General features: G+C 44.4%; 1 protein-coding gene across 2 annotated transcripts; it reads right to left on the bottom strand.

Moving 5' to 3' along the window:
• Nucleotides 1-11,913: 11,913 nt before the first annotated feature.
• On the bottom strand, nt 11,914-50,966 carry ZDHHC9 (zinc finger DHHC-type palmitoyltransferase 9). Of its 2 annotated transcripts, XM_062183934.1 has the most exons (10): nt 50,765-50,965; nt 48,844-49,145; nt 33,854-34,014; nt 28,082-28,240; nt 22,656-22,793; nt 21,324-21,370; nt 20,502-20,606; nt 18,285-18,388; nt 17,799-17,895; nt 11,914-12,809 (listed from the first exon to the last, which is right to left on the bottom strand). In XM_062183934.1, the coding sequence occupies exons 2-10, from the start codon at nt 49,008-49,010 to the stop codon at nt 12,693-12,695; spliced, it is 1,095 nt and encodes a 364-aa protein (XP_062039918.1). In that variant the 5' UTR covers nt 49,011-49,145; nt 50,765-50,965; the 3' UTR covers nt 11,914-12,692. The 2 variants fall into 2 exon arrangements, with proteins under 2 accessions (XP_062039918.1, XP_062039919.1); XM_062183935.1 differs by lacking the exon at nt 22,656-22,793 and having other exon boundaries at nt 50,765-50,966.
• Nucleotides 50,967-63,126: the final 12,160 nt, after the last annotated feature.

The raw sequence follows: 63,126 nt of genomic DNA, 5'->3' as shown, positions 1-63,126 counted from the left end.
GTTCAATGGATACTAATGTATCTGGTCACCTCCATTTTTACCACTCGGCTTTTCAAATTTTCACTCCTTTTCAAATTTTGGCCCCATCACTTACTAGGTATACGACTTCAGGTAAGTTAACACACATATACACTTTTTTATAAACAGGACCACTTCTTGAGGTTATCACAGATATTATATGATATGCAAATGAGATAAATGCATATAAAGTGCTTGGTATAGAGTGACAACAAATGGCAGCCATTTGAGCTTTCTTTGTAACCTCCACAGTACTGAGCTCAAGACTGGCCACAAAGGTAGTGTCAATATGTGCTTGTTGCAGACTGACATTCAGACCTGCCATAACCCAGAGACAAAGTGATAGCTAAGGTCCAGGGAGGTGCTAGGTCTGGTGGCTGGAGAGAATGCCCCACTGAGGAGGCCGCGGCAGTCCTGGCTCTGCCCAGTTCACAGGCTGGTCGGCCCTGGGCATTAGAGTTACATTAGGCAACTCCTTTGGACTTCCATGATATGTTAGAAGGAAGAGGATAAAGGCCAAATTGCACAACAAAGAGTTAGAATCCAACCAACTCCTTCCCAGTTCAAGGTGAGAGCTACCTTCCTCTTCTTCCAATCAGGTGAAATAGCTCCACAAGGCATTGGCATATCATGGCTGAACTCTCTGTCCCTTCTCACTTGCTGCTTCTCTCTCACCACTCCATCTTTTTTTTTTAATTTTTGACAGGCAGAGTTAGACAATGAGAGAGAGAGACAGAGAGAAAGGTCTTCCTTTGCCGTTGGTTCACCCTCCAATGACCACCGCGGCCAGCACACCACGCTGATCCAAAGGCAGGAGCCAGGTGCTTCTCCTGATCTCCCATGGGGTGCAGGGCCCAAGCACTTGGGTCATCCTCCACTGCACTCCCGGGCCACAGCAGAGAGCTGGCCTGGAAGAGGGGCAACCGGGACAGAATCCCGCGCCCCGACCGGGACTAGAACCCGGTGTGCCGGTGCCACTAGGCGGAGGATTAGCCTGTTGAGCCACAGCGCCGGCTTACCACTCCATCTTATACCACCCCGTGCCGGTTCTGAATAGCTGCCCCAAAGGGCTCTACAAACTCCCTCTCCTGCCCCAAGCCCAGCCCCGAGGGCAGCCCAGAGACCCCGGCCTCCCTGGTCAGCTTCCATCTTCTCACTCCTCGAGCTCCCATCCGAGGCCTTTCCCAGGGGTGAAGGCTGCAGCTGGGCCATTAGAGATCAAGAGCATTTAAGGTGGAAAAAAGCCTCCTGGGGACTCTGGTGATCAGTGCCATTTCTTCTCTGATCACCAGAGTCCCAATAAGGCCCCTTAGCTGCCCCCTCTCGAGTCAGGAAATTCAGGATGAGGTATGAGGTTTCCCAGCTGGGGAAAGAAGTAGCTCTCCCACCTCTCCTTCACAATAGAGGCTACCTTAGCTTCTCACACAGCTTCAGCCACGGTACACGTTATTCAGCCAACAACACAATCAAGTGGGAAGGAACTGCCTCCCCTCTAGACTCAGCCAAGACTCCTCCTCCAGGAAGGATCTAAATAAATGGAATTCTATAGCACTTGATATGTAGGTTTCACCTTTTCCTATAACTTCACAGTGACCAATATAGCATTTGTATACCATTGCCTCTGGGACCTGGCAGGGACAGCGTCAGAAAGAGCCCAAGGCAATGGCCCTCACAAAAGGACAGCCAACTTGACTGTGGGAACTCGGCAAGGCAACTTCCTGACTTTATGTGCTTAAGAAATCCCACCATCAGTTCAACCTAAGTGCAGGGGTCTGGAGAGAGATTTAAGTTTTAAACAAAAACCCCCAAACCACCCTCATATTAGCTTGACTATATATAGTCAATCCTCTGTATGCCTAACCAGGAGAGCTGATTGGTAGCAGCAATCCAAAATGGTGAGTAATTCTAACATTATTGCTCTTTCTCAGCTTACTTAAAAGAGAATGGGGTCATCAATGCAGCTTCTCCTAAAGTTAACCTAGCACATGGTGAGTATTCAATAAATATTAATTGAATGTGAAATAAATAAAAGGCTCACTTTATTCAAATAACAGCTTAAGTTATTCAAATTCTGTATCTGTCTACACCTGCATGACAAAGACACAGGGAATTATGCCACAGAACTCTCTGGATTAGGAGTCAGTACATCTAGATTCTGGTTCTGGCTCTACTAGTAATTACGTGACCTTGGGGAAGTCACAGTAGTTAATGGGGGGAAAAAGGCAGTGAGGAGAAAGAGAAAAACATGGGTTATCTTACTAGTAAATTCCTTTAAGCTATGCTGTTTAACAGAGCCTGCATTTTAGGACAAATAATCATCATGTCTCTTATCTGGGCACAAAATCCCAACCCTTTCAGCCAACTTGGAACTGCCAAATAGCTGAAGATGGGCAGAGGCTAGTAAAAAAGCAGTGGGAAGCAGAGCTTGGAAGAAAGTGAAGGGACCGGGAATGTTAGGGAGGTAATTCTCACTCCATGTTCTAGACTTGGAAGACCACTTCTAAATCAAGGGCCCCATCATTTTCTGGCCCACAGTGGAGTATGAGCTCTAAGCGCTAATCTATATTTGATTAGAAAATCACCTAACAGCAGAGGAAAAATTAACAAAGGGGGGCTGGCACTGTGGCATAGTAGGCTAAGCTTCCATCTGTGGCGCCAGCATCGCATATGAGTGCTGGTTCGTTCCCTGGCTGCTTCTTTTCCCATCCAGCTCTCTGCTTATGGCCTGGGAAAGCAGTGGAAGATGGCCCAACTGCTTGGGCCCCTACAACTGCATGGGAGACCCAGAAGAAGCTCCTGGTTCCTGGCTTCAGATCGGCTCAGATTTAAAATCTTTTTTTAAAAGATTTATTTATTTACTTGAAAGAGTTACACAGAGAGAGAAGGAGAGGCAGAGAGAGAGAGAGGTGTCTTTCATCCGCTGGTTCACTCCCCAATTAGCAGCAAGGGTCGGAGCTACACCCATCTGAAGCCAGGAGCCAGGAGCTTCTTCCGGGTCTCCCACGTGGATGCAGGGACCCAAGGACTTGGGCCATCTTCCATTGCTTTCCCAGGCCATAGCAGGGAGCTGGATCGGAAGTGGAGCAGCCGGGACTCGAATCAGTGCCCATATGGGATGCTGGCACTGCAGGTGGAGGCTTTACCCACTACACCACAGTGCCACCTCTTAAATAAATCTTTTTTTTTTTTTTTGGACAGGCAGAGTTAGACAGTGAGAGAGAAACAGAGAGAAAGGTCTTCCTTCCATTGGTTCAGTCCCCAAATGGCTGCCACAGCCATCGCACTGCATCTATCCGAAGCCAGGAGCCAGGTGCTTCCACCTGATCTCCCATGTGGGTGCAGGGCCCAAACACTTGGGCCATCCTCCACTGCACTCCCGGGCCACAAAAGAGGAGCGACCAGGACAGAACCGGCACCCCAACCGGGACTAGAATCTGGGGTGCTGGCGCCGCAGGCCAAGGATTAGCCTAGTGAGCCATGTGCTGGCCACTTAAATAAATCTTTTTAAAACAAGAAAAAAATAAATAAAGGACAGGAAAAGACAATTCACAAAAGAAATTCAAATGGCAATTAACATATGGCAGAGGAGAGGCACAGAAAATGTGGGACCTCAGTATTAACAAAAGAAATGCATACAAACTAGATGACACTGAGGTATAAGTTTACAATTATCAAATTGCCAAATGTATAAATGGGATGGGTTGAAGCAGACTGACAAACTGCTGGCAGGACAAACTGAGCCTGCCTTTCTAGCAAGCAATTTGGCCATATTTCTCAAGAGCTTTTACAAGAGCATTCCCTTTCACTCAGTAAGCCCACTTCTAGGAACCTAGCCTACTGAAATACTCACAGGTATGCCCAGATATAGGGAAGTTCATCACAGCATCACTTATAGAAGTGAAAAACTGCAAATGTCTAAATGTCTGACGTTAAGGGAAGGGTGATATGCATGTTATGAAGGCATTAATAAAGAAGTATTTTTTTATAAAACTGGTTTGTTGTGCTGTTTTCTAAGTTTTATTTTATTTATTTGAAAGACAGAATTACAGAGAGAGGTAGAGACAGAGAGAGAGAGAGAGAGAGAGAGAGAGAGAGAGAGAGAGAGAGGTCTTCCATCTGCTGGTTTACTCCCCAGATGGCCGCAACGGCCTGAGCTGCTCCAATCCAAAGCCAGGAGCCAGGAGCTTCTTCCAGGTCTCCCACATGGGAACAGGGGCCCACGGACTTGGGCCATCTTCTACTGCTTTCCCAGGCCATAGCAGAGAACTGGACCGGAAGAGGAGCAGCCGGGACTAGAAGAAATCAATCCACACATCTACAACCTTTGACAAAGGAGCTAAAATCAATCCCTGGAGAAAGGATAGTCTCTTAAACAAATGGCACAAGGAAAATTGGATCTCCGTGTGCAGAATTATGAAACAAGACCCCTACCTTACACCTTATACAAAAATCAACTGAAAATGGATCAAGGATCTAAATCTATGATCTGATACCACCAAATTACTAGAAAAGAACATGGGGAAACTCTGCAAGACACTGGCACAGGCAAGAACCTCTTGAAAAAGATCCCAGAAGCACAGCCAATCAAAGCCAATAGACAAATGGGATTATATCAAGCTGAGAGGCTTCTGCACTGCAAAAGAAACACTCAGCAAAGTGAAGGGGCAACTGACAGAATGAAAGAAAATATTTGTAAACTACAAAACTGATAAAGGATTAATATGTAGAATTTATAAAGAGCTCAAGAAACTCAACAACAAGAAAACAAAAAAATCCAGTTAAGAAATGGGTGGGGGTGGGGCAGTGCTGTGGCATCACAGGTTAAGCCACCAGCCAGCATCCCATATGGATGCCATTTCAAGTCCCAGCTGCTCCATTTCCAATCCAGCTCCCTCCTAATGTGCCTGGGAAAGCAGTGGGAAAATTGCTCAAGTACTTGGGCCCCTGCACCCATGTAGGAGACCTGGATGAAGTTCCTGACTCCTGGCTTCAGATCAACCTAGCTCCAGCAGTTGCAGACATTTGAGGAGTGAACCAGTGGATGGAAGACTTCTCCCTCTTTGCCTCTGCCTCTCCCACTCTGTTACTTTGCCTTTCAAATAAATAAATAAATCCCCCCCCCCAAAAAAAAAGAAATGGAAAAGGATTTGAACACATTTTTCAAAACAGGAAGTTCAAATGGCCAACAGACACATGAAAAAATACTCAGGATCACTAGCCATCAAGGAAACGCAAATAAAAACCACAATGAGGTTTTACCTCACTCATGTTAGAATGGCTCTCATACAGAAATCAACAAACAATAAATGCTGATGAAAATATGGGTGAAAAGGTTCCCTAATCCACTGTTGGTGGGAATGTAAACTAGTACAGCCATTGTGGAAGACAGTATGAAGATACCTCAGAAAGCTGAAAATAGATATGCTATATGACCCAGCACCCCACTCCTGGGAATTTACCCAAGGGAAATGAAATCAGCATATGAAAGAGTTATCTGTACACCTATGTTTATTGCAGCTCAATTCACAATAGCCAAGATATGGAATCAACCTAGATGTCCATCAGCTGAAGACAGGATAAAGAAATTATGGTATATATACACTATGGAATACCACTCAGCCATAAAAAAAAGATGAAATCCTGTCTTTGCCATCAAAATGGAAGCAACCGGAAACCATTATACTTAGTGAAATATCTGTGGTAATAGAGTATCAAAATGTATAGGAGGGGCCGGTGCCGTGGTGCACTAGGTTAATCCTCCGCCTACGGCACCGGTGTCCCATATGGACACTGGGTTCTAGTCCCTGTTGCTCCTCTTCCAGGCCAGCTCTCTGCTGTGGCCTGGGAGTGCAGTGGAGGATGGCCCAAGTGCGTGGGCCCCTGCACCCCTGTGGGAGACCAGGAGGAGGCACCTGGCTCCTGGCTTTGGATCGGTGTAGCTCCAGCCAATGCAGCCATTTGGGGAGTGAACCAACGGAAGGAAGACCTTTCTCTCTATCTCTCTCACTGTCTGTAACTCTGTCAAATAAATAAATAAATAAATAATAAATAAAATAAAAAATGTATAGGAATGAAATTAACATTTTGAGATTCGATGATTGTTTGCAACCCTGTCTCTACAGTTGAGGAACAGTATTTTTTTCTTCTTACTATTTGTTGAATTCTTTACTTAATGTAGGGTTAGCCTTATGAGTATAAAGTAAACTGAAAATAGATCACTGTAAAAATTAAGAGAGGGAATAGGAGAGGAGAGAGGAGGAAAGGTGGAAGTATGGGCAGGAGGGAGGGTAGGGTAGGAAGTATCACTATGTTCCTAAATCTGTGTACATTAAATTTTAAAAAAAAACTGTATATATGAAATATATGAAATTTGTTCCCTTTGTATAAATAAAAAAGTAAAATAAATAAAATACCTGCATAACATGGCATAGTATTTACATATAACCTCTGGACATCCTTCAGTATACTTTCAGTCATTTCTGGATACTTATAATACCTACTACATTGTAAGTGATATGGAAGTAGTTATTATACTATATCGCTTAAGGAATTACATCAAGAAAAAAATTTGTGTGTGTTCAGTACAAATGCATCTTTTTTTGAGTATTTTTGTTCCGTGACTGGTTAACAGGGCATGCAGAACCCATAGATACAGAGGGCCAACTGTACTAACCATACTATAATGGGGAAAGAAAAGGAAAATCAGAGTGTTGTTTAGGACATCTGCTATCCTATGAGTCTGCTGTGTATCCCACTTCCCATGTTGGATCTTTCTCTCCCTTTTTGATTCTATCAGTTAGTATCAGCAGATACTTGTCTTGTTTGTGTGATCTCTTTGACTCTTTGAGCTATCAGAGCTATCAATTGTGAGCTGAAATTGATCACTTGGACTAGTGAGATGGTATTGGTACATGCCATCTTGATGGGATTGTGTTGGAATCCCCTGGCACATTTCTAACTCCACCATTTGCGGCCAGTCCGATTGAGCATGTTCCAAATTGTTCATCTCCTCCCTCTCTTTTTCCACTCTTAGATTTAACAGGGATCACTTTTCAGTTAAAATTTAAACACCTAAGAATAATTGTGTGTTAATTACTGAGTTCAACCAATAGTACTAGAACAACAACAACAACAACAAATACTAAAAAGGATAAAGTATTACATTGTACATCTAAAGTCAGGACAGGAGCTGATCAGTTCATTGTTGCTTATAGTGTCCATTTCACTTAACAGGTTTCCCCTTTGGCAAGGCATTCAGATCTGGCTGAAGAGCCCATGAGAGTATAGCAGGCATGGAAAGCCAAGATATCATGGAAAAAAAAAAGACCTAAATGAATGATCTCTGTGAGTGAGATCCCAGTGGAAAGAACGGGGCCATCAAAGAAGGAGGTACCCTTCTCCGAAGGGAGGAGAGAACTTCCACTTTGACTATGACCCTATCGGAATAAGATCAAAGTCAGCGAACTCTAAAGGCTTCCATAGCCCTGGCAACTCATGACTAGAGCCTAGGGAGATTACTGACGCCATGAACAGGAGTGTCAAATTGTTAAATCAGCAACAGGAGTCACTGTGTACTTACACCCCATGTGGGATCTGTCCCTAATGTGTCGTCTAAAGCCAAGTGATGCTATAACTAGTACTGAAACAGTATTTTTATACTTTGCGTTTCTGTGTGGGCACAAACTGATGAGGTCTTTACTAATTATATACTGAATTGATCTTCTGTATATAAAGAGAATTGGAAATGAAAAAAAAACAACCTGGTGTTAAAATGGAAATGGCATAGAAAATTAATTAATTTGAAAAAAAATTATGTAGGATCTCTGTCTTTAATGTGCTGTACATTGCTATTTAATGCTATAATTAGTAATCCAATGGTAGTTTTTTCACTTGATGTTGCTATATGGGCAAAATGTTGAAATCTTTACCTAATATACACTAAACTGATCTTCTGTATACAAAGAGAATTGAAAATGAATCTTTACATGAATGGAAGGGGAAAGGGAGCGGGAAAGGGGAGGGTTGCGGGCGGGAGGGAAGTTATGGGAGGGGGGAAGCCATTGTAACCCATAAGCTATACTTTGGAAATTTATATTCATTAAATAAAAGTTAAAAAAAAAAGAAAAGGAAAATCATTCATATTAAGATAATATGTGTTTTAATATACATACCTAGGCAACACTGCCCTAACACAAATAATAAGTAGTAAGATGCTTCCACCTATCTGTAGACTCATTGTAAAGGCAATCGCCACAAATGAAGATTCTTATGAGCAGAGGTGTGTGGTGTTGGTGACTGAAATACCCATGAGTGGCATTGCCATCCGTGACATAATTTTCAAAAGTCCCAAATAACTCTTGGTAAAATTTTGAACAAAATAAAATACCATCTTCCCCCAACTGGCACAGATGTTACATTCCTAGAAATTCCACATATATTTTAAAACTGGAGAAACACTGTGTGTATATTTATAAACTATTTAGGCCCAGCAAATTATACCAGGTTTTTCCACCTACATTCATGTTGCAGAGGACACTCCGAAGTTTTACAGTTGCAGGTTTTTAATCCCATTCCCTTTTCAGACTTATCTAAAGCATGAAATCCACAACAAACCTCTTCTTGTGTGAGTTGTGTGTGCTTGCATCCTTTAAAACTAATGAGATTCAGAGCTGGAGTCTTTAACACTATTTCTAAAATCTATCACCTAAGCACAGCAAGAGATTCCTAGAATGTATTCTCAAAAGTGACACAATGCCTTTTGAATTATTGGGAACATGGTTCTTCTGTAGTAGCATCAAGGCATGAGAACAGATTATCATTTTTTAAAAAAGACATTTACTGCAATCCCTTAGTGATTTTCCCTGGCCTGGCCCCAGCCTCAGGAGTATAAAATGAACTGAGCTGGAAGAAAAGGACTAACAGGACCAGGTCATGGGGAGTGGGAGGGGGGCTATGTTGCTAGGTTACCACTCAAGCCAATCCAAGTGGTCCCAGAGGGGAACCAGACGCAGGACAGGTCTCTCTCTCTCTGCCCCACTAAGTTAAGGGCCCTCTCAAAGGAAAGGGGTCAAAGGTGAGGGGCAGGGGAGTGGATCACACTAGGCACAAGTAAAGAAATGAGGCAGAACACAAAAGAAACAGACAGCCCTGTATTTCTAAAACCATTCAAGTCTCCTTCATTAATTGGCTTCCCCCCAAAGGAAAGATTTCTTTATTAAGAAATACGAGCTTGAAAAACTCCCAACACATACACATTTTAGGCTCACACAAAAGTGCAGAGATTTACATATTAAATTGCATTTAAGTTAGAAAATAGATTTAAAAACAAAATACTTCTTTCCCCCAACAAGGTAAAGAGATTTGGTCAGTAGGAAAAGGGGCCTTAGGGGTAAAGGCAGGATGGTCAGGACAGGAAGAATGGAATTTAGCTGCTACAGAATTGGAACCTACCTCAAAACCAATCCCATACTTAGGGAAAAACACAAAGGAGGAGATGATGATCTCAGCTAGGGCCAGGAGGGGCCTGGAGCCAAAGGGACACAAAGAAAGGTCCCAACATAGCCAAACCCCACCCAGAGGGTTTTGGATCAGTGCCAACCATCACGGCCTAGGAAAGAGGGTAAATGGGAAACTTGAGGAATGGGGAGGAAGGGGGAGTTGGAGACAAAGTGTGAGCCATGGAAAAGACAAAACAATTTAAGGCCCCTTTCCCTGGGAAAGATCAATTCTTCAATCTTTCCCCTGATTAGAACTCGGACTATAGGTGGTCCCAGCTAGTATTAATGGTATTCATGGGACAGATCTTCAGGCTAGGGTCTTAAATACAGAATATTTATAAACAAAAAGAAACTGGGCAGGGAGTATGAGAAAGCAGTAGCTTATCAAACAACAAAAAACAAAACCAATAAAAAATCCCTCACACTAGAGATAGTTTTCCATTTTGACCCTTCATATCAGAAATAGAAAACTAATCTGACTGGCCAAAGGGTCAGCAGCAGAGTGGCCGAGGTAAGTGGAGAGAGGAGAGAAACCTATAGTAAGCCAGGAGAGGAGATGGGCTGAGCTGGGATAGGCTGGCTGCTAACTGAAAGGGGCTTTACATGAGAGTCAGGTTAACTGGAAAACTCAAACAACTTACAAACCTTCCAGGCCTGGCCTTATTTTGAAATAAGTAAATAAGTAAACATCTAACCATAAGAAGAAGAAAAAAAAAAAAAAAACAAGAGAGCCAGAAAAGAATGGGAAAGTAGCAGACACAAGAGGAATCTGAGTCAGTTGCTCTCCCAATATCTCTCTCTGACTCTGTCTCTGCATTTCAAATGCTAAATTCAAATCTTGCTACAATGGGACCGGTGCTGTAGTGTAGTAGGTTAAGCCTTCGCCAGTAGCACCGGTTCGTGTCCCGACTGCTCCACTTCTGATCCAGCTCTCTGCTGATGGCCTGGGAAAGTGATAGAAGATGGCCCAAGTGCTTGGGCCCCTGCACCTGCGTGGGAGACCTGGAAGAAACTGTCTCCTGGCTTCAAATCAGCCCAGCTCCAGCCATTGCAGCCATTTAGAGAATGAACCAGTGGATGGAAGATCTCTCTCCTTCTCCTCTCTCTCTGTAACTCTGCCTCTCAAGTAAATAAATAAATCTTAAAAAAAAAATCCCGCTACAAGGAAAATAGGAAGATACAGAGAAAAATCTGGGAGCAGCCAAATTTCATTAATTCCAACTGAGACGAGTGAGATAGGAACTGATAAGGAGTCCTGAATACAGACCATTTAAAAAGAAATACATGACATCACTTGTAAAAGATCACTCACAAAATATTTCCAGGGGAAGGCCCTGATAAGCCTGCTTTAATAAGCAAGACTTGTTTGCAATTAATGGCATCCATCTGCTTTAAAACAACACCCTAATAAAGAACTTGAGCTCTAAAGTAAATATACTCTCCCTACCCTTCTGATTTTGCTCACACTGTGTACTGACTTGGAAGTCCTTTCTTCATAATCCAGATTAAGATCAACTTTGGCCCAGAATGTCATATGCTTCAATGAAGAGTTTGGGAGCTATCACTCCAACCCAAGGGTCCCCTGAAAAATGGAAGTATGGGTAGTAACAAACAACCCCCTCCAACCCCCACCCCCACCCCACCCCCAACACAGACACGTTCACACCCCCAAGGTGGTTCTTGAAATGGAAGGGGGAAGGAGGAGGCAGGCAGTTTGCATTAGACACAGTTTAATCGCCTTCAAATAGATTAAAAGTTCTGGTTTACACTCCCCCACCCCCATGAGTCATCCAGACAGGACCCTGGCTTAGAAAGAGAAAAACACAGGTGCTCTAGGAAATATAGCCACATATAATACATAAATCTTCTTCCCTGAAATAGTGCAGGTCCTGAGCAGAGCTGACTGGGGGCCACAGCCCACCCCCCGGGTGAAGTGGCTCTGGGACTCTGCCGGTGGAAGTGCTGGAAGAGTGGGGCTTGGAGGAAGCCCCCGGTGTGGTTACCGTAGCTCAAGGTGGGCTGAGGCCTTGGAGTGGGTTCCCTGGGAGGGCAGCAGTGCTGGGCTTTCCCTCACTCAGCCAAGGCTTAATGGAAGTACTGGCTAGCAGTTTTTTTGTTTTTTCCTTTTTTTAAGGGGACATAAGGGGAGAGGAAAGGAGAGGACAGCCTCTCTGTGCCTTGGTTTCCACATTTGTGCATTCAGGGCCTTTGCAGGCCACACACAGGGAGTCTGACGGGGTAGTGTTTAAGTGAGCACTTAGGCTTCCTCTGAAGAAAAGGAAGGACCAGAGTGCAGACTTTTATTACTGCCATTCCTGCTCCTAGTGAGAGCAAAGTCAAAAGGAAAAACAAATTAAAAGGGGCTAATGAGGAGGGAAAAGAAATGAGACAGAGAGTATAAAAGGATACGCCATTGGCATCTCATTAATTCTTACTGAGAACAGCAGAGGCATTAAAAAGTTTCTGGGAACTCTATGAGAAATGTAAATTGTTATCTCCACTACACTTACTTACATGTATCTAATGGGAAGATAGTGGGACTTAGTGTTAGAGAGTAGATGGGGGACAAAGGAGAAGCTACACGAATAAATACAACAAGTGGAAAGTACCTGCCCCATTCCTAAAAGGATTAGCTGGCAAGGCTGGCACTTGGTAGCCAAGAGAATCCTCCAACCCCACTCTCCATCTTTATTAATTCTGGAGGCCTCAAGAATCCAGTTAAAATTCTCTGGCCAATGGTCTCTGCGACTGCCTCTACACTAGGGACAAGCAGCAGCCTGAGAGCATTTGAGCCCAGTCTGAGAAACCTTTAGCCCCAAAATGAGACTAACGGCTCCAAGCAGGAGGGCTGGGATCTGGAGGGGAGAGAGGAGAGTCCAGGAAGACCTTATGGCTGGAGGCCATGGAAAACCGGTGTCAAGGCCCAAGAGATCCATTTGTCCATTACAAGAGGTGACTGACATCTTCTGCTACTGCCTTGAGTATAGAAATTTAAAAAATAAAAAATAAAAAGCTTGCAGCTTGCAGCAAGAAAATGCCAGTGTGCAATTGGGTGACTAATGACCAAAAAACCGGGAAAATGAACAGCTTACTTGCTCTCTGTCTCAAGTTTATCTTCTCCCCTGAAATCTCTCATAGCCCTAATGAACACAAACAAAAGTCTCTTCCACAGATAGGCTACTTCTCAGCTTCAGTCGCCTCCTGTGCTGGCTCTGGGGGTTCTGGAGGCGGCATCTCTTCCGGAGAGCTAGAGTCCTCTGGCATCTCGCTTGAATTCAGATGCTCTGTTGGTGCCTACGAAGAAAAGATATCATATTTGACACAGTGTTCTCCTTCAAAATCCAAATGCAAAGAATCTGCAGACACTAAACTCTTCCTCTGAACCCCGCAACCACACTGATACTACAGACATGCAGCCACGAGCCCAAACTTAAAGCCAAGACCAGGCTATCTGCTTCTCAGCAAGATGCGACACAGGTAGATTTGAGCTCTATCCTTAATTGTCTTCATGGACTGATTTCCCACTATCACTCATAATAATAATAGTAATAGGGAGCACAAATAACTGCATATGTCAGGCACTCCCCCACCTCCCAAAAGAATGTTATAATGTTCTTGTCTAACATAGCTTGAACCAATAGTTCTCAATTCTGTTTCTGCCCTAACACACACCTCACTAGAACTGCAATTCTAAACCAAAGAAGGTAGGGTGTCAAAATGTTGATGGTCAGATGTGGTTTGAAAATGCCCTCTTAGTGATTCTAAAACACTACCCTTCCCCACATTCAGCTGAGAATCACTACTGTAGATTGTAACAATTTGAAATCAGACTCATCTAAAAAGTGATATTTAAAATGATGACAATAATACATAAACCTGGCTTTGCTGGACGTTAAAAATTAGCAACAGGCATTTGATCTAGCAGTTAAGCCAGCAGTTGGGACACCCACATCCCATTATCCGAGTGCCTGGGTTTAAGTCTCAGATATGCTTGGGGTTTTTTAAAAAGATTTATTTATTTATTTTAAAGGCAGAGTCAGAAAGAAGCAGAGGCAGAGAGAGAGAGAGAGAGAGAGAGGGCGGGCGGGCTTCCATCTGATGGTTCACCTCCCAAATGGCTCCAGCAACAGCTGGAGCTGGGTTGATTTTAAGCCAGGAGCCTAGAGTTTCTTCTAGGTCTCCCATGTGGCTGCAGGGGCCCAAGGATTTGGGCCATCTCCCACTGCTGTCCCAGGCACATTAGTAGGGAGCTGGATCAGAAGTGGAGCAGCTGGGACTCAAACCAGCACCCATATGGGAGTGCCTACACTGCAGGCAGCAGCTTTACCTGCTACGCCACAGCACTGGTCCCTCAAATATGCTTCTAATTCCAGCTTCCTGTGAATGTACACCCTTGGAGGCAACCCTGTTGGCTCAAATAACTAGGCCTCTGCCACTCACATGGGAGTCCTGGATTGCATTCCCAGCTCCTGACTTTAGTCTGTGAGCCAGGTCATTCTGAGCATTTTGGGAGTAAACCACAAATAGGATCTCTCTCTCTCTGTCTCTGTCTCTGTCTCTGTCTCCATCTCTGTCTCTCTCTCTCTCAAATAATAACAAAATTCAAAATAAAATTCAAAATTCAGAAAAAGCTAAGTAGTGAGCAACGATTTACCTTACAAAAAGCATTCACTTAAGAGTAGGATCCCATTTAAAAACAAAGTTCAATTCTACTAAAAATATTTTAGAATAAGTTTCATAAGATTTCAGGATACAAGGCCAATATACAAAAATCAACTGTATTTCTACATACTGCCAATAAACAATCTGAAAATAAAATTAGGAAAAAAACCCTCATCTACAATAATAGCAAAAAGAATAAAATACTTATGATAAAGCAGTGAAAGTATAAAACTTACATTCTGAAAGCTACAAAATATTGCTTAAAAATTAAAGATAATCTTAAACAGATGCAAAGACAGCTCATATTAATGGCTCCGAAGTCAAATTTGCTAAGATGGCAATATTCCCCAAATTGATCTAGAGATTCAATGCAATTCCCATTAAAATTCCAACTTGCTTCTTTGCAGAAACTGATGAGCCGATCCTAAGATTCATATGGAAATTCAAGGGATCTAGAATATCCAAAGTTGGAAGACTCACATTACCCAATTTTAAAACTTACTACAATACTAACATAACCAAGACAGTATGGACTGCCATGAGAACAGATATACTGATCAATAGTTGAGAATCTAGAAATAAACTCTCACATTTATGATCAATTGATCTTTGACAAGGACTGAAAAAAGGCTAGTTTTTTCAACAAATGATACAATGGCAATGGAATATCTATAGGCAAAAGAAAGAATACAGATCCCCTACCTCAAAGCATATATAAAAATGAACTAAAAATGGATTAAATATCTAAGAGATAAAACTATAAAATTATTACAAGGAAACAAAATATCAATCTTCATGACATTAGATTAGGCAACGGTTTCTTAGATATGACACCAAAAGTATAAGCCACAAATGAAAACTGAGTAAATTGGATTACATCAAAATTTAAAACTTTTGGGCTTCAAAGGTTACCATCAAGAAATTGAACAGACAATCCATAGGATGAGAGAAAATAATTGCAAATCATGTATCTGGCAAAGGACTTGTATATAAATTATATAAAGAACACTTACAACTCAACAACAAAAAAGATAAATAACTCAATTTTTAAAATGGAGAAATTATCCAAATATACACTTCTCCAAAGAAAATATACAAGTGCCAAAGAGCACATGGAAAGATGCTCAATATCATTAGTCATCAGGAAAATATAAATTAAAACCACAATGAACCCACATCACACCCACTAAGATAGCTATGTTCAAAATGTCAGATAATAGTTGCCAAGGATATAGAGAAACTGGAAACCTCACATATTGTTAGTAGGGATGTAAGATGGTACAACTACTTTGGAAAAGAGTTTAAAATTGCCCCAAAAGGTTAAATACAAGGGTACGCCTACGAACAAAAGTTCATAGAAAAATGGAATTAAAATAGAATTTTATTTTGGTGCTAAAATTTTTGAAATTCATGCTTGACTTTTTTAGTACCCAATTTTCCACGAACTTTCTGAAGACCCCTCATAAACTTTTTTTTTTCTTTTTGACAGGCAGAGTGGATAGTGAGAGAGAGACAGAGAAAAAGGTCTTCCTTTTTGCCATTGGTTCATCCTCCAATGGCCACTACGGCTGGCGCATCGTGCTGATCCGAAGCCAGGAGCCAAGTGCTTCTCCTGGTCTCCCATGCGGGTGCAGGGCCCAAGGACTTGGGCCATCCTCCACTGCCTTCCCGGGCCATAGCAGAGAGCTGGCCTGGAAGAGGGGCAACCGGGATAGAATCCGGCGCCCCAACCGGGACTAGAACCCAGTGTGCCGGCGCCGCAAGGCGGAGGATTAGCCTGTTAAGCCACGGTGCTGGCCGTCATAAACGTTGAGTTACCATCTGACTCAGAAATTATATTCTCAGGTATATAGCCAAGAGAAATAAAAACATGTCCACATAAAAACTTATACATGGGGGCCGGTGCTATGGCATAGTGGGTAAAGCCGCCACCTGCAGTGCCAGCATCCCATATGGGTTCTAGTTCGAGTCCTGGCTGCTCCACTTCCAATCCAGCTCTCTGCCGTGGCCTGGGAAAGCAGTAGAAGATGTCGTCCCAAGTGCTTGGGCCCCTGCACCCACATAGGAGACCCGGGAGAAATTCCTGGCTCCTGGCTTTGGATTGGCACAGCTCCAGCCATTGCGGTAATCTAGGGAATGAACCAATGGAAGACCTCTCTCTCTCTCTCTCTCTCTCTCTCTTTCTCTCTGCCTCTGTCTCTCTGTAACTCTGCCTTTCAAATAAATGAATTAATGAATATTTAAAAGACTTGTACATGGATGTTCACAGTTATATTACTCATAATAATCAAAAGATGTAAATAAATCAAATGTCTACCAACTGATGAATGGATAAATAAATGTAACATAACTGTATGCTGGAATATTATTCAGCACATAAAAGAATGAAGTACTGCTCTATGCTACCTTGAAAATATAAAGCTAAGTAAAAGAAGCTAGTCACAAAGGGCCACATATTGTATGAGTCCATTTACATGAAATGTAAAGAAGAAACAAATCTACAGCAAAAGGAATTAGATTATTAGTTGCCTAGGGATGGGCTGGGGAAGTTAAAGAGAAGAAGAATGACTGCTAATGGGTACAGAGCTTCTGAGGGCAGGGGTAATTAAAATATTTTTAAATTGATTGTTGTGATGATTGTACAACTCTATAAATACACTACAAACAAGTGAATCATCCATTTTAAATAGACTATATGGTATGTGAATCATCTCTAATAGAGCTCTTAGGAAAAAAAAAGTTTAGGGGCTGGTGCTATGGCATAGCGGGTGAGGCTGCCGCCTGTAGTGTCGGCATCCCAGATGGGCGCCGGTTCATGTCCCGGCTGCTTCACTTCTGATCCAGCTCCCTGCTATGGCCTGGGAAAGCAGTGGAAGATGGCCCAAGTCCTTGGGCCCCTATACCTATGTGGGAGACCTGGAGGAAGCTCCTGGCTCCTGACTTGGAAGCACAGCTCCAGCCATTGCAGCCAATTGGGGAGTGAACCAGCGGATTGAAGACCTCTCTGTGTGTATGTGTGTGTGTGCCTCACCGTCTCTCTCTGTGTAACTCTTTCACATATAATAAATAAATCTTTAAAAAAGAGAAAAAAGTTCAAATAATAAGAACATACTTGACAAAACACATCTTGAGCAGGGCAGCTGGGAGACTTTCCACAACATCTGCATATTCCAGGAAGGAAGCCTCTTTCTCCCAAGGTAACCCCATCACTAACTCCAACATCATCCCTGACCCCTATTTTTGCCCCTACACGCTTCCCTCATCAAGGCACCCTTCAGGCTGCTGAGGAGTAGTCTGATTTCACGTCTCTCAGCTCCACTAGATTAATGAGCTCCTTGAGAGCAGGGACAGTCTGCCTTGCACACTGCGGTACCCTCAGCACCTAGCAGAGTAGCTGGCACAGAGAAGCTGCTTAAAAGTAAATCTCAAAGAAATGAATACAGTTCAATCTACTTTCAAAAGCACAGAGATCTGAAGGCAGTATCAAGACAGAAGAGAGAAAAGATAGGGAAGCCAAGGTGATCAGGATACAAAATTGCCTAACTATATCATATTTCTAAACTGTAAAATTAGCCTGCACCCTCTCTAGCATCAACTTAGCCTTAAGTCAGAAACACTTACTGGGCTTTGTGGCAAGAGGCTGCTACTGGTCTCTTGAGTACTGGGAGGTCGACTTCCACTTTCCTCCAGTGGCAAAATACCCCTTCGATCCAGCACACTGAAGGAGACAGGAGAGTTAATCAAGGAATTGGCATTCACTCCTCCACCCACACAGCCCACTGAACATTGCTGTGTATATTAAAAAACATAAACTAGGCCTTTGGCAATCTAGCCTGATCTGGGCACATGCCTCCTATCTTTCATTCACTTTTTCTTAGACAAACCAGTGCCATATTAACTAGGGTACAAAAAAATGAAACAGCATCCATTCAAAACAACCAGCCCATAGTCTATGGCCCATGTAGATATGCTATCAAGTCACAATCCTTAGGGAGACCTTTTTTGATACCACAAGGTCACATTCAGAAGAATGTATCAGACCAGGTAACAGGATTAGGTTAAGTTGTTCATTCCAAGAGCGCCAGGACCTTTTAGTCTCCTAAGTACCTGGGGGGCAAGGGGCCACACAGCACTTCACAGCAGTTCTTCACAATGTTGCCATGGCTATAGGGATTCTGGACGCGATTCTTCCCTGTCCATGATCCTTTGATCTGCAAGATAAAAGCCAAGGCTTACATTAAAAATTGTTTTGAAGGGGCCAGAGTTGTGGTGCAGCAGGGTAAACCACCACTTGTGATGCCAGCATACCATATCTAGAGTGCTGGTTCGAGTCCCAGTTGCTCTGCTTCCCATTCAGTCCCCTGTTAATGCACCTGGGAAAACATCAGAAGATGGCCCAAGTATTTGGGCTCCTGCTACCTATGGGAAAGACCCAGATGGAATTCCTGGCTTCTGGCTTTGGCCTGGCTAAGTTCTGACAGGCAGTTGCGGCCATTTAGGAAGTAACCAGCTGATGGAAAATTAGTCTCTCTCTGTCTCTCTCCCCATCAAACAATAAAAAATAAAAATAAAAATTGTTTTGGAGACATATAGCATGGGATGATGAAAAAGTTCTAGAAATGGGGCTAACACTGTGGTGCAGCAAGCAAAGCTGCCACCTGCAGCGCTGGCATCCCATATGGGTGTTGGTCCGAGACCTGACTGCTCTACTTCCAATCCAGCTCCCTGCTAATGCACCTGGGAAGGCAGCAGAAGATGACTTGAGTGCTTGGGCTCCTGCCACCCACATGAGAGCCCCGGAAGAAGCTTTTGGCTTTGGTCTGGCCCAGCCCCAGCCATTGCGGCCATTTGGGGAGTGAACCAGTAAATGGAAGACCTTTCCCTCTGTGTCTCTCCTCTCTGTAACTGTACCTTTCAAATAAATCACTAAATCTTATATTAAAAAAAAGTTTTAGAACTGCATGGTGGCAATGATTAACAATATGAATGAATTATACATTTAAAAATTGCTCACTAGGCTAATCCTCCGCCTTGCGGCGCTGGCACACCAGGTTCTAGTCCCGGTTGGGGCACCGATCCTGTCCCGGTTGCCCCTCTTCCAGGCCAGCTCTCTGCTGTGGCCCGGGAAGGCAGTAGAGGATGGCCCAAGTGCTTGGGCCCTGCACCCGCCTGGGAGACCAGAAGGAAGCACCTGGCTCCTGGCTTGGATCGGCGCAGCGCGCTGGCCATGGTAGCCATTTGGGGGGTAAACCAATGGAAGGGAGACCTTTCTCTCTGTCTCTCTCTCACTGTCTAACTCTGCCTGTCAAAAACAAATAAATAAACATAAAAATAAAAATAAGTATTTATTCAGTACAACTGTCTTGAGTCATTCCAAATCTAGAGGCACCATCTGGCCTTTAAGAACCTATAAACAGTTAATGACCTTGTACCCATGTAAACTTTTCAACCTCTTCATCTTTTTTCTTTTTTAAAAAAGATTTATTTGTTTATTTGAAAGATGGAGTGACAAAGAAACAAAGGGACACACACACAGAGAAAGACAGAATCTTCCATCTACTAGTTCAGTCCCCAAACGGCCACACCAGCCAGGGTTAGGCTAGGCTGAAGCCATGAGCCAGGAACTCCATCTAGGTTTCCCACACAGGTGGCAGGTGTCCAAGTACTTGGGTCACCATTCGCTGCCTTCCCAAGCACATTAGCAGGAAGCTGGATCAGAAGTAGAACAGCCAGGACTCGAACCAGCATTCCAACAGAATGTCACATGCGGCAGTTTAACCCACTACACCATGCACCGTGCATGGGACTCTATTTGAGGGGCAGTGAGAAAGAGAGAGTGAGAAAGAGATAAAGAGCTCCCAAGCACTCGTTCACTCCTCAAATGCCCACAACAACCCACATTGGGCCAGGCCAAAGCCCAGAGCCAAGAACCCAATCCAGGTCTCCTATGTGGGTGGCAGGAGTCCAGTCACTTGAGCCATCACCACTGTGCCCCACCATGTGCATTAGCAGGAAGCTGGAATCAGTAGCAGAGTCAGAGCTGGGACTCGAAGCCAGGTACTGAGATACAGGATGCTGACATCCCAATCAGTATCTTAACTGCTAGGCCAAATACCTGCCCTTCAATCTCTTTTTCTTAGTGCCCTATAGGCACCCAGCTCCAAACAAAGCAGTCTGTTTCTCTTCCACACATCTAATATTCTCTCATAGCAGGTTTCTGCTTGCCTCAACCTCCTGGGCTGAAGATTCAGCTCTCTAGCAGGTAACAATAGAATAAGCTTTTGGGAGGAAAATACATGGTGAGGAGAAAAGAAGTTGACTCACGTCTTCATTGGTTGTCTGGTTGAGAGCCACGAGGAAAGTGTGAAATCCAGTCAGTCCCACAACGGACCATAGTGTGAAGAAGCAGATGAGAACTTCTAGAACAGTGAGGTGAGGTTAAGGAATGATGAAGAAGCTACATCAGGGAACTCCATGACACCAGTCACACCATCTTTACCTCTTGGAATGTATATCATAAAAGGCCAAGTATCCATATAAAACAAAAGATAAATTCTAAACTCATTGGATAGATCCCTTATGAAAAGTAAAGGATTTCTGCTTATTTACTACAAACAGATCTCTAGTATATTTAAGTGGATACCTATTTATTTATCATTGGCCCTTGGAAGGTGATAGCTAGGAGGGGGTCAAAGCTAAACAATGTTGGCCATCACTGCCAATGAAAATCTCATCAAAAAATAAACTTTTTAAATGAAAAATTAGTGGGAGAAAATGATTTATAGACATCTCATCTGAATCTGCTTTTCAGAAATGCTGCCTTAGCTGTAACAGGATGATGGGGCTTCCGGTAAGCAACATGAGAGGTGTATTTAGGCAAAGTAGTCTACTAGAGGAGACAGGGCTGAGCCTGGGATAAGAAGGACTTGGAAGAGAGACAGCCACAAAGTGGGTGAAGGAAAGACCTCCTTTTAAGCCCTGGCCATCTTCCATTCTGGTTTTTATCACTAAGACTACATTTTTTATTTTAGACTTTGGCACTCTCCAATGTTTGAAAAACTAGGTGGTGGGAGAACTGCAGGGAAGAAAAATGCTGGAAAGTAGTTTAAGAAGGCTTCACAGGACATACTGCCAGGGAGGATATGTTCCAGGAGTTTCTTTCAACGTCTCCAGAAAGCCAATTTTCAAGGATTCTGTGAAATTAAGAGGGGTAGAGAGAAAAATTAGTGAATTCAGTCAAAACTACACACTCTCCTAGTACCTGCTCACTTCCTTCCCTCCCTATCACGTGTTACACACTGGCAAGAGATAAGCTCTCACACAGGCAAGGGTGAGAATTCTCACCTTCAATTGGTAGACTAATTACAAAAGAGTTCATATTTCCAGTGCAAGACCAGGTACTGGACTAGAGAGCTGGGCATAAGCCAAGCCTTGAGCCTAGCCCTCAACTACAGACATGTAGGGGGATACTAACAGATGAAAGAAATCAGAAATAACCACCAAAAACAATCCTCTCCTTACCTATCTGTGCCACTTCCTCGTTTAAAATACAGCTCAGAGCTTCTCTCTTTGGAAGCTGTCTTCATTCAGACCACTCCTTTAACTCCACATCCCATCTGCCCTTAGATGTGTGGATATGTGTGTGTATGTGCAAGGTTACCTCAAGTTCATGGAAAATGGAGTTAAAAGGTCAGTTTATTTTGGTGCAAATATAGAATATCTGGTGGTTTTATTTATTTTTATTTATTTAAGAAGCAGACAGAGATTTTTCTATCCACTGGCTCACTCCCCCAAATGCCTACAATACTCAGAGCTGTCTAGGCCAAAGCCAGGAGCCAAGAAATCAATTTGCATGACAGGGACCCAAGTAATCGAGCCATCACCTGCTGCCTCCCAGGGTGTACACTAGCAGGAATCCAGATCAGAAGCAAAGGGAGGGGCTTGAACCCAGGCATTCTGATATGGGATGTGGGCATCCCAAGTATCATTGTAACCAGCGCACCAAAATAAATTCATCTTTTAATTCTATTTTCCCTGAACTTTTTGAATCATCCTCATATTTTCTTATTTCCAAAAGCAGACCATAAGCTACTAAAAAGTATTTCTTGGCTAAAACCCTTTCTACCACTTAGCACAAAGCAGGTGTTACAAGGCAGTAGAGAGAATGCCAAAACACACCCCCAACCTTTGGGATCACTTTAGAAATGCCCAATACTCTGGTCTAGACCAGTAATTAAGACCAGGTTCTCTGCAGAGAGCCAGTGAGAAGGCCAAATCCTCAGTAAACACTGCTGTTAGCTGAGGTTTGCAGCCCTGCTCCCGAACAGATGGTAGTGCTAATTTTTAACTGGTCCTACAGTGCCTTCACCACAACAAAGGTCCCATCAGGAAACCCAACCACCTCCTGTCCCAAGCTGTCCTCAAGTCTTCCCAATCTCATGGCTATTCCAACAACAGACACTAGCCCCACATACTCACTGAGTGCCACATAGACGATGTTAAAGGCGAAGACATAAATTGTGAGCAGGGAGAGAGAAAGGATGAAGAGGTAGAAGTAGCGGTAGTTCCTCTTTCCAACACAATTCCCCACCCAGGGGCAGTGATGGTCGAAGCGTTCTGTGGGAGAAAGACAGAGTCCAGTGCCAAAGCCTCCAGAACAAAGGGCAACCCTGCCATGCACATAACACCTAATTCAAAGAGCTCCAGTGTCACTGTCTATTTCAGTTGAGAAAACATGCAATTCTTTCACTTTTTAGAAATGTTCATACAACCATCTCACTTGTCTCCACAGTCAACCTGGAAGTTGGGCAAAAGGGAATATACTTCCTCCCATTTCATAGATGAGGAAACTAAGGCACCATGCAGTTAAGTGATCTGCCCCTATTTGCCAATTAAAGCTGAGACACGGTTTTCTCACATAAAAACCTTAGCAGATGGGCCTACTAAGTTCAAGAAAAATAAATAGATGAAAATAGTCAAAGAAAATCTGAAGAATGAGTAGCGCAGTTTTTCTTCACCTCCACTTATTAAAACCATAAAACTATAATATATTTTAGTGGTATGGCATAGCTCAATAATGGAAAGAGCCCAAAAACAGACTCTAGAATATGTAAGAGTTTACTCTCCAATAAAACACAGCATTACAAAATCAATGATGAAAGAAATGTATTATCTCATAAACAATCCTGAGACAATTGGCTAATTGGTAGAAAATAAGGGTGGATTTTTTCCCCCTCACACTATTTGTCAAAATAAATTCCAGATGAATTAAAGAATAAGTGTAAAAACAAAGTCAATTCATTAAAATGAACACTGTAAAAACAGATGGACATTTATTCTCTGTATAGAAAAAATACATTCTAAGCATGATGGGAAAGATAACAAAGAAAAATAGATTTTATTCCATAAACTTTAGGAAAATATTCAGTGTATGTTAAAAATACTTTTAAAAAACAATGGCAATGTACGTTAATTTGTATCTGACTATACAAAAAATTCTTACAAATTAGTAAGAAAATACAAACATTTTCTCAAGTATATAGTCAAATGTTATTTGAAAGTTGATAAGAAAGTACATCTTAAATGTCTTCACCACATACACACATACACAAACACACACACAAACTGTCAACTGTGTAAGGTAATGGATATGTTAATTTGATTATGGTTCATCACAGTGTATACTTATGTCAAATTATCACATTGTACTCCTTGAATACATGTACTTTTTGCCAATTATACCTCAATAAAACTGAAAATAGAAATTTATATATATAAAACAAACAGCAAAAACAGTTCATAAATACAGTATAAACATGTCTAATTCTCTACAAATTCACTAATAATTCAGTGCAATGTAGTAAAACAGTAAGATTCTTGTCACCTATCAAAATAAGAATATAAATAACAACACCTAGTGTTAGTGAGAACAGGATACTCCAATGCACTGCTTGTGGGAATAGAAATTGAAAGAATATTTCCAGAAAGCAATTTGGCAGTATGTATCAAGAACCTTAATAATGTTCATACTCCTTTGGCAGAATAAATCCATTTTCAGCCATTTTTCACAAGGAAATGGAGATGCACACAGAAATTTAAGTTCAACAATGTTCTATTCAATTTTTTGTGGTAAGATATATAACATACAATTTTCCATCTTAACTATTTTAAGCATACAATACAGTGGCATTAATTACATTCACAATATTGTACAACTATCACCACTGTCTACATATGCAACCTTTTATTACCCCAAACAGAAATTCTGTAGCCATTAAGCAATAGCTCTCTATTTTCCCCTTTTCCAAGGCCTGGCAACTTCTAATCTTGTCTATCTATGAATTTGCCTATTCTAGATGTTTCATGTAAGTGGAATCATACAATACTTGTATTTGTCCTTTTGGGTTTGACTTCTTTCACATAGCATGTTTTAAGGTTCACCCATGTTATAGCATGCATCAGTACTTCATTACTTTTTGTAACTGAGCAATATTCCATTGCATGTATATGCCATATTTTGTTTTTGTTTTTTGTTTGTTTGTTTGTTTTTGACAGGCAGAGTGGACAGTGAGAGAGAGAGACAGAGAGAAAGGTCTTCCTTTGCCGTTGGTTCACCCTCCAATGGCCGCTGCGGCTGGCGCATCGTGCTGATCCGAAGCCAGGAGCCAGGTGCTTCTCCTGGTCTCCCATGGGGTGCAGGGCCCAAGCACTTGGGCCATCCTCCACTGCCTTCCCAGGCCACAGCAGAGAGCTGGCCTGGAAGAGGGGCAACCGGGATAGAATCCAGTGCCCCAACCGAGACTAGAACCTGGTGTGCCGGCGCCGCAAGGCGGAGGATTAGCCTGTTAAGCCACAGCGCCGGCCACCATATTTTGTTTATTCATCCATCTGATGAAGGACATTTGGATTGTCTCCCCCTTTTGGCTACTGTAAATATTGATGCAACGAACACTGGCCTACAACTAAGTTTTCAGTCCCTATCTTCAATTGAATATTGTTATGAACTGACTTGTACCCCTTTATGAGTAATAGCAGATAGGACCTTTAAGGCTGTTACTAAGGTTAAATGAGTTCATAAGGGTAGAGCCCTAATCCAATAGGACTGGTGTCTTTATAAGAAGAGGATGAGATGCTAGGAGTGTATGAGTACAGAGAAAAGGCCATGGTAAAGACACAGCAAGAAGGCAACCATCTGCAAGTCACAGAGAAAGGCCTCACCAGAACCCAACCCTGCTAGCACCTTCATCTTAGACTTCCAGCCTCCACAACTGTAAGAAAATAAATTTCTGCTGTTCAAGCCACCCAGTCTATGGTATTTTGTTATGGTAGCCCAAGCACACTAATACAAGTATATACCCAGGAGTAGAATTTCTGGGTCATATGGTAATTCTATGTTTAACTTTTTAAGGAACTGCCAAACTGATTTCCATAGCAGCTGCATCATTTCACATTCCCACCAGAAATGTATGGAATTCCAATTTCTCTACATTCTTAAGTCTAATAATTTTGAGTGCAATGTTAAAATAATGAATAACATCTAATGAGAGGAGACTGCCTAAGTGAATTAGAATATAACCATATGATGGATTATGTAATCTTTAAAATAACCTATTTAAAAATATTTATTAAGATGTAGAAAAATGCATGGTCTATGTTAAAGGACAAAAACAGATTAAAAAACTATCATATATGGTCCAATTCTGCAAATGAGAATCTGGAAGGAAATACAGCAAAATGGAGAGTGAGGTTAGAATTAAACTTTAGTTATACTTTTTTACTTCCCATGTTTTTCTACAATGAATATGTACTGTTTTAGGAATCATAGACTCCAAAAAGAAAATAAAATATATCATTCTTAAATAGCAGTAAGCTGTTTACTGGTCAAAAAAATGAGGCTGTAAGAATGGTGCATCTTTTGGTTTTAACAATATAAGAGCTCTTCAAAAAGTTCATGGAAGTGTACGCTATAAAAAAATCTATGTACAGATTTCAAAAAAAACTTTGCACCAAAATAAACTTATCTTTTAATTCTGCTTTTCCACAAACTTTTTGAAGAATCCTCATATATCTTTCTGGGAAAGGGAAGGAAGCAATAGAGAGGAATGACATGTCCAAGGTGTTAGGGTAATCTTAAGGTTAAGAATTAAAGATAAAGCTTCATTTTAAGCAAATCTGCCATGTAAAAGAACTAGAAAAATGCAGATTGATATAGATAGATGTTTCTCACAGTGCTTTAAATAACACTTTTTTCTGGTAATACATGTTCATTTTAGACAACTTGAAAAAAAAAAGCAAGTAAACAAAAATCACTCAGAATCCCATAACCCATAGATAATGAGCCACAGCATTCTGGTGTATTTTTTTGCCTATCTCTTTACACATCTTTACATTTTGTATGATACAACTGTGATCACAATGTAAACGTAGCCTAGCTCCTATTTATGTCACTTAGTTTTCTGATTTGAGCTTTTTCCATAAGGTCTAATTTATGAATATCCTGTAATTTATTTGACCACTCATCTACTGATGAACTACTAGGTTCTTTCCAATTTTTCATTATCACAACAGTCCTGAGGAAACACTCCCACCCCTAGATGTTTTACCACATCTTTGATTCCCTAGAAACCAAATCACTGGCACCAAAGGATGCTCATGTTTTAAGACTTCATCATCTTTATTAGACTGTCTTCCCAAAAGTTTGCTCCAATTTATATTCCTATCAGTATAGAACTAGGCATTATCTGGTTTTCCTTGTTAATTCTGTAGATATGAAAAAAACACTTTTTTCATATTTATTTCATGTTAACTAGACAATTGCATTTCTTGCTTTATGAACTGTCCAGATTTCTAGTGGAATGTTAGTAGTGTCTTAAAAAATGGTTTTTTCTTTACATTTTAAGAATATTAATGAGAACGAATTATTTATGAAAACCTCACATCAGATCTTTTCTAAATATTGTTTCTTGGTTTATTTGAAATTAATTTCAGTGTATAAAATCCCAACTACATACAGCTTCGAACCACAAGAAGCCAGATACAGCTCCGTAAACTCTGTCTGAAGAATTGGCAAGCAGGAAAGTGGGAACTCAGGCATTCTACATGGAATACAGAATGTCTGAAGGCTCCCTAATAATATCAGCAATTTCACACATATGCCTATCGATAGGCACATCCATGGTCTGTATCTGATCTTCCCCCGGGTTCAGCACACAGGAGGCAATGACCGCAATGAAGGCCCATACGTGGATGTAAGCACAGACCCCTATCTTATGCACACACATATACCCGCCACTCTTGCAGCAGCAGCAGGAAAAGAAGAAACAGCTTCAGAATAAGGTCTGTTTCAGTTTCATCTCACACTAATTACATGAACTTAATACAAAAGCACTTCATCTGTAAAATGGGGATAACATTGATCTCACAGAGCTGTTATGAGTCTTAAATGAGAGACATAAAATGCACTTGGCATGGTGCCCTGTAGGTAGTAGGAACTCAATAAACACTAGTAACTTTCCTCTTCTTGGGAGCACTGCTTCTCATAGATGCTCCTTCCCTCCTCAATACTGCCCTCCTGTGGATGAGGATCCTCCTCCCCTCTGTAAGGTGGGCCCTGCGGGGACAGATCCAGCAGAGGAAACCCTCCATGCCTAAAGTTGTAATTTCCTATTTGGATTTAAAAATAGAAATCAACTAGAAGATATTTAAATTGTGACTTGACCTACACAAGTAAGTTGATTGACACTTGCTCAAGAACTTGTTTCCTATCTCAATTTCCTATCTAAATCTAGTTTGTTTTCCATTTATCTTCCCACTCCTACTGATTTTTCCCAAGAATTGCTGACTACCCCAACCCTCTTGTTCAACTCAGCCTTTCCCCAAGTCAACATCCCCTTGGTTTTACTCACCCACACAGTTGTCACAGATGCTGCAGTGGGAGGCCCGGGGAGGCCGGAAGATCTTACATGTATAACAGTATTTCAGTTTCACAATCTGGTTGTTTATCTGGAAATTCTTGATACGCGGGGGTGGTCGCTGGCCCTGGGGCACCGCGCCGTTAGTAGCTTCTATAAATCAGTAAAGACAGCTCATATCAGTACTAGCCATTATTTGAGCCCCAAAATCTCAGCACCTCTCTAAAAGAAATGGGCATGATCAAAGGTTGCTAGGCCATAGTCTTCTCTAGGTGAGCATTTCCAGACTACTTTCTTTTTTTACATATAGATTTTTAAATTGTACTTTATTTATTTTCATTTTTTTATTTGCAAAGCAGAGAGATAGAAATCTTTTATCTGCTGGTTCACTCCCCAAATGCCTTCAACAGTTCTGGCTAGGCCAGGCCAACACCAGCAGCCCAGAACCTAAACCAGGTCTCTCACAGAGGTTCAGGGAACTCAAGCACTTGAGCCATCATCAGCTGCCTCCCAGGGTGCACATCAGCAGGAAGCTGCATCAGAACAGAGGAGCTGGGACTTGAACCATGTACTTTGATACAGGATGCCAGCATCTCAAAACACATTCATCCCCAGATGAGACTTTTCACATCACACAGTGTCCCCTCCCAAAATTCCACTGCATGCCAAGCAATTCTGTTGTACACATGTGAAAAAGTATTTCTTCTAGTTCTTTTTTATCTGATTGCGAAGAAAAAGATGATAAAAGAAAAAATGGCTAAAATATGAAATGAAAACCTATAATTTCATTAATAAAGAAATAAAAATTATGGGGCCAGCGCTATGGCATAGTGGGTAAAGCTGCTGTCTGCAGTGCCGGCATCCCATATGGGCACCGGTTCAAGATCCAGCTGCACCACTTCCAATCCAGCTCCCTGTTAATGCACCTGGGGAAGCAGTGGAAGATGGCCCAAGTCCTTGGGCCCCTGCCAGCCACGTGGGAGACCCAGATGGAGTTCCAGGTTCCTGGCTTCAGCCTGGCCCAGCACCAGCCATTGCAGCTATTTGGGGAGTAAACAGCAGATAGAAGATTTCTTTCTATATATACATCTCCCTCTCTGTTACTCTGCCTTTCAAATAAATAAAAATAAATCTTTTTAAAAAATAAGATCAGGAACAAGCATTTGGCCTAATGGTTAAGGCACCAGTTAAGATGCCCATCCGTATCACAGTGCCTGAGTTCAATTCCCAGGTCTGGCTCCCGGCTCTAGTTTCCAGCTAATGCAGACCCTAGGGGCTCCTGTCACCCACATGGGAGACCTGGATTGATTTCCCAGCTCTTAGCTTCAGCCCAGCCCAATCCCAGCCCAGCCCCACCCCAGCCACTGCAGGCATTTAGGGAATGAAACAGCAGATAGGAGGTGCTTCACTGTCACTCTCTCTCTCTCTCTCTCTCTGTACCTCTCAAATAAATAAATAAAATGTTAAAAAAATATACTTATCATAAAAAACATAAAACATAAAAAGGAAAGATAAAAATCACTGATAGTCTCTCAGTTCAAATATTCATACATTTTAGTGTATTTCCTTCTAATGTTCTCTTAACAGATAAGTAAATATGATTTTTAAAGTGTAAGATCATATTATAAATGAAATTTTTATCATGAATTATTTATATAACATTAGACTATAAATATTTACTTATGGTTATAATTTTTTTCTAAAATACCATTATTGGTAATATCCCATGATATGTGTGTTCTGTGATCTATTTAACCATTCCAGATTGTTGTGCATTTAGTTGTCTCTGGTTTTTTATTAGTTAAAGGCTGTTGCACATAAAAACTCAGAACATTAAAGATAATAGCTTAAATCCCCTTTGATCACCACTCCAATCCAAGTCCCCTCCTCCATCCCCCAAGAATATATCCATGTGTTAAAATTAATTTCTAAAACAGAGAAAAAAAGAAAAGTATGTTGAAATCTGAGCAGTAATACATTAAGTTGCTGGCACTAGAACAACTACATTCATATTTTAAAAAGAAACGATGCACTAGAAATTCTTCTACAGTAATCTGTCAAAATTTTCCGATTATTTCCTTTAGCTAAACCCTCAGAGAAGTAGAATCACCAGGTCAAAGAGCATGAACCCTTAAAGCCCATGTTCCTTATTGCCAAACAGGTTCCCAGATAGAATGTATGAATTTGCATGCCTGTCCATCCACAGTATATGCGAGTGCCTGTTTGGTTGCACCCTTTCCATGCAGTATAATTCTAAAAACAGAATTTTTTCTATTCACTTTGATTTTAAAAATATCTGCCATATGGAACATTTTTCCTTTTTTTTTTTTTGTGGAGTGGGGTAGATGCTGTGAAATCAAACAATAACAGTATGTCAGTCTGAAAAGGATGGGGATTGCTATTCATTAGAAACTGGTATAAGTAGCAGTATGCCATCTTAATATTCCTTTGCATCTGCTTTACATGACGGCACCTGGGAGACAGGGGTCATGGTTCACCCTCCCCAGGAGGCCACCATGAGGCAAGGGCATCACATGACTTCTCTCTCCATTCTGCCACACACAGCATAGCCAGTACTGGGCTGAATATAAGCTGACAAAGGCTTCCTACCATAAACACATATGAACTCAAGAATGTACTTTTCTATTGAGAAACATGCTAAATGCGCAGGTCACACATGACAGCTTGACTCTGGGCCTCTGGCTCAGTGATGAGGTGGAAAAGAGGTAACCTTGTTAACAACCTGCTGTGAGATGCAAGAGACAAGTAGAGGCACAGACTTGAACTCGGTTTCTCTGTATGTGAGAATAGACAGGGGATTATAAAAGAATAACCCAGATGGAGAAAAAACAGCACTCGTAACTCTCCCTCACTATCTTGCTCTTCACTACCTCCAGTTTCTGCCAGGCCTCCTGAGAACTCCAGCTGAGCTGACATACCTCACCTCTCCTTTCTCCCCACTACTCCCACCTCACCCCACCCCTGAGTAGTTCTAGCTCAAAGGGGTATAAGCCGATTGCTCCTCAGCTCAACTAACACAGGCTGAAATTTTTCAAAAAAGAAAATTAAGGGGGCCGGCGCTGTGGCATAGTAGGTTAAGCATCCACCTGCAGCACTGGCATCCAATATGAGTGCCAGTTCAAGTCCTGGTTGTTCCACTTTTTTTAAGATTTATTTATTTATTTGAAAGGCAGAGCTACAGAGAGAGAGAAGGAGAGGCAGAGAGAAAGAGAGAGAGAGAGAGAGAGAGAGAGAGAGAGAGGTGTCTTCTATCTGTTGGTTCACTCCCCAATTGGCTGCAACGGCCGGAGCTGCGCCAATCTGAAGCCAGGAGCTAGGAGCTTCTTCTGGGTCTCCCATGTGGGTACAGGGGCCCAAGCACTTGGGCCAACTTTTATTGTTTTCCCAGGCCATAGCAGAGAGCTGGATCAGAAGTGGAGCAGGCTGGGACTCGAACTGGCATCCATATGGGATGCCGGCACCGCAGGAGGCGGCTTTACCTGCTACACCACAGCACCGGCCCCTGCTCCAATTCTGATCCAGCTTCCTTCTGGTAGCCTGGGAAAGCAGCAGAAGATGGCCCAAGTGCTTGGGCCCCTGCACCCACGTGGAAGATACAAAAGAAGCTCCTATCTCCTGGCTTCGGATCAACTCAGCTCCTGCAGTTGCAGTCATTTGGGGAGTGAACCAGCAGATAGAAGACCTCTCTGTCTCTCTCTCTGTAACTCTGCCTCTCAAGTACATAAATAAATCTTTAAAAAAAAGAAATATTAAGAAGCTGGGGGGCCGGCGCCACAGCTCAATAGGCTAATCCTCCACCTGTGGTGCCAGCACACTGGGTTCTAGTCCCGGTCGGGGCACTGGATTCTGTCCCGGTTGCCCCTCTTCCAGGCCAGCTCTCTGCTGTGGCCCAGGAGTGCAGTGGAGGATGGCCCAAGTGCTTAGGCCCTGCACCCCATGGGAGACCAGGAGAAGCACCTGGCTCCTGCCTTCAGATCAGCATGGTGCGCTAGCTGCAGCGCGCCGGCCGCGGCGGCCATTGGAGGGTGAACCAACAGCAAAGGAAGACCTTTCTCTCTCTCTCTCTCACTGTCCACTCTGCCTGTCAAAAAAAAAAAAAAAGCTAGGGGAAGGGGCCAGCACTGTGGCATAGCAGGTAAAGCCACCACCTGCAGTAGCCGGCATCCCATATGGGCACCGGTTCAAGTTCTGGCTGCTCTATTTCCAATCCAGCTCTCTGCTATGGCGTGGGAAAGCAATAGAAGATGGCCCAAGTCCTTGGGCCCCTGCACCCACGTGGGAGACCCAGAAGAAACTCCTGGCTCCTGGCTTCAGATTGGCACAGCTCTGGCTGTTGCAGCCATCTGGGGAGTGAACCAGTGGATGAAAGACCTCTCTCTCTCTCTCTCTCTCTCTCTCTGTCTCTCCTCGCTTTGTGTAACTCTGACTTTCAAATAAATAAATAAATCTTTTTTAAAAAGCTGGGGAAAACATACCTAAAATAAAAGAAATACAAAAGCAAATAAGTCTTCAAAGTGACCTGAAAGAACTAAAGGCTAGCAGCCACAGACTGTGCTTTACTGGCTGGGCATCTTGGACTAACAAGTCCTGGGTCCCTTTCTCCTACTCTGTCTGGCTTGCATGCCGACTCAAGCTACTGGTGTACTGACCTTGAGAAACCCTCTGATAGGCACTGTTGGTCTGGCAGGCTCCCCTCCCTCCTAGCTCTTACAGTACAGTCTTCTTTCCCACTGTAAGCTCCTAGGATACCCCCTCAGCTAGGACTGGAGTGTTCAGCTTGAATTCCGGAAGCCACCCTGGTTCCTAAACACTGTAGCACTTCATCTCTGTCACCTTGATTAATTTTTTTAGATTATTTATTCGGAAGGCAGAGTTACAGAGAGGAAGGGAGAGACAGAGAGAGTAAGAACTCCCATCTGCTGGTTCACTCCCCAAATGGCTGCAACGGTCAGGGCTAGGCTGGGCCAAAGCCAGGAGCCAGGAGTCAAGAGCTTCTCCCGGGTCTCCCACGTGAATGCAGGGGTCCAAACATCTTCCACTGCTTTCCCAGGTGCATTAGCAGGGAGCTGGATTGTAAGTGGAACAGCCAGGACTGGAACTGGTGCCCATACAGGATGCCAGTGTTGCAAGTGGTGGCTTAACCCACTACATCACAACGCCACCCCTTGCCCCCACCAAGATTCTGACCCTGAACTGCAAACTGCACAGCCCTAAGACTGTAACTGCTTCCTTGACTCTCCTAGAAATCTCAGTGGTTCCTGGTGCCACAGCTATCCCTCTCACCTCGTGAGTCCTCCCTGAAGCAGTCATGGGCCAGGGAGCCCATGATTGTGCTTCAGAAAATCTATGAATCCCTGAAATTACATCCAAAATTGTGTGTATGCACATGCATATAAGAATATTTTATGGGGATAAGGTTCACAGCTTTTATTCAAAAAAATCAAGCACGTTGGTGACCCCCTAAAAAGCAAAAAATCAATCCACTTGGGAACAACGCAGCAGGATCTTGGTAACAAATCTTCCCGAAACACCGCCCAACACAGAGGAAAAACAAAACAGGTGACATTAGAATCTTACCACACCTGCCTTCTCGAACTCACTGGGTGGTCATGATCTCAGATTGAGGATCTCAGAGGGGAAAGGGTAGAAGTGACTATTTATCTGCAACTACTATTATGATTCCATTACCTAACTGATTAGGGCCACCCACTACACAGCAGCTTGCCAGCTGGCTGGAAGACTCACCTATCTCCATTTCTATGAATGCTGCTTCATCTGGCAGGGCCCGGGGAATCACTCCAGGGTCACTGAAGCTTGTCCTCAACAGTGTAGCCATGGAGAAAAGGAACAGCATGGCAGCAAACACAGGTATGGCAGGAGACAGCTGAACAGCCAGGTAGCGGCACCTGAAGAAAGCATGTAATTCAACATTTAGGTCAACCTACCCTGTACTGATCTCCAATTGTTACAAGTATGTCATTCTGGCCTCCACACAAAATGAACAGTACCTCTTGGGAAGAGACCATGTTATTTACTTCTTTTGAATTGTCTCAAACCTTTAACATAGTAGGACCTCAACAACTATTTAATTGATTGGTATCAATTATATCAGACAGAAGACAGTCTGAAGAACCAACCCCCCACCGACCATGCCATGCCCAGGCCCTCCCATCAGCCCACTTGGAGCCATATTTCCTCCGCCTCAGGAAAGGCTCACACCTAGTAAGGACAGGGAAGCTACTGAGTCTGGATCTGTTAGCATCACAAGTTGATCTCATTTTGTGAATATCCAAGGCTTTTCATAGCCCTTATCTAGCACTAGGGCTGAGCAAAATGAGGAGGGAGAGAAGATGAGGACCAATCAGGAACAGGCTCACAGTGTCAGTCAGAGGCTGTCTCAGCATGCATCAAGGCCAAAGAAAAGGTTCAGGGCCTCTGAGTGACTGCAAAGCCATTCTATGTATCCTCAAAATCACCAGCAAGGTAATAGGACAATCATATCTTCTTAGTACCCCTTCCTACCATTACGTTCACTGCTCTTTCACCTCATAATGCACCTGGAAGGACATTCTTCTTTCTCCCTGGATAGCCCAACTCAACTCATCACAGAGGTCCTGGAGACATCAACACAATCATTGCTATCAACACAACTACAATTTATGGAGTGCTTACCATATGCATGCCAGGCCACTACAATAAGCTCTGTAAGCATTCTCTCATCTGACTCATACTAAATCTAGGAGGTAGATTCCATTATACCCATTGGACAGATAAAGAATCTGGAACTGAAAGAAGGCTTCCCTCCTCTCCAAAAGGCCTATGCTAAACTGTACTAACTCCTCCCTCTCTACTCCTTGTAGTCTTCCTTGCCAGAGCCTATTTCCTAGCTGTTTCTCAGTATGTGGACTGCATCTCCCCCAGCTGGACTTCCTAAGAGCAAGAACCTAGTCGTCTTGGCTGAGAACACTTGGGTTCATATTCTGGCTCTACCAGCTGCTAGTAGCATGACCTAGTTCACGTCAATCTCCTTATCTGTAAAATGAGGGTAATAACAGTACTTGATGGGGTCACTGTGTGGAACAAATGCACTAACATAAATCAGGTGCTTAGAACTGACTTGACACATAGCAAATGCTAAGTAAATGTTAGCTATTAACATTATCATTATGATTTTATATTTCCCAGATTCCAATACAAGTGAGGGAATAAAGAAGCTATCAATAACTACTTGTTGATCTGAGCTGAATTTAAGGTCAAATAAATTGGGAATGTGTGATGAGAGTTATCACTGCCCTACTTCTATTCTCCTCCTCTTGAGGCACATTTCTCCTTGAAAACAGAAATCTTCACTTGGAGGCAGACTATAAGTGGATGAGCAAAGAGGAGAAAGAGAGCAGAGAAAATAAGCTAAGGAAAAAAGCTTACCTCATCAGCGTGGGGAATAAGCAAGCTGCTTCCATTCAGAGCAAATGTTTAACCCCAGGTTGTATATTCACTGCAGTTTCAGAATTACTCCCATGAGATCTTCCTCCCCCCAATCCCAGTCTCCCTGCCACACACAATTGCATGAGCAAGGGAGTGCAAACCAACTGTTATATTAGGCTAAGCACTTGGTGATGAAGGTGAATATATATATATATATAAACACACACACACGTATATAAAATCTGGAAAATGATTTTAGCCGCTTTTTTGCTTGCCTTCCTGTTTGTTTTTAACAATTCCTTGGTTTTACCTTGCTTTTTAAAGATTTACTTCCTTCTCCTAAAAGAATCGGAGAACTGAAGATCTGGCAGCCTAGTTCAGGGTAACTAGTTTGTGCATATCACTAGCCTATGGATTACACTGCTTTCCATTGTCCCCCTTCATTGGTACAGACGTAATTAAACAGTGAATTCAGACAAGAAAATCATCGCCACTTATCAGGGACCCAAAGGACACCGGAGAAGCACAAGACTTTGTTTTTGTGAATAAGACAAGTGAAATCACCACACTGACAAAAAAAGAGCCTTCTTCCTAGTCACTGCCCATTGAAGACAAAGAAGTAACATCTTCAGGACTCAAACTGCCCTGGGTGTACAATCTCCAATCAAAAGCCTTAGAAAAATCAGAGCTATCTGATTGGCCACCAAAGAGGATTTTTTTTTTATTAAAGGAAAAAGATACAGAGTAGAACAGCCAGGGGGACAAAATCCAAAATTAATACATTAACCCATGCACAGAAAGACCAAAACTTTAGACCTAAATCCAGTTCTGACACCTGCTTGTAGACCAGACAAAGGACAACTTAGATTTGAATTACGCTACACCACCAAGGATAAAGGTCTCTGTAAGCTCCACATAGACTATCTGCTGCACCTGCTAAAACAATTCACTCTGTATGTCAACAAGTACACAACAAGCCCATTGTATTGTTCTTCTCCAGAGATGAGGCTACTGGAAGCCAGTTGTCTCTAGTGAGTGGGTGTGGCCAGGAAGGCAGATGTGGAACCAGCAGGCCTTTCTACTCCAAGCAAGAGGAAAGTTTTAGAGCCAGCGGCTGAAACTGTTGTAAACTACAACCCACAGTGTTTGTCTTCAATAGTTATGATTTTAAAATGTCCCCTAAGGCGGAGGGATTGGGGACATGTTGGCCAAAGGACACAAAATCTCAGTAAGCAAGAGATATATTGCACATCACAGTGACTAGTTAATAGCAATGTATTGTATTCTTGAAAATTGCTAAAAAGAATAGATTTTAAGTGTTCTCATCCCCCCAACATTATGAGTATATGAGGTAATACATATGTTAATCTGTGTGATTCAGTCATTCCACAATGTATACATATTTCAAATCATATTGTATGATGTAATATATGAATTTTTATATGTCAATTTTTTTAAACACTACCCTAGGGTAGTCTCATAACTGCAGAAAGGTAGAGGTCTGCCTGACAGGAATAAGCTATTCGAGGATTTAGTGGTAATTTACAAAAGTAACCCCCAAAATGTAGGCATATCCTCAAACACCACAATTTGTCTTGGAGAAAGACTGGATCTGTCATTCACCAATGTGAGCTAATTGTTTTTGGAACCCCTTAGTACTTTCCATGTATCTCACGTCTTGGAATAATAACATCCATGCATTTCTCGAAACAGAACTCTCCTTTGTCTTCAAAGTACCAAGGAGCCTTCCTCCGTCCAGGGGTTAGAAGTTCCTATTCTACCTTGGTAATTTTATAAATGCAACCGTGTCCCCACTAAGTCTTTATTTCAGCCACCCAAAGAAACATGATTTTAAGTGAACCTCTACCAAACTATTGACTGGCTTCAGGACTCCATAGCTAGCCTAACTGACTGGGCTCCTGCATGTCCCCATGGACCACATGGTGGCACAGACCAGCAGTAACCAGCAGTGCCAGGCTAGGATGGTGTGTCATGTTCTATCCCCCACCCTTAGCATGCCAGTTCAAGGAGGGATGAGGATAATGACACAGACTTCAATTCAGATGAAAAAACTCAAGAGATTCATGACTGGAATTGGCTTTAAAAAAAAAAAAAAAAAACACCTCAAACAAATTCCACAGCAGGAGTATGCCTCGCAGACTGGCAGCTCGGATTGGTGTTCTATACAATACTCTGCTCCTAAGTCTCTCCGATAACTTTCTTGCTATGGTTTTTGTTTGTCCTTTCATCAGGGAAATGAAACAGTCAGTAAGTATTTAATGGTCTAGCAAATGAAGAACAAGAGAAACAGGAGTTGATTTTGTTGGGAAAACATAAGTAATATATGAGATAGGCAAAGGATAAGTTAAGACCAATATTTCAGTGGTAGAATGGTGATTCAGACTCTAAGGACTGCAAGGGTCAGGGAAGAGATCTGCTTGAAACTGCTCCAACTGCAGCAGTTAAAAATGACTCTAAAGAACAGCAGATATGCTTGGAACAACAGGAAGAGCTCAAGGATCAGACGCCTAGGATGCCCTTTAGTCCAACGTGATAGAAATAAGCCTTTGCTCTAAGTCCTACCTGATATGGGTGGCCAACTATCCTCTCATTTACTACTTACCTTCTGTGGACTGAATGTGTGTGTCCAGTGCAAATTCATGTTGAAATCTAAACCCCCAGGGGCTGGAGCTGTGGTGCAGTGGGTTAAAGCCCTGGCCTGAAGCATCCGCATCCCACGTGGGCACTGGTTCGAGTCCCGGCTGCTCCACTTCTGATCTGGCTCTCTGCTATGGCCTGGGAAAGCAGTTGAAGAGAGCCCAAGTCCCTGGGCCCCTGCACCCGCATGGCAGACCTGGAAGAAGCTCTTGGCTCCTGGCTTCAGATGGGTGCAGCTCCAGCCATTGAGGCCATCTGGGGAGTGAACCAGCAGATAGAAGACCTCTCTCTGTCTCTACCTCTCTCTGTAACTCTGTCTTTCAAATAAATAAAAAAGAAAAAAAAGAACTTAGAACTATTCCTTGCTGCCTATGATATTAAGACCCAAACTAGGGGCCAGGGCTGTGACATAGTGGGTCAAGCTGCCTCCTGCAGCACCAGCATCCTATATGGGTGAAGGTTTGAGTCCCAGCTGCTCCACTTCCGATCCAGCTCCCTGCTAATGCACCTGGGAAAGCAGCAGAGGATGTTCCAGATCCTCAGGCTCCTGCACCCATATGGGAGTCCCAGATGAAGCTCCTGGCTCCTGGCTTTGGCCTGGTCTACCCCTGGCCATTGTGCAATTTGAGGAATGAACCAGAAGATGAAAGACACCTCTCTCTCTCTCTCTCTCTATCTCTCTCTCTCTCTCTCTCTGCCTCTGCCTCTGCCTCTGCCTCTCCCTCTAACTCTTTCAAATAAATACATAAATCTTGGATGTGAGGGCAATCTAGCTGCGACATCTGTCACCCGATTGATCGCCAGGGTTGATTCGGCTGATCTGGCTGGCTAGGTGGGTGTCCCCTTCCTCCCTCACCGCTCCATGTGTGTCCCTCCCGAAGCTGCGCACTCGGTCGAAGAGGACGACCTTCCCTGCTAGAGGAGGACCGGTCTTCGGTCAAGGGTATACGAGTAGCTGCACTTCCCTGCTAGAACCTCCAAACAAGCTCTCAAATAAATACATAAATCTCTAAAAAAAAAAGACCCAAACTAGGGGCTGGCACTGTGGCACAGCAGGTTAAGCCACCACCTGCAATGGTGGCATCCCAAATGAGTGCTGGCTTGAGTCTCAGCAGCTCCGATTTCAGTCCAGTTCCCTGTTAATGCACCTTGAAAAGCAGTAGAAGTTGGGCTGAGTGCTTGGGCTCCTGACACCCACATGGGAGACTTCCATGTAGTTCCAGGCTCTCCTGGCTTCAGCCTGGCACAGCCCTGGCCATTGTGGCCACTTGGGGAGTGAACCAGAGGATGGAAGATATCTTTCTATCTTTCTTTCTTTCTTTCTCTCTCTCTCTCTCTCTCTCTGTGTCTCTTTCTGTTTTTCTGTAATTCTGCCTTTCAAAATCAATTAAATAAATCTGAAGAAAAAATAATTATTTTTAGGGGCTAGCATTGTGGTATAATGTCCTGGGTCATCGCCTATAGGGCCGACATCCCATATGGATGTCAGTTCAAGTGCCAGCTGCTCCACTTCCGATCAAGCTCCCCAGTGATGCACCTGGGAAAGCGGCAGAAGATGGCCCAAGAGCTTGGGCTTCTGCACCCACGTGGGAAACCCAGATGGAGTTCCAGGCTCCTGGGTTCAGCCTGGCACAGCCCTGGCCATTGGGATCATTGGGGAGTGAACCAGAGGATGGAAGATCTATTCCCCTTCCTTTCCCCTATAACTCCATTTTATAAATAAATAAATAAATAAATCATAAAAAAAAAGATTCAAACTACACAGGCCAGTATTCCAAGGCCCTACATTAACTGGCATTATTATCTAATCACCATCATAAGGCTCTTACCTTCACATTGCTCCATCCAGAAACATCCCACTAATTACCATGAATTAGCTAGCCTCTTGCTATTGCGAGAGCATACGGTACCCTCTTTGTTCTTAAACACAATACCAGTTTCTGACATTTCTGAGGAAGATTTAGGAAGTCTCTTCTCTCCCTTAATAACATCTCAAATGATGTCAGCATGCCAAGGGACAGCCCTGTTCTTTGTGCTTGCTTCTCTCAAAAGAGTGGATCACTATACTTAATTAAGACTCATTCTCAAAAGATGGGAGAGGCATTCAGTGGAGATTGACAATGTGAAATTCAATACTATCAAAGGTAATAGAGGCAGAAAATACACAGAGAAATTCAAAATGACAGAACTGTAAGGAATGGTTAAAGGAAAGCAAATTGTTCAGGAGAAATAACCCAACCCTTCCTCAGTGACATACTTTACCAGGAAGTTCAGTTTAGCTAAGTACTGTAATAGATTGATACTACAGAGGCAACCGATGCCTTTCTAAGCTGTCTCCTGTATGACCAAGTTCACAGATTGCAGCCTAAGTCAGATGAAGCACAAACTGACTTCCACAGAGGAATTCTCCAGAAAATGCTCTCTTAGTTAGAGACCATATAAAACCACTTTTTCCTCTTTCCAATGTCACCTAAGGACATTCTTTGGGAACCTCTAAGTTTGTCACTGTAAATGCTAATGTTCTGTCATGGCAAGGTTCAGCTTTGAACCACACCGTCTGTCTTCAAGCCTGGTAACTTTGTATTGTCAGATCTGCTTTTGTTACCCCATCTGTCCATGAGGACTCTTTGCTCTTTTCACCAGGATCACTCACAAAGTAATAGTGTTGGGAGGAACATTGCTCAGTTTTCCTCCAAGCCGTCTTCATCTGGCAGCAAGGGGCTAGGAATGGCCACAGAGGTGATGAGCCCTTATCACCTTCCAAAGCTCCTTACATCCTAGATTCACATTTCGAGATGGGCTACCCTATCCATGAAATCAGGCTACCAGAACACCATGTTGAAATGCTGTCAGTTTTCCACAAAGATGTCTTCGTTTTCTAGGAACATGAACTTGGGAGACCCAAACAACCTCGGTGCCATTAGCTAAAACACACATTAGCTAGCAAGAACCCAGAATATTCTGGTCTAACATTTGTCATGATGCACAAGTTTAATTTTCAGGACTCCATAGCAATGAGATGACAATGAGATGCCTCATATAGAGGCATTGGCTGGACAACTGATCATGAGGAAATAACCTTACTTCTGTGAACCTGGTTTTCCCATCCACAAAGGGATGGAGAGTCCCCAAGCTAAGTTCCAGGTCTATCATCCTATGTTTCTTTGCATATAGACTCTTAAAGTGCAGGAGGTTGGTGCTTTGGCGTAGCAGGTAAAGCTGCCACCTGAATGGCTATCATCCCATATGGGTGCCGGTTCCAGTCCCGGATGTTCTACTTAAGATCCAGCTCTCTGCTATGGCCTGGAAAAGCAGTGAAAGATGGCCCAAGTGCTTGGGCCCCTGCACCCACATGGGAGATCTGGAGGAAGCTCCTGGCTCCTGGCTTTGGATTGGCCCAGCTCCAGCCACTGAGGCCATTTGGGGAGTGAACCAACAGATGGAAGACCTCTCTCTCTGCCTCTGCCTCTCTGTAACTCTGCCTTTCAAATAAATCAGTACATTTTTAATAAATAAATAAATATTAAGTGCATCTAGAATATATTAATTTAGCAACATTAATTGATTCCTACTCTTTATATGGCCTGGTAGAGGACACCGTGGGAATTACACAGACAAAGGAAATAATCCCTGATCCTGAAAAAGCTCACATCTAGTGGTGGAGGAGGACAACAACAACTGAAAAGTGCAACCAATATAGAATTCAGAAATATAAGAAGTATCATATATCTATTTGTTAAATGAGTTGTATGTATGATTAGCTCAGTGAGGGTTTCATGAAGGCTCAAGGAATTATTGAGGAGCCAGCATTGTGACACATTGGGTTAAGCCTCTGTCTGAGATGCCAGCATCCCATTTGGGTGCTAGCTTGAACCCCAGCAGCTCCACTTCCAATCCAGCTTCCTGCTAATGCACCTGGGAAAGCAATGGGAGATGGCCCAAGTGCTTGGGCCCCTGCCACCCACATGGGAGACCTAGATGAAGCTCCTGGCTACTTGGCTTCAGCCTGGCCCAGCCCTAGCTGTTGTGGCCATTTGGAAAGTGAACCAACGGAATGAAGATTTATCTCTCTCTCTCTCTCTCTCTCTCTCTCTCTTTCTCTCCATGTATGTGTGTGTGTGTGTGTGTAACTGACTTTCAAATGAATAAGTAAATCATGAAAAAAACTAAGAAATAATTGGCACCAGCGCTGTGGCATAGCAGGTGAAGCCACCGCCTGCAGTGCCGGCACCCCATATGGGCGCTGGTTTAAGTCCCGGCTGCTCCTCTTCCAATCCAGTTCTCTGCTATGGCCTGGGAAAGCAGTGGAAGATGATCCAAGTCCTTGAGCCCCTGCACCCACATGGGAGACCCGGAAAAAGGTCCTGGCTCCTGGTTTCGGATCGTTGCAGCTCCGGCCGTTGCAGCCATCTGGGGAGTAAACCATTGGACAGAAGACCTCTCTCTCTGCCTCTCCTCTCTCTAAATCTGACTTTCAAATAAATAAATAAATCTTTAAAAAACAAAAAGAAAGAAAGAATTAAGGGCCCAGCATTGTGACATAGCGACTAAAGCCTCTGCCTACAATGCCAGCACCCTGTATGGGCACCAGTTCGAGACCCAGCTGCTCCACTTCCAATCCAGCTCCCTGCTAGTGGCCTGGGAAAGCAGTGGAAGATGGCCTGACTACTTGGGCCTGATACCCATGTGGGAGACCTGGAAGAAGCTCCTGGCGCCCTGCTTCAGCCTGGCCCAGTCCTGGCCATTGTGGCCATCTGGGGAGTGAACCAGTAGATGGACGATCTCTCTCTCCCTTCCTTCCTCCCTCCCTCTCTCTCTCTCAACTCAGACTTTCAAATAAAAAATAACTCTTAAAAAAAGAACTGAAAAAGGGGTAGAATTTGGATAGGCTAGGAGAAGTGGAACGATTACTAAGCAATGTTACGAAGCTTTATTCAATTCATCCAATTCAATGACTCCTCTGCCAATACGTACACCAAAAAGCACCCATGGTGGGGGGCGGCACTGTGACACAGGGTGTTAAGCCACCATCTATGGTGCTGGCATCCCATATGGGCACCAGTTCAAGTTCTGGATGCTCCATTTCCAATCCAGCTCCCTGCAAATGCACCTGGGAAAGCAGCAGAAAATGGACCAAGTTCTTGGGCCTCTGAATTCACATGGGAGACCCAGATGCAGGTCCTAGCTCCTGGCTTCAGCCTGGCCCAGCCCTGGCCATTGCAGCCACTTGGGGAATAAACCAATAGATGGAAAGTCAATCTTTCTCTCCTTCCCTCTCTCTGTAACTCTGCCTTTCAAACAAATAAATAAATCTTTTTTTAAAAAAAGGTAGAGGCAGGCCGGCGCTGCGGCTCACTAGGCTAATCCTCCGCCTGCGGCGCCGGTACTCCAGGCTCTAGTCCTGGTTGGGGCGCTGGTTCTGTCCTGGCTGCTCCTCTTCCAGTCCAGCTCTCTGCTGTGGCCCAGGAAGGCAGTGGAGGATGGCCCAAGTGCTTGGGCCCTGCACCTGCATGGGAGACCAGGAGGAAGCACCTGGCTCCTGGCTTCGGATTGGCACAGTGCAGCAGCCATAGCAGCCATTTTGGGGGTGAACCAACAGAAGGAAGACCTTTCTCTCTGTCTCTCTCTCACTAACTCTGCCTGTCAAAAAAAAAGGGGTGGGGGGGCCGGCGCCGTGGCTTAACAGGCTAATCCTCCACCTTGTGGCGCCGGCACACCGGGTTCTAGTCCCGGTTGGGGCGCCGGATTCTATCCTGGTTGCCCCTCTTCCAGGCCAGCTCTCTGCTGTGGCCTGGGAAGGCAGTGGAGGATGGCCCAAGTGCTTGGGCCCTGCACCCGCGTGGGAGACCAGGAGAAGCACCTGGCTCCTGGCTTCGGATCAGCATGATGCGCTGGCCGCAGCGGCCATTGGAGGGTGAACCAACGGCAAAAAGGAAGACCTTTCTCTCTGTCTCTCTCTCTCTCTCACTATCCACTCTGCCTGTCAAAAAAAAAAAAAAAGGTAGAAGCAGCACTTTTGCCACAGGGGGTTAAGCCATGGCCTGCAGTGCCGGCATCCAATATGGGCACCGTTCGTGTCCTGGCTGCTCCACTTCCAATCCAGCTCCTTGCTAATGGCCTGGGAAAGCAGCAGAAGATGGCCCAAGTCCCTGGGCCCCTGCACCCACATGGGAGACCCAGAAGAAGCTCCTGGCTCCTGGCTTCCACCTAGGCCAGCTCCAGTCATTGAAGTCATCTGGGGAGTGAATGAGTGGACAGAAGATATATCTCTCTTTCTCTCTATCTCTGCATTTCCAATAAATAAATAAAATAAATCTTTTTTAAAAAATAAATAAAAGCATCCATGGGGACCAGCCCAACAGAAACTCATCTGACAGTGCCTGGGTACAATTTTCTCCATATATGGCACAGTGAGGGCATAAGCACTGATCATAAGCAGCAAGCATTTCAAGGGTCAAGAGTCACACAGTAATTCTTGCCACAAGAGAAGTCTGAATACCATGATCCCACTAGAGGTCTGGTCAGAAAATTTAAAGAATAAGCTCAGAAGCCAATTCCAGGAGACACTTGGACCTGTCCTCAAGAGCACACTTTATCAGAAAGTTGAGTGTGACCACAATAGCCTTTCAGGAGCTGGACAGCTACAGACTGTCACTGTCAGTCTGCTCTAGTGTCGTGACATTCCAGGCCAACCAGGTAGCTGTGTGGTCAGCGTACAAGCTGGACAGGGTCTGAGCCAAAAAGACTAAAAACAGTTCATGTGTGCAAAGCTGAAACTGGCATACACACTCACATTTCCCAAATACAAGGACCTCACCCTCAGAATTAATTAGAAAATCTTCTTCTCTAAAGCATTATACGATCTTCACTCTGCTTTTAACTGTAAATACATTTATCATGATATAAAATGCAACTACCTACTGGTAATCTATACTCTCCCTTTGTGGTATATTTGAATTTTTCAGATAGACAGAGAGTTTTACAAAATTTCGGCCTCTCAGAGTTGCAAGAGGCTTAGTGACTCCCCAGCCTGACTAACTAGTGTAGTCTATCACAGCAGCCCTGAGAGTCAGTACCCAGCTTTATTTTTTTTTTTTTTTTGACAGGCAGAGTGGACAGTGAGAGAGAGAGAGACAGAGAGAAAGGTCTTCCTTTTTGCCGTTGGTTCACCCTCCAATGGCCGAGGCGGCCAGCGCATCGTGCTGATCCAAAGCCAGGAGCCAGGTGCTTCTTCTGGTTTCCCATGCGGGTGTAGGGCCCAAGCACTTGGGCCATCCTCCACTGCCTTCCCAGGCCACAGCAGAGAGCTGGCCTGGAAGAGGGGCAACCGGGATAGAATCCGGCGCCCCAACTGGGACTAGAACCTGGTGTGCCGGCGCCGCTAGGCGGAGGATTAGCCTGTTAAGCCATGGCGCCGGCCAGTACCCAGCTTCTTTACAAACACTTCTAACAGTACGGAGCACACTGGCTCCGCGCCGAACAACCTTTTGGTGTTGCTGTATGCAGTCAACCTTTTGCCTGTCCACTGAAAATCACAGGTCGCTCCTATGAAAAGTCTAGGTCTGGAAAAGCTCAGAATGACAGGCTAGCCACTGGCATGACTAACAGCACATGGTTTTCATTAAGGGGCATCCATATGTCTGACCAGACTTCTCAAGACATCTGGCTGACCCAGAGCTGTGCCACGGGCAGCTATAAATCAACTCACACTTGTTCCTAAGCACCTGCTGCAAGCCAGACCCTGTTGGTAAAATGTAGGTCCAGATGTGTCCCAAGATTTTCACTATCTTCCCACAAGGCAAAAATGTAGCAGCCAGAGAACATGCAATCTACACTCCTAGACAACTAAAGGATGAAAATGGACAGCCATTTGCTTATTCCAATACCTTTTCCCACTTCGAAGACAGGTGGCTAGGTCAACTGATTTCCTGAAGTCTCATTGAGTTCTTTTTTTAAAAAAAATTATTTTATTTATCTTTTTGAAAGAATGACAGAGAGAGGTAGAGACAGAGCAAGAGAGAGAGGTCTTCCGTCCACTGGTTCACTCCCTAAATGGCCACAACTGCTGGAGCTGAGCTGATCCGAAGCCAAGAGCCAGGAGCTTCTTCTGGGTCTCCCAAGTGGGTGCAGGGGCCCAAGCACCTGGACTATCCTCTACTGCTTTCCCAGGCCATTAAGCAGGGAGCTGGATCAGAAGTAGAGCAGCTGGGACTAGATCCAGAGTCCATATGGGATTCCAGGGCTGCGGGCTGAGGCTTTAACCCACTGCGCTACAGCGCCGGCCCCCTCACTGAGTTCTAATGCTAACAAAGAAGCCCATATTCTGCCCCCCAAAGCCCTACCCTCCACTATGTGGCTGGTGGTGAATTATAGACTCTGAAGAAGGTGATCAATTAAGAAAAGATTTCATTCCTCTGAGGCACGGCTATCATTGGCTAGGCAGAAGGCAACCACCACCTGTAGTGTCTGTGTGTCTGTATTTGACAGACAGACACATACACACACACACACAAGGACATTCACAAACAGATTCCACCAGTCACAGACAAAAAGCCTCATCACCATGGTCCCCTCCTCTTTGGTAAGATTTATACTTCCCCATTCCACTCCTCAGCTACCATATTTGCTTCCTTCTCCCCCAGCCTCCTCCCATCATGCCCTCCCCCAGTCCTACCTTCAAAAATATTTACTCTTGCATACAGGCAGCTGGAACTCAGGACAGTTTTACAAACAACTCTGCCCTTCATATTGGCGGACACAGCACAAGACATAATTTGTGGGGGCTGCAGGGGGGCCATCTTGGGAAAAAACTCCAACTGTCTCTGTCAAACAGTAACTTGGCTAATTACGAGCTTCATCCCATGGGCAGATTTCTTTAGAGGCCTAAATGGAACAGAGCCAAATCAGACTCTGTCACTGACTCCCAGATACAAAAAGAGCCAAATGACAATAACTCCAAATTCCAAGTTCCCCTGGTCAGTGAAAGCAGAGGTTTCAAGCTCAGAATGATCAACTCATTCAGAGCCTGGAAAGAAATCTCATCTCTGTTTTGAATGGTTTCAGTCATAAAAATTTCACCATAGAGGGGAACGAGGACAAAAAGATCAAGAGAAAGGGAGAGTGATAGAGAACAGAGTACAGTTTTGTACTTCCAAGAAGAAACAAGGCAGAAATGAAGCAAAAAAAATTTGCAGAGGACGAGAAGAAGGAAAGAAAAATGTTTTTTTTTTTTTTTGTCATGCATATGCTTGCCTGACTGCACATGCTCACTGGTACCACACAGGAGCACATGTGCGTGCACACACACTCATACACACACACACACTCACACACACTCAACCATGAAATTTAGACTGAGAGCAGCTAAGATGCCTTTAGTAACCAGTGCAACTTCACCCAGTGCTTCACAAAGTCAGCAGCAGCAGCAGCAGCAGCAGCAGTAGCAGCAAAAGAGCCTTTAACAAAGAGCTCCTCTGACCTTACTTTCCCAGCCCTGTTATAAACCGGGCCCCCCGCCTCCCCCTGCTGTTACTCAAGCCAGCTGCAACCATCAAAAAGTCTGGCAAAGCAGTCTGAAAATCACTCTGGATGCACTGGGAAAGCCTGAAGCCCTTACAGAGGACAAAAATGAGCCCCAAGGGATCAGAGCTCATTTTAATTAGCCACAAAGGCTGGCCAAGGAACCCCCTCCTTTCTCCCCAGGCCACACCCCAGTATGGGAGCTCCATTTCCAGACCCCCCACATACATGAACGATAGCAGGCTCACATCAGGTGCGGTGTGAAGTCCACACACACACCTCTCAGCCCCTCAAGGCCCTCCTCACAGTAATCCCAAAACAATTAGCACTGCTCCCATCCCTAGAGTGTAGAGCATTCTCAGCACACCCAGTAGTCGTGCCACAGTGCCCTAGAATCCAACTGGCCACCTCCCTGGAGCAGTGGCCTACACAGACTTCAAACAGCTGCACTAGTACTAGCTAGTATTACATCACAGAAAAAAAATAACTTCAAGGCTGGTATCAGGCATACACAGAACAGAGAGTTGTTTATGTTGAATGACTTCGAGGGAAAGCAAGAGCAACTCATTTTTAATAAGCACGCATGTGCCATGCATGCAGCTAACTTGTGATACAGCTGCAACCAATCTGCAGGTTCTCAATGCAGTTGGCTTTTCAAGTGAATAACCAGGTGAGACTGAGCTCTAGGGAAATAAGACTCAAAATAACAGAATAGGTGAGTGTTGCTGGATGGTGGTTTCACAATGAGGGGGTGCCCCTAGGCTTAGGATGGGTGGACGGGGGCAAATATGTCACGATGCTCCTAAGGCAAAGACTGAAATGGGGAAGTGAATGATTAAGACAGCCACCTCTCATTCCCCAAGTTTTTCAGGGGTAGCCCCAAATTGGTGCTGTAAAATTGGCATGGAAGGTCTTGTGTTTTTTTTTGTTTGTTTCTTTGTTTGTTTCTTTGGGAAGCACATACTCTGCTATAACCACCAAGCAATGAATTTAGTTGATGTGACCTATAGAGATTGCTCAAGAAGACAGTAAAAAAGTCATCCAAGGACTAGCCACAAACTCCCCAGAAAGAAGGTTTTCCCCCTGAATCCAGAGTAACCCTAATCAGGCAGCTCTACGCAAAAGAAACTCACTCAAAGGCGAAGAAGAGTGTACACGTCCCCAGGATGAGGAAGAGGGTCAAGTAGAAGATGCCCTTTTGCCGGGCCATCATGACACGGCCATCGCAGCAGAAGGTATTCCTGCCCGGGAGTTTCTCCCACTTCCGTGTCACCTTCTTTCTCACCACCATCACAGACATGATTGGGATTCCCGGTCCCAAACGGGCTGTGTGATTACACAAGGGAAGAAACAGAGGCTGGGCCCAGCGTTGAAATCACGTCGTTTGCAATTGCTGCTGCTCGGTCAAGCATCATCGAAAGTCCAGTTTCTACTCCTAAGAAAAAAAGCACAAAAACAAAAACCAAAACTGAAGCAGGAATAAGAAAATGTATTCAAACCCTCCTCTCCCAGAGGCAGAAACATGAACACTACCTGATGGCATGGGGATGGGGAAGTGGGAAAAGTTTATTTCTAATCTGTTTGGCCTCTAAAAGGAGAAGTGATTAAAGGTTCTCCAAAAAACAACGGGGGCTGGTATTTCTTCTTAAATAAACCTCTGTGCTTCCAATCTAATACTGATGATTTGATAATCAAAAAACCTCGGAACTAGAAGAGATTTTACTGGTGACAGCCCAATTATTTTGTTTTATAAACAAATTGAGGACCAGAGAGAGGAATTAACTTATCCAGGGTCACACAGCAGCACAGGCGAGACAAGAAAATATGTCTGCTGACTCCATGTCCAGGGCACTGTCCACTATACCACAATGTTCTCCAATCTTCTTTATGAGGACTGTGAAAATAATAGTAGCATTGCTGTCCTTAAGGAGCCGTTCCCTCCCCTCCTCCACTTCTTCACCTTCTTTCTTCAATTTGCCACTCAAATATGAATCACACCAGGGAACAAGCCAGCCTCCGGCCGGGCTGGGAGGTTCTGGACACACTGTACACACATAAGCATTGTATTTACACGAAACAGATTTCCCCTAATGAACCCCTCAGTAACTTCCTGAGTCCAGGAAATGAAACAATTGCGCTGGTCTAATCTAACATTTGTGGGAATCTTAATGAAACCACACCACACAGCCAAAGGTGAAAGGCTGACTTAAGCACAGATATTCTGGAATGGCTGGCGTTTGATGATGGGTATTTAGGGGGAGAGTGGGGGCGGGGGGAGGACAGCAGCTAAGAAAAGTCCTTAAGGGCGCTTTCTGGGACATTTCCTAAGTGCCATCTCCACTCAGCATCCTGAATTCCCAGGCCTAGCCTTTCCCAGTCACTGCCACCCTCCGCTCTCAGGTGTGGTGCCGTGTGGCCTCTATTTACTGATACCACATGCCCCACGCTGGCAAGAACGAGGCGGAAGCCTGCAGCCCGACCAACTGGAGATCATTCCCGGTCTGGAGAGGGCAAGGGTCCAAAGAGCGACCGGGAGCCGAGCGGGAGAAAGGAGAAGAGAGAAGGCTTGAGAAAGGGGAGGGGGCACCAGGGGTGCAGAAGACCCTTCCTTTGTGTAAAACTAACCTGGAAAACAATCTCCTTCTGATAAACTGGCCCAGCGGGAGCAGAGCCACCAGGAAGGGAAACCCGGCCCGAGAGAACAAAGATCAGATCCGCCGGGAAGCAGCGACCGGCCCACCAGCCGGGGCCCCCAGGCCCAAGTCCGCCGCCGGGCCGCGGGCGCGGCCTCGGGAGGCCCGCCCTGCCTCCGCCACGCCGCGGACCACCGCCCCAGGCAGGTCGGGACGCGCGCCCGTCCACACGCACACGCATCCACACGCTCGTACACACTCACACACGCCCCGCCACGTGTAGTCACCCCGGGGCCAGGGGCTCGGCGGCTGCCGAGTTGAGAAGGGCGGTGCCGGCGCCTCTGCGTCCCGGCGCTGCCGAAGGGGAGGCAACCCACCATGCAGCCGAGCCCAGAAGACCCCAGCCCCCACCCCTCGTTACCTGAACCCAGGAGACCGAACTCGGCCAGCAGCTGAGGGCAGGAAGTGAGCAGTCCCAGGGGACCGCGTCCGCCGCCGAAGGTGGCAGCGACTTCTCCCCAGCCGGGAGACTGCCTCCTCCTGACAAGGGGCCCCAACAGTCGGGGCCCTAAACCAGCTGTGGCAACCGCCCACCGCTGGCCAAATGGAACGCTCCTCACGTCACCAGGTCGCTCCAGTAGTGGCTCGCGCCCCATTGGCTGCTCGGCCTCGGCGCCCCCGCCCCTACCGCCCCTGCCCCGAACTACCATTGGCAACTCTGAATGCCACTCGACGATGCCTCCGCCCACTCCCCCACCCATCTCTCTGCTACTTGCCCACCTGCCAAGCCACTGCCAGCCTCTCTTTGGGGTCGGAGTACCAGTATGTGAAGTGTTGTCTTGTAGTGATACAGTTAGGCAGAGACAGAGGGGAGAGCTAGTGCCGGCGGGACGAGGAGGAGCCGGGGGCCAGCCTCCCCCTCACACACGGTAAGATGCTGAAGCGAGGCTAGCTCAAGATCCGGGTGCTCTCCCCAAACCGGGTCCGCCCTGGGCCTCTCCAGCCCTCTTACATTCAAATCAACCGTTAACTCCGGATTTTACCCTTCAGCGGCGTGAAGACAGTTTCTCTGCCTCCCAAGTCCCGTTCAGTAGCCAAGGACCCCACCTCGCTCCCCGACACTCTGGCCTCCATCTGTAAGGCTTTCAGAACAAAACAAACAGAAAAGGGAAGTTGAAAGGGTAACTGTCCCCAAGAACACAGAAGAGTTTTTTCAGTGCCAAAACCAAATAATTGGTATTAAGAGAGAGAAACGTCAATTCTCCCAGGTAGGTAATGAAGTAGATTGTCAAGAAGCTTGGCAATCAATCTCTATTCGATTTGGAGAGTTTATGATAATTAGGGGGGGGATTCACTGCAGAATTTCCACCCACCAACCAGACTAATTCCTTCCTTCTGCCACACCTCTGCAGTCACTGCTGGCACGAGCCATTGCTACTGATCCAAGAAGAGTCTCAACCTTGGGAAGCCTTGAGATTGGAATGAGGAAAATGGTGGAGGACACCAGCATTCTCCTATAGGGTGGACTTTACCAGGTACAAGATCTGTTCCCACTGGTATACTCTTGCCTCTCAAATGTAAGGAAATACCAGAAGAGACTGAAAGTGGCCTCTTCCTACCAGCCACACTGTTGGGGATGCGGGCCCACCTCACCAGCCTAGGCTTTCCTGAGCTCAATACAAGTTTCTTTAGGGTGAGGGCATTTGGAATTCGTACAGAAGAGACTTCCAAAGCGCTTCCTGAGGCAGTTTTTTGTTGGTTGAAGGGCCACATACAAGGTCCAGAACTATTTCTCCTTTACAGTATTTGGGTCCATCATGAAATGAAACTGAAATCTACATAATGATAATCATATTTGACGCTTTCATAGCATCCTTCAATAAAAATTTTAACGGATTAAAAAACACGGGTAATTCTCTGACGAGACAGATGCATGATAATTAATTTGTAGAGGAAAGTATGTCTTTATAAACCTTCTATTATGGGCCGGTGCCGTGGATTAACAGGCTAATCCTCCGCCTTGCAGCACCGGCACACCAGGTTCTAGTCCCGGTTGGGGCACTGGATTCTATCCCGGTTGCCCCTCTTCCAGGCCAGCTCTCTGCTGTGGCCTGGGAAGGCAGTGGAGGATGGCCCAAGTGCTTGGGCCCTGCACCCTATGGGAGACCAGGAGAAGCACCTGGCTCCTGGCTTCGGATCAGCACAATGCGCTGGCCGCAGCGGCCATTGGAGGGTGAACCAACGGCAAAAAGGAAGACCTTTCTCTCTGTCTCTCTCTCTCTCACTATCCACTCTGCCTGTCAAAAAAAATAAAATAAAATAAACCTTCTATTATTCCTTAGTACTCATGCTCATTGTAACCATGAGTTTATTCCTTATGAAGTGTATGACCTGTTTCATTGCCTCCAGTTGTATTCTCTGAGTTGTGGAAGGTGTCGGTATTACACATACTTGGAATGGACGGGAGAGGGACTTCCTTAGCCTCATCGGGTCTCTGGATTCCAAAGCCTGTGTGTGTATCACATGCTCTTAGGAATAGCATAGTCACCCCAGCTGCCATCCTTCTGACTAGAGAGGAGTCACAAATAGGCCTCTGCAGCACCCAAACATACTTTGCCCATAGCTCAGGTGCAGGTGAAGCCTGGGGAGTCCCGGAATGGATGTGTCATAGCAACACATTCCTTAGTGCTGCCCCTCCCTGCTCTTGGTCACATTCCCTCTGGGATTAAGTGGCTATGTCAGTCAGGTTTATTTTATTACAATTTAGTATTACTCGTGCTCACCACTAAAAGAAAAATAAGGAAAATTTATAGGAACCAATATTCCATAGCACTTCCTTCTAGGTAATTACATAATTTTATGTAATCCTTAAAATCTTTTTAAAAACATTTATTTATTTATTTGAAAGGCAGAGTTACAGACAGAGAAAAGCAGAGAGAGAGACAAAGAGAAAGGTCTTCCTTCTGCTGGTTCACTCCCCAAATGGCCACAATGCCCGGAGTTGGACCATCAGAAGCCAGAGCCAGGAGCTTCTTCCAGGTCTCCCATGCAGGTGCAGGGGCCCAAGGACTTGGGCCATCTTCTACTGCTTTCCCAGGCCATAGCAGAGAGCTGGATCAGAAGTGGAGCAGCCAGGACTCAAACCGGCACCCAGATGGAATGCTGTCAACATAGCTGGAGGCTTACCCTCCTACACCACAGCACCAGCCCCCAATCTTTAAAATCTTAATGCACACGCAAATAAATAATGACTATAAACAGATTTTTTTCCTTTTCTCTTTCTTTTCAACAAATCTCCCACTTTGTGCATCCAAATTGGTATTAACTCTTTTTTTTTTTTTAATGTTTTCAAAGATTTATCTTGTTTATTTGCAAAAAGAGATTTTTCTATCTGCTGGTTCACTCCCACGATGGCTAGGGCTGGGCCAGGCCAAAATCAGAAGCCTGGAACTCCATCCTGGTCTCCCATGTGGGTGGCAGGGGCCCAAGTACTTGGGCTATCTTCTGCCCCTTTCCCAGGCCATAGCAGAGAGCTGGATTAGAAGTGGGGCAGCTGGAACTCAAACCAGCACTCATATGGCATTCTGGCAACAATGCTAGTCCCAATGTTGATTGTTTTGAAGGGGAGTTACAGTCATGTGATGAGCTCTTCAAACACTGCTAAAATTAAGACTAGTCTCCCAGGGGCCTGGTGTTGTGGCATAGTGAGTAAAGCCACACTGGCATCCCATGTAGGCACTAGTTCATGTCCCAGCTACTCCACTTCCAATCTAGCTCCCTGCTAATGACCTGGGAAAAGCAGTGGAAGATGGCCTGAGTGCTTGGGCACCTACTGCCCACATAGGAAACCTGGAAGAAGCTCCTGGCTCCTGGCTCCTGGCTTTAGCCTAGCCCAGCCCCAGCTATTGCAGCCTTCTGGAAAGTGAACCAGCAGATGAAAGATCTCTCTGTGTCTCTCCTTCTCTCTCTGTAACTCTGACTTTCAAATAAATAAATAAATCATTTTTTAAAAAAGATACAGTCTTCCAGGAAGCTGTAGTTGTGATGTTACAGGTAAAGCTGCCACCTGTGACACCAGCATCCCATATGGGTGCAGGTTCATGTCCCAACCACTCCATTTCTGATCCAGCTCTCTGCTAATGTGGAGGAGAAAGCAGCTCCCTTGGAAAGCAGAGGAAGATGGCCCAAGTACTTGGACCCCTGCACCCACGTTGAAGACGTGGATGAAGTTCCCAGCTCCTGGCTTCAGCCTGGCCCAGCCCCAACCATTGCAGCCATTTCAGAAGTGAATCAGTAGGTGGAAGATCTCTCTCTCTCTCTCTCTCTCTCTCTCTCTCTCTCTCTCCCTCTCTCTGTCTCACCCTCTCTCTCTCTAACTCTGCCTTTGAAATAAATAAATATATATATATGTATATATATATATATATATATATATACATACGTATTTTTTCAAGTGCCATCACTAGGCTGGAGCTTGATCTAGCAAATCTCTTTTACAGTCACCCAGAGACCCATTCAGTACTGCATCCAAGGACACGCAGAACATCAAGCCCTCAGCCTGCATTCCAGCTAATGATGGCTCCTCCACCTGCCCAAGTCTCCTTGCCCCCCACCATGCCTATGTTCTTTCCTGCCCCACCTATCTGACTTGTAGGTCTTGCCTTACTTTGCGGCTATAAATAAATACAGTATATATTTGTAGAATGGATGAGCAAAGAAACCACGCACCTCCCTGCCCACACATAGCCAGCTAGTATTCTTTAGCAACATCTGTTTGCCTGAGGCTTGGGCTGGTGTCATTGACAGAAGAACCAGGATGGCACATACCGTGAAAAGCACACAAGCCTGATGTGCAGGCAGACCCAGGTTCAAGTCCTGGCTGTGCTATTTAGTAGCTTGTGTAAACTTGTCATTCACCACGCTTTCCCCTGGTTAGAAAAAGCATGGGCAGTAATCTTGATCGAATCAAGTGCCTGTTCTGCTGCACTCTCTTGCCTTGCGAATCCTCCACACTGCCGCCACGTTGTCTGTTTCAACAGGGAGAGACAGAGGCAGTGGCTTTCGCTAAGCACCTCCTGTGTTCCAAGCACTGGGCTGGGATTGGTAGCTCATCTCAGAAAGTGTGAAGCACCTTTAAGATATTGCACGCATGAAAGTCAGCCATACAGAAAGCACAATAAAAACCACCTGGGGTGGCAGGAAAAGTGTTCCCCACAATGCCGCGGAACTGCTCAAAACTGAGCTTCTGTTTCTGCCTCTGATACCTGGCTGCCCCTGCTGGGTCCCAATTTGGTTTCATCTCTAGACTGTGGGTTTCTGAATCCACATGGCATGATTTCAGGTGCTATGCTTGAACCTCCAACCCTAACCCTGAGACTACCCTCTCATTAAACAAGATTCATAATAACAGCAATGGACGGCCGGCGCCGTGGCTTAACAGGCTAATCCTCTGCCTTGCGGCGCCGGCACACCGGGTTCTAGTCCCGGTCAGGGTGCCGGATTCTATCCCGGTTGCCCCTCTTCCAGGCCAGCTCTCTGCTATGGCCCGGGAAGGCAGTGGAGGATGGCCCAAGTCCTTGGGCCCTGCACCCGCATGGGAGACCAGGAGAAGCACCTGGCTCCTGGCTTCGGATCAGGAGATGCACCGGCCGCAGCGGCCATTGGAGGGTGAACCAGCGGCAAAAAGGAAGACCTTTCTCTCTGTCTCTCTCTCTCTGTCCACTCTGCCTGTCCAAAAAAAAAAAATTAAAAAAAAAAAAGCAATGGACACCATTTACCGAAGATGCCTTCTTTTTTTTCTTTTCTTTTTTTTTTTTTTTTTGACAGGCAGAGTGGACAGTGAGAGAGAGAGAGAAAGGTCTTCCTTTTGTCGTTGGTTCACCCTCCAATGGCCACTGCGGCTGGCGCATCTCGCTGATCTGGAGCCAGGAGCCAGGTGCTTCTCCTGGTCTCCCATGGGGTGCAGGGCCCAAGCACTTGGGCCATCCTCCACTGCACTCCCTGGCCACAGCAGAGAGCTGGCCTGGAAGAGGGGCAACCGGGACAGGATCGGTGCCCCGACTGGGACTAGAACCGGGTGTGCTGGCGCCGCAAGGCGGAGGATTAGCCTAGTGAGCCGCGGCCCCAGCGTAAAGATGCCTTCTGTAGCAGGGATTGTACTAGGTGCTTTATTCAAATTAGATTCCCAGATTATGGTCTAAACGCGATGTTCAGGTGACAGCATCTGATCCTGACTTGGCACATCCCTAGTATTTGACTCTGCCCAGTCCTTTCATTCCATGAGCTGACATGAGAGACTGTGTAGCCCAAAAATATTAACAGGTTTATCAGTCAATCATTAAGTATGTATTGAACATCCACAGTTTGTCCAGCCTGTACTAGGCACTATGGGAAATACCAAAGAAGTATATAACATGATCCCAGCCTCTAAGAAAAAAAAAAGCATTCTAAGGGAGAAAAGACCAACATCTATGAAATCATTAAAGAAAAACACAAATTATTGCAGAGGTAAATTCTCAACAATGTACAGCAGTCTCCTACTCTTAAGGAAGACTTCCCTCAAAAGGTTGTACCCCCTCTAATACTCTTGGTAGAAGAGTAAATTGATAAAATTTCTTAGTAGGGCTATGTGGCAGTAGCTCTTAACATTTTTTTGCTACATAATCATTGGCCCAATAACCCTACTTCTATATAGAAATACAAACACAAATGTTCAAAGATATAGGTTCAAATATTTCTCTATAGCATTGTTTGTAATACCAAGGATTAGCAAAGAGAGGGGCTGGCACTGTGGCGCAGCAGGTTAAAGCCCTGGCCTGCAGAGCCAGCATCCTATATGGGTGCCAGTTAGAGTCCTGGCTCCACTTCTGATCCAGGTCCCTGCTAATGCGCCTGGGAAAGCAGCGGAGGATGGCCCAAGCAGGCACTGTGGCATAGTGAACTTAGCCTCTGCCTATGGTGCCGGCATTCCATATAGGTACCAGTTCATATTCCGGCTGTTCCTCTTCCAGTCCAGCTCTCTGCCATGGTCAGAGAAAACAATAGAAGATGGTCCAAGTGCTTGTGCCCCTGCATCTACATGGGAGACCTGGAACAAGCTCCTGGCTGCTGGCTTTGGATTGGCCCAGCTCTAGCCACTGAGACCATTTGGGGAGTAAACCAGCAGATACAAGACCTTTCTCTCTGTCTCTCCCTCTTTCTGTAACTCTACCTCTCAAGTAAATAAATAAATCTTTAAAAAATTTAGATATACCTACAGAAAATAATAGACATTTGTCTTTCTGTATGTGAGTGTGTGTGTGTTTCAATAAAAATTTTACATGAAACATATATTTTGGGGTGGGCATTTGATGATACTTGTGAAGCCTGCATTCAAATCAGAGTGCCTGGGCTGAAGTCCCAGCTCCACTTCGAATTTCAGATTCCTGCCAGTGGACACCCTGGAAGGCAGTAGGTGACAGCTCAAGCACTTGGATCTCTGCTATCCATGTTGGAGATCTAGATGGAGTTCCAGGCTCTTGACTTTGGCCTGGCCTAGGCCTAGCTGTTGCAGACATTTGGGAGTGAACCAGTGGATGGGAGATCTCTTTGTCTTTCTGTCTCTTTTATTTCTCTCTTTCTTTTTCTCTGCCTTTCAAATAAAAAAGAATGAATAAATAAAACCCCCTTTTTTTAAAAAAAAAAGTATTCATTTGAAAGTCATAGTTACAGAGATTGAGAGAGCAAGAGTGAGACACACAGAGAGATATCTTCTATTTACTGGCTCATTCCCCAGATAGCTACAGTGGCCAGGACTGGAGAGGCCAAAGCCAGAAGCCAGGAGCTTCTTCCAGGTCTCCCATGTGGGTGGCAGGGGCCCAAACACCTGGGCCATCTTCCACTGCTTTACCCAGGCCATTAGCAGGGAGCTTGATTGAAAGTGGAGCAGCCAGGATTCAAACTGGTGCTCATATGGGATGCTGGTGTCACAGGTGGCAGCCTTACCTGCCACACCACAATGCCAGCCCCAATAAATGTATTTATTAAATGTGTTAAAATGTATTTATTTATATGAAAGACAGAGGGACAGAGAGGAAGAGACTCAGAAATATTGAGAGATCTTCTGTCCACTGGCTCATTCCCCAAATGCCCACAACAACCAGGGCTAGTCCAGGCTGAAGCCAGGAGTCAGGAGCCAGGATTTCCATCTGGGTCTCCTATGTGGATGACAGGGCCCCAAGTACTTGAGCCATTATCCACTGTCTCCCAGACACATTAGCAGGAAACTGGATTGGAACTAAAGAGTAGCTGGGACTCAAACTAGGCACTTTGATGTGGAATGCTGGTGTCCCAAGTAGAAGCTTAACCTACTGTATCACAACTCCCACCCTTATTCTTAAAAAATTAAATGGCTATGTGCTGACATGCAAATGTCCCCAGTATACATCAAATTTAAAAAGCTATTTTCTAAAGATTAATAATATCCCACTTTTGTAAGTAAAATAATTGTGTGCTTATGTGTATGATTTTACTTTAAAAACCTAGAAGAATATTCGTCAAGAGGTTGCCTCTGGGGTTTAACACTAGTGAGAAAACCTTTAGGCTTTACTTTATGTACTTCTTTAATGTCTGAATTAGTTATAGGAGGCATGTATTAATTTTAGGGCTTAAAAAATAAAGATTTAAACAATTGTTATAAGGTTGTGTACCTCTTGTTCAATATAGCAGAATGACTGCATGCATTTATCTCTCCTCCTTCCTAAGACACTATTGGAATTATAGTACAGTCATTGAAAAAGCATAAGTCCATATCAAAGAAGAGGAGATACCAGATGATAATAAATTTCAAAAATTTATGGAAGATAGAAATTAGAAGGAAGGATATTGACTGAACACACAAAGATTAAGGCCAAATTAGGGGGGCCAATCAGTGCAAAAAAAAGTCATAGAGAACACAGAAGGAGAAATGCAGGAGAAAGGGAAATTGGCAAGAAATGGTATAATTAAGGGTTAGGAACATTGAGGACACAATAAAGGCACTGAATGCAAGAAGCAAACAAAAGGTGGGGGACAACAAAAACATAAAAGCAAAACCTATACAAGAAGTCCATGGGTCAAATGTGAAGAACTGCTTTGGATTAACACAGGAAGCAGGCTTCAAGAAGAGTAGAATTTACTCTGAGAAATAGACTGAAATGAGAAAGAAACTGGATGGTAGTGTGAAATGGTGAAAAAGGCATATATTTAGTCTACCGAAAGCAATAAAAAAGGCAATCAGAAATCCAACAAATATACAATATTGTCCCAAAATGTCATTTTCCAATAATGAAGGTAACTAGAACATGGAATGTTATAGAGTAACTGATAGAAGTTGTGACATTGGAACTATAGAGAAGAAAATGCTATCAAGGCACAACCCTTGGCTTTGCACTGAAAAAGATATATATAATCATAAAAATATGAACACTGCCTTTACTGGTTTTCAGCTTTTGGAATCCAACCCAGAGACAAAGCACAGGAAACTCAATTATGATTACAAAGTATAAAGCAAATGTTAACAAACTTAATGTAAAAGGGTAGTTTACAGAAGTTAGAAAGTAGAATTAGAGGAGGCGGGAGGGTGAATAGAAGCCTTAACATTCTAATTTTAGAAAAGTATAGAATCCAAAGATATTATCTATAAATGAACAAAAATGAGAGGTGTATGTGTATCATACAGAGGCACAGAGATAACCAAAAGCACATGCTAGCTAAAAGGTCCACGTTAGAAGGACTGTTTGTGGGGAGAAGAGCTAAACAGAGGAACTAAAAATAGTGATGTATTAGGAGGAGAAGGTGGAGCTGTAGTGTAAGTGAGCTGAATCCCCATCCATCAGAGCAGGAAGTCAATACGAGATGTCTAGAGCTGGTAAAGCCTAAAAGGGATTTCAAGAAAATACATTACTGCCATACCCCCCTTATTGGTCTTCCTGCTTCCACTCTTGCCCCTTCCAGTCTATTCTTAACACACTAGCTTGAGAGATTCTTGTAAAACTTGACTCAGACCTTGTCACCCATGGGTTGTCCAGTGGCTTCCCAGATCACTCACAACAAAAGCCAAAGTCATCGCAATGATTTACCAGGCCTTACATAATCAGCTGCTTCACAATCTCCAACACCTGTTATGCGACCTTGTTCATTGTGCACCAGCACCAGGCTTGCTTGCTATTCCTTGAACAAACTGTGCATGTTTCCACTTCAGGACCTTGCCACCGACTGTTCTTTCTGCCTAGAATTATCTTTTCCCAATATTTGCATGACTTGCTTTATCACCTCCTTCAAGTTCTTACTCAGATGTCCAGTTCTCTGAGCAATTTTCCTTGGCTTTACCTATTTGAGAAAATGGCAGCCTCCCCACCTCCAAACTCCTATCTCACTTCCTTGATCTTTTTCCATAGCATTTACTGTCCTTTAGCATACTACGTGCATATTTTAATTACCTGTTTATTGTTGCTCTTCCCCACTAGTATGCAAACTCTACCAGAGCAGAGATTATCTACCTGTGCTTATCTCCCTGCTCAAAACAGTGACTGGCCCACAGCAGTAGGTACTTTTCAAGCATCCTCCAAAACTCATGCTGAAGCCCCAACCCTCAGTAGAATGTAACTATATTTGGAGACAAGGTCTTTACTCAAGTGGCTAAATTAAAATGATGCCACAATGGGGCCCTACTCCAGTATGACTGATGTCCTAAGAAGAAGAGGAAGAGACACCAGGAATGCATGTGCACAGAAGGACAATCATGGGAAGAGGCAATAAGAAAGTGTCCATTTGCAAGGTAAGGAGAAAGACCCAAAACATTCACTCAGCTGAACATCCCTAAGAGGAAATCAACCCTGCAGCATCTTGATCTTGAACTTCTAGCCTCCAGAATTGTGAGACTCCAGAATTGTGAGAAAACAATTCCTGCTGTTTAAGCCACTCAATATGTGATATTTTGTTATGGCAGCTCTAACCAATACACACAGTGCTCAATAGTTTACTTAAATGAATGAATAACAAGGTGAATGAATATGTCAGGAACAGACAGAAAAGCCCAAACCAGAAAGAGTTAAAAGTGGTAATCCTGGGGCCAGCACTGTGGCCTGGTGGGTAAAACCGCTGCCTGCAGTGCTGGCATCCCATATGGGTGCCAGTTCTAGTCCCGGCTGCTCCACTTCTGATCCAGCTCTCTTCTATGGCCTGGGAAAGCAGTAGAAGATGGCCCAAGTCCTTAGGGAATGGGACTATAGCTGGGGGGAGTGGGCAGGAGACTAGCTTTTCATTACAAATAAGTTGTTTGGCACTATATAATTTTTATTGTCATGAATATATACTTTGATAAACATTTTAAAATTCTAATTTTAAATAGGGATTTTACAGAACAAAAATAATCATAGGTTTATGAGGATTGGCATGAGAGATTCTCCATGATTGCTCCTCTCTCCCCAGGGGACATATTTGGTCGTCACAACTCAGAGGGAATGCTACTGGCATCAAGGATGCTGCTGGGGTCAGTACTGTGCTGTGGTGGGTGAACCTGCTGCCTGCAGTGCCAGAATTCCATATGGGCGCTGGTTCGAGTCCCTGCTGCTCCACTTCTGATCCAGCTCTCTGCTATGGCCTGGCAAAGCAGCAGAAAATGGCCCAAGTCCTTGGGTCCCTGCACCCACGTGGGAGACCCAAATGAAGCTCTTGGCTCCTGGGTTTGGCCTGACTCAGCTCTGGCCTTTGCAGCCATTTGAGGAATAAACCAGCACACAGAAGCTCTCTCTCTCTCCCTCACTCTCTGTGACTCTGCCTCTCAAATAAAAAATAAATCTTTTTTTTTAAATGATGCTGTCAATCATCTTACAACGTACAGGACAGCTAGCTTCCTGCAACAAGGAATGATTCAACCCGAATGTCAATAAGTACAAGGTTGAGGAACCCTATTTTACGTAAATGTGTGGATGATCAATCCATAGCAAGCTATTAAGGAAAGTTATGGCTGTTTAGCAAATAGAGTTCACTTGTGAGAAGAATATAATGTAGAAAATCTACCAGACTACTCCACAATCCATTCTTTGGTGCCTCTGCTAGAGAAAAATCCTGGACTAAATGTTGTTCTAACGGCAGCACTAGGAATATAGGACGCATAGTAAATATAGAGAAACTGACTGACTTCTGTCTACAGATTCGTATACAAGCCTTCACTATACACAAATGTAAATGGACCATTCATCCCAAATTACCTCACTCTCACTTCAGTGCCTCTTCTTGCCAATCTAATTCGTCCCTTCTGCTCTTCACTAATCAACCTCAACACTACTTTCTTTCTTTTATCCCAAATCCCAGTTCCAAGATTTCCCTCAGACCACAACTCATGCTGGAATGAGTTTGCTGCATCTTTGAGCCAAGGTTTCTCCATTCTGTCATTTACACAGCACCTCTTTGATGAAATCCCCTCTAACTCCTTGGGAAAGAGTGAACAATTTCTCACTGATGCTATCTTGCATAAAAACATCCCTCCCCCTCCCCCCAGCCCCCGCCTTGTTCAACAACCTACCTAAAGCATCTACTTGTTTCCAGACACACCAAGAAAATTATTAAATGTCTGCATTGCTTAAGTGGGTTGTGGTGTGTTCATGATAAGTGCATCTGCATTTGTGTTCTGTCCAGCTAGAAATGGTTCAGACAACTATCTCGATCTGTTCTGGGAATATGGCTTCCAGGGAAAGGTTTGAGCAGTTTTTACCTTAAATAGCAACATTTTTAGGCTGCCAGAATCAATGCACTGTGGACTAT

This window comes from Lepus europaeus, chromosome X, assembly GCF_033115175.1.
Source record: "Lepus europaeus isolate LE1 chromosome X, mLepTim1.pri, whole genome shotgun sequence".
Lineage (NCBI taxonomy): Eukaryota > Metazoa > Chordata > Mammalia > Lagomorpha > Leporidae > Lepus > Lepus europaeus.
The sequence above is the reverse complement of the archived record's forward strand: the minus strand, read 5'-3'. Positions and strand labels throughout refer to the sequence as shown.

Bases quoted from the DNA above. Each gene is read 5' to 3' on its own strand.
- ZDHHC9 (XM_062183934.1), bottom strand. From the start codon at position 49,010: ATGTCTGTGATGGTGGTGAGAAAGAAGGTGACACGGAAGTGGGAGAAA. The intron at 22,794-28,081 runs GTGAGTAAAACC...TTTCTCCCACAG, and splicing joins CATCTGTGACAACTGTGTGG to AACGCTTCGACCATCACTGC. The intron at 12,810-17,798 runs GTAAGTGTTTCT...TTTTCTTCGTAG, and splicing joins GCCTCTTGCCACAAAGCCCA to GCACCAACAGAGCATCTGAA.